This window comes from Spermophilus citellus (genome assembly GCF_964194105.1).
Source record: "Spermophilus citellus genome assembly, chromosome: 16".
NCBI lineage: Eukaryota > Metazoa > Chordata > Mammalia > Rodentia > Sciuridae > Spermophilus > Spermophilus citellus.
In genome coordinates, this window is record NC_138196.1 from 4,415,049 (window position 1) to 4,475,996 (window position 60,948).

Here is a 60,948-nt window from a genome sequence, read left to right on the forward strand (position 1 = left end):
CTGTTGACAGAGAGGTCAGCAGGAACCCCAGGCCACCCTCATCCACAGTGCATACCCCAAGGGACAAAACTCCAAAGTGACCTTCTCTTCCTCCTGCCGTATGGGGTCGGCCGCCCAGCCCCTGAGCATGGACTTGCAGGGGTCTCAGCCCCCCCCCTTGCCACCCCTATCTTCAGAGCCAGGAAGCTCTTCTTGTCCCTGCAGGAGGACGCACAGGCATTGTCAGGGGGCGCCTGTCTGCGTGCAGGTCCCACAGGGCACCAGCCGTTCCAGATCCCTGTGGGAGGAAACGGGGCACCTAGAAAGGAAGGACTGAGCCAAGGTCAGTTCCCAGCCTCTCAGGGCAAGCGTGACCTGGCATGCCCTGCTCTGGGCTTCCTGGCCCACGTCCTGGCATGGCACCATGGTCAGAAGAGCTGTCATCAGACTGGGTGGCATCCATCCTGGAGCTAGCTGGCCACCTGCAGACCCAGGCTGGTCGGGGGAGGAGACTGCCCCAGGCTCAAAGCGGTCAGGAGACACTATGGACTTAGACGTGGGGGCAGGGATCAGGTGCCCAGGTCCCAGCGTGAGTACAGACGGGACTGTGGGTGCTGAGGGCCATTGCCAAGTAGGAATGACGCATCAAAATTTCCTTGCCAGCGTACCCCATGTTAGATGGATTTCGCTGTTGACATTGCATGTAAGGTGACCTTGCTCAAGGACCAAGGCGGATCCGGGTTTAGAGCTAATCAGGTTTGAGGAAGTATCCCGGTCCTTGGGTTTAGGGCATTCCCGGTTTTAGACAATAGGGGTTTTAGGGAAGTTGGAGGTTGAAGATTATTGCTGCTGGGATTAGGGTGTTCCTGCTGCTTGTTCCCGTTGAGTTCTCGTGAGATTCAAAGGAGATTGGAAAAAAGCCTCGTGGAGTAGGGGAATTGGGCGGCAGCAGAACTGGGATTTCCCCAGAACGTGTTTGTACAGGGCCGGTGTGAGTTCAGGAATAAAGAATTGCTGTTTGAATCTACTAAGATTGGTGGCTCGTGATTCTGTGCCAAGCCGAGACTGTGGCATGTGGGGACCACGCCAGTTTGGCCGACTGAGAGACCCACCCCACCGGTCACGGGGAGCTGACTGGGCCCTGGGACTCCAGCGGCCCTGTCTCCACCGTCACAGGCCCCGCCTACAGCAGCGAGTTGGCTCCAGCACCAGCCCAGCCCCCCGGCCCTGGGCCTCGCTCGTCAGGGCAAACCCGGGCACTGAGGAGGTGGTCTTTGCTCTGGGGGGTGGGGGCCACGAGGGGGGGAGGGAAGCTGGAAGTCGAGGCATGGCCTGGGCTGGCAGTGCCCCTCCATGCCTCGGTGTCCCCACCTGTTAGCTGGTGGCCGATGGGGGCCTTTGGGGACCTCTGGCCCCACCCTTCTCCTCACCTGTCTTGGTTAACGGGTGCCAGCACCAAGCTTCTTCAGGGCTCACCAAGGTTCACGGCCACACCCCTGCTGCCCCTCCAAAACCACCACTGTCCCTTGAGACTCTTCTGGCTCAGCCCTTCAGCGTCCTCACCCAGCCGCAGAACCCTGAGTGGCCCCTCTCCCCCCCCAACCTCAGCCCCCCAACCTCGACCTCTGCTGCCCTGTGATCTGGCCGGGCCTTGCTGCACACGGTCCTCAGGCCTCCTGCAGGGTGGCACACCTGCCCCTCAGCCTTCCCCGAATTATGATGCCCTGCTCTCCCTGCGCCCCCCAGCTCCCACCTGCCCAAACCTGCTCTCAGGGGCCAGGGGACTGGAGTGGGGGCTGAGGCTCCTGCACCCTGATGCTCAGCCAGGGGTCTCAGGTCAGGTGCTGATGCCTGGCTGATTCGGAGCAGGGATCAAGCCAGTTACCTGCAATCACCTGTCTCCCAGATTGGGTGAGGGGGCTTTCCAGGGCTGGGACTGAATCCTGTTCACCTGCAGTTCCCGCCTCCGGCCAGGGCAGGGCATAGAACCCCTCCACATTGCAGCAGGAACCCCCGAGAGATTAAAGGCTAAATCCGCTAGAAAGTGCTTTACGGATGTCGTGCTCCCCAATCCCAGCCATAGCCTAGGAGGGATGTCCTGTCTTGTCCCCGTTTATAGGTGGAAGAAACCGAGGAATTTGATGTGCAGGGTCCAGCCAGGGCGGCCAGCAAGCAGCCTGTGGAGTTGGAATGTGAAGCCGGGTCCCAGAGTAGCTGTGTCAGATTACTCCCTGGAGCCGACCCAGGTCCTGCTGGGGCGTAATGAGGCAAATAAGAGGGGCACAGAGGTGACCAGGGAGAGAGGTGGGGTCCCAGGGGCTTAGAGGACAAACTAGGGTCATGTGACTGCGGGGAGAGGATTCCTTTTCTTTATTTTTTCGTGGGTGTGTGTATTAAAATCTTTACAAATAAAAATCCTCTCAAAATTATATATAATTTATAATTATAGTATTAAAATTATATTGATAAATAGGCTTTCTTTGAGAGGATTTTTGTGTTTGAGGTGGGTCCTGCTATGTTGCCCAGGCTGGTCTTGATCCCCTGGGCTCAAGTGACCCTCCTGCCTCAGCCTCCCGAGTGCTGGGACTACGGGTGTGTGCCACTTGTCCCCACTTAAGAGGCCAACTTTTTAAGTTGTTAAGAATTGTTCCAACACACACTGGTGAAGAGCGCTGACCCTGAACGCTCAGCCGGGTGGACCCTGGCGGTCAGGTGCACTCAGGTCTAGCTGGGGAGTGTGTCCTGTGGCCAGAAAGCCCCCAGAGCCGCCAGCCACCTGCCCCTGGAGGGAGGACTGGAGAGACACAGAGGAGCCAGCCAAGCGGCCAGGGTTCCCGCCACCTGGTGAGTCAGTGGGCACCAGTCTCCAGTCTCCCGCAGGACCAGGAAAGACGGTGCCGCCCACTCTGTGGGAGGGAGGCCGGGTAGCCTGTCCCCTGGGGCCTTCAGCTTCCCCTGCCCACGCACGCACCTGACCTGGCTTCTGGGCCAGGTGAAGGGTGAGCGTCCCCCAGGGGAGCAGGACCTGCCACTCCACCTCTGCAAAGAGCCCACCCAGGCTGCGGGTGGGGCATTCAGCCCACCAGGAGGAGGAGTCACCCCTGCTCGGGTGGGAAGGCATGTGCCCCTCACGAGAGCAGTAACATGGTAGTGACCATCGATTCTGTGCTTGTCACAGGCCCAGTGCTGCCCAACACCCCACCCGTGTGACGCCCTTCTCCCTTGCCACCCCTGGCAGGAAGGGTGGAGGGAACGCTGTCACTCCCACTGCTCAGGTGAGCACCTCCCCAAGGTCACCTTCAGGACCTGCTGGAACCAGCTCAGAACCCAGACAGGAACCCCAGGGTACAGCGGCTTCACAGTTCAGGAAGCACCTCGGGGTGGGTGGAGCCTGGGTCTGTCGTCTCCCTGTCTCCCTGGGGCCCTGGGTCAAGGGTGCTGCTCCGGGGTCTGTTTCAATTCCTTAAGGAGAGGCAGCTCCCAATCCCAGACTGAATGAAGGGGCTCGGAGGGGACGGGCGTCTGGCTCCAGCCGCCCCTTGTCCCAGTGGCACGGGTGTCTGGGGACCTCCTGGAGGTGGTCTGTCCTGAACACCCAGGAGTTTGACTCTGCATAATCCTCAAGACAGAGCGCAACCCCCCAGGGCTGGAGCTCACGCAGGCGCCTCTTCAATGGCCTTGTGAGCGTGTGCAGATGCCCTCTGTCCCCAGCCAGGCCGTCTCTGATGGACTACTGAGACCAGGGCTGGCCGCATTCTGTTTTGTTGGTGTGTCCCTGAGGTGGCAGAGCGGCAATGACGAGGGGGGACTGGGGTGGACAGGATAACCACCACCGTGGGCATGCGGCATGTGACGGCAGGAGGCAGCGGGGTGGCAGATGGGGTGAGCGGGGCTGAGGTGGCAGTGGAGCTCCGGGCCAGCTGCCCACCCTGTGCACCCTGCTCAGACTTGCTGGTCCTGGCCAACCCAACGAGCTTGCTCTGGACATCCTCTCCTCTGGCCAGCGTCCTTCCTGTCACCCCAGGGCTGCCCGAGCCCCGGATCTGGAGCCTCAGCTCCGCCTCCTGTTCCTCCCTTTCTTTGGGGCCCTGCCCAGCTCCACCTCCAGGCCACCTTCCCTGGAGGCCTCACCTCATAGCTCCACATCCTGTGTCTCTGGGGACTGAGCACCTCAAGGGAAGGGGCTCAGCCCCTCTGGGGACACTGTGATGTGGGGAAAGGTTGCTGGCTCTGGGGTCAGCCTGGGCTCCCCCAAGAGACCAGCAGTTCCCTAAACCGAAGCTCAGTGTTCACAGCGGCAGATCTCCCAGGACTGCCAAGACCAAGCTGGGACACCCATGGGCCAGGCTCCCTCCCGAAGCCCATGGCCACGTGTGCGGTGCCACAGTTTCTGTGCATCCACTTCATTTTTCTTTTCTTTCCTCATCTCCTCTTCTTCCTCCTTTCCTTTGCTCTGGGAATCCAGCCCGGGGTGCTCTACACAGACCTACATCCCCAGGCCTTTAACTTTTTAAAATTTTGGGACAGGCTTGGCTAACTTGCTGAGGCTGGCTGAGCATGGTGGCCTGTAATCAGGAGGCTGAGGCAGGAGGATCAGAAGTTTGAGGCCATTTTCAGCAATTTAGCAAAGCCCTAAGCAACTCAGTGGGACCATGTCTTCAAATTAAAAATAAAAAGGGCTGGGGACATGGGTCAGTGGTAAAGACCCTCTGGGCTGGAGCCCTAGTACCAACAAAAAGAAAAGTTGGCCTCAGACTGTGACACTCCTTGTTAGCACCAAACGACTGTAATGGAGGCCAACTTCACAGACCAGCTTTCATTCAGGGACGAGTTTCATGCAGGCACAGGAAGATGCTGGTGGACCCATTTTCCTGGTGGAAAATGAGCCACTGGACAAAGGAAGGGACTGGGCTTACATAGATTATCCTGAGAGGTGACTTGGGAATTGGTGTCGGTCTTACTGGGTGAGATGGGGAGGGGTCTAGGGTCAGTGGTCAGTTTGGGGCACTCAGGAAACAGGTTCCGAGAATTTGAAAGCTTGTTTCTACTGGGCAATGTTTTACTTGGGTAAGAAGGGAGGGTCTGGGGTCAGCGTGCAGGGATCCTTTCAGGGTCCCATGGCATGGCCACTGGGAAAAGGTTTATTTGAGGAAGGATCAGTGCGTTGGCTTCCCCTCTAGAGACTGTCCTGTCCCTGGGGGAGAATCGATGCCACCCATGTGCTGCTCTGCTCGAGATCCCTCTTCCCAGGCTATATCATCGGGGGTTTGTCATTTTCCATGTCTGACAGTCTCAACTCAGCCTCCCAAGTGGCTGGGATTACAGGGGTGGCCGCCTCGCCCAGCCTGATCTCATTTTCCTGCGGGTACTTCACCTTGTCCCCCACTTCTTTTCTTTTGAAAAAAAAAAAACAAATAGAATGCCTGAAGGGCGGATTCTGTGGTCCCCTCCAGTGTCGTCTGGGTCAAGGTGGGTCTCATAGAGAAGGCAGGAAGGTTTCCGTCCTCCCAGTGCCCCGGGTCTGCTGCGGCACGTTCCAGGGGCAGGATGGCTGGGCAGGGGAGTGAGGACAGTGTCCCCGAGTCCCCACGGTCAGTCACGCTGGCCTTCAGCCCCATCACCTGCACTGCCCCGCGTCCCCAGGGAGCTGGCTAAGCCAAGGCCTCAGGACTCAGTGCAGTGTGAACAGGGACACCTGGGAGGGACCTTCCCTCCTGCCACTGAGTCTTGGTGACTCTGTGAGGAACCCTCCCTGCCCTGGGGGACTGAGCCAAGGGTGCTCCCCCTAGCCCTGCCCTCCTGACCTGTGAGCCAGACTATTACCCCATTCCCGGAGGAGGCTGGAGGAGGCTGCAGCCCAGTTCAGCCGCCGCCAGCTGCCTGGGGCAAAGGCTCTGAGCTGGTGCCCCAAAGCTTTCTGTAAGGGCTGGTGGGAAATCGTTCTCCTTGACTGAGTTTAAATTGACATATTCTAGTTGTTTGGTTTAGGGGTACAAGGTGATGTGATCCATGGTTATGATGAGGAATGATTAAATCAAGCTAGCTAACACATTCAGTTAATACCCATCACCTCAGATACTTACTTTTTTACATGAAAACATGTTAAATTTGCTTTCTTAGCAATTTTGAAAGGTGTAACACTGTACATGATTATTTACTATCTTCACCCCACCACACCATGGAATATTATCTCAAAGGAAAACCCAGCTGGGTGCGGTGGCGCACCCCTGTAATCCCAGCAGCTCGGGAGGCTGACACAGGAGGATGGCATGTTTGAGGCCAACTCCTAGGCTTAATGAGACCCTGTCTCAAAATAAAATATAAAAAGGGATGGGGGTATGGGTAAGTGGGTAAGAGCCCCAGGTTCAATCCCCAGTACCAAAAAGAAAGCCAGCCGCCTTGTGTCCCGCCCTCCCACCTCTCTAACTGGGCTTCATGGCCTTGGGCTATCGCTCTCCCTCCTGTAGCCTCTGGTAACACTCTTCCACTCTCTGCTGGTTTGAATCCGATGGTTTTAGCCTCCACATGTTTGAGTGAGAACTTGCTCCCAGTGACTGTGAAGGCTGAGGCAGAAGGATCTCAAGTTCAAGGCCAGGCTCAGCAACTTTGAGAATGTATCTTAAAATAAAAAATAAAAAGGGCTGGAGATGCGGCTCAGTGGGAGAGCGCCCCTGGGTTCCATGCCCAGCACCGTCAAATCAAATAAAATGAAGCGAGAACAGCTGTCCCCAAGCCTGGCCTTTCTCCTGGAGCACGGTGTTCTCCAGTCCCATTTATGTTGTCATGAGTGACACCTTTCTTCCGAGGCTGGGTGGTGTTCCACTGTGTCTTCTCTGTGTCCCAACTTCTCTCTCTAGTCATCTGCGTGGGACACCGAGGTTGGTTCCGTCACTGGCTGTCATGGTCACGTGGTGTCGACATAAAACTGCAGACGTCTCCTCAAGACTCTGATCTCAGTCTTGGGTAGAAGCCCCGGAGTGCACTCCCTGGGTACTGGGTGGTTCTCTTTTCAGTTTTTTGAGGGCTCTCCATACGGTTTCCCAAGATGGCAGTGCTCATCGGCATTCCCCACCAACTCCTGGGCTTCTTGCTCTGGAACCTGGACCTACCCTCTGCTTCCCCCACCCACATCCCATGGATTGGGCCAGTGGGTGGACCTGCCACCTGGGCCCAGGGCCTGTCTGCTTCTCCTGCTGTTCATCTGGACAATGCGGTCCCTTGGCACACACCTGTGGTGCCCAGGTTCTGTGCTGGGCACCAGACTTGCAGAGGGGCCAGTGTGCCCTGGGGTCTGTGTCCACGTGGTGAGAATCCCTACTGCTGGTGGAGAGAATGCTTTGTGCACAAATATTTTGGCAATGCTTGTTGTGAGTGCAAACTGCCCACTTTTTTCCAAAGTCACAGCTGTGTCCCAAAGTCACAGTATTTTCTCAACCAATGGCTGCTGAAACAGCAACTGCTGTCCCTTGGCACCCTGGGGGGGAGTTTTGTGTGTTTTAAGCAGAACCCCCCATTTTTGGAAAGGTTGGGATCTTTTGATGCTGGGGGGCAGGGTCTGGGGCCCAGAGAGGCAGCAGCTTTGCCCAAGACTCAGTGATAAAGTTGAAGACCCACAACCCCTGAGATCTAGTTCTTAAATCCCTGGATCTTGGGTCCTGGGCAGAAATGCTTTGGGAAACCCTGCCAATCAGCAGCCAGGTGCAGCAGTCAGGACAGACAGGAAGTGTGAGTCATCAGGAAGTGGGTCCCACATCCTCCAAGGTCTGGCTGACCAAGCAAGCGCCGGCCTCCTCCTCCTCCTTCTCTGTCAGTGGCCTGGGCCATGTGGCTTACTGACCTCTGACCTCATATGTTGGAACCACATACTTTCCTTAGACCCCAAGATTTCCAGATTACCGCCCCCACCTGCTGATGGCCAGCCTGCCTGGCCTGCTGGGTTCACGAAGGTCCAGTCCTCTTCCTGCCCCCACCCCTTTGCAGGTTCCCTCTGACACGCCAGCCGCTGCCCACGATCATGCCTTGGTTTTCCTTTCCTTGTGGCCTGCACCTGTCCCGTCTCTCTCCACAGACACAGAGAGATGTAGACTACAGAAAAAGTTTCTTTCCTGAGCCGTTTGAGATTAGTCCACAGATAATCATGCATCTGTTCCTGGATACTGCTGTGAGTTCCTGAGAGCAAGGACGTTTTCTTACATGTACTTGGTAAAAGGCACATTGACAGGGCACTGTTACTTAACTCAGGTTCATATTTAATTTTGCCAACTGTCCCAGTAATGTCCTTTAGCTCTTTGCCAGCCCCCCACTCCCCGCAGGATCTGGCACTGCCCGGCGTGCTGTGTTGCTGGGCTGTGGCATTCAGCAGGTCAGGTGCATTAACCACGTTTGACTCAGGATATTTTCGATGTTGAGGGGTCTTGGGGAGGTCACAGGAACACCTGTACCCTGCTCTCCTCTCCTTTCGTTTCTTTGTCTTTTGTGATCTTGACCTCCTGTGGTCCATGAGTGTCCACCCATTCCCATCCAGCTGGCTGGTCCATGTCCAGCTCTGCCGTGTCCCTGCCCCTCCCGTCTAGCCCAGCTCATGCACTTCATCTGTTTCATTTTATGACTTTATTTCCTGCCCCTCGCTCCCCGTCTTGGCTTCCTTGGTCCCCAGGGACCTCCCAGTTTCCGAGAGTAGTTTGACTCGCCCATCCCCTTGTGGGGGTGCAGGGCCCAGGCAACCTCAGGAGGCTGCCTCCTCCTCTGCGCAGCCTGTGGCCTCATCAGAGGGTCTCACTGCCCTGGTCGCCAGGGGAGGTGTGACTGGCTGTGTGAGCCCCTTGCCCCTCCAGGACTCAGGCTTCTCTAACTGTGGCACCTTGTCCCCACACCTGCAGCTTGTAAGGGTGACTTCAAAGGAAGCACCTAGCAGGCTGATGGGGGATCTGCTTTTGGCCACCCAGAGCCTACTGTCCCTTGCTGTCAGCCCCGCCCCGAGTGCTGGGCAGTTCAGGTGGGTCTGAGTTTGGGGTGTAGGGATCAGCACTAGGGCTCTGTAGGATCTCACACCCAAGCCCACACTTTATGTGAAAAAACTTACCCTGAGGAAGCGAGGAGTCCGGGGAGCCTAGAGCTGGTGGGGCCTCAGCCTGGACCCCAGACCTCCTGCCTCCCACCTCTCCCCGGTCCCTGAGGTAGCACAGCTGTAGAATTAAGTCCGATTGGAACCCCAGAACCAGGGCTTGTGGGTCCTCCTCTGCCACTTCCTGGCTGCCCCGCTCTCTGACCGCACCCAGTTTCCTCCCATTTGAAAACGAGGTCGGACACATCAGGTGAGGACTGGGTACCACTTCCCTGCTGCGTCATTCAGACATCGGTGACCGAGATCTGCGCCCAGAATGGGAGAGCGGGGGGGGGGGGGGGGGGCGGAACTTCCGCGCGCAGAGCCTGCCCGCGCTTCTAGGGCGCACCTGGGGCGCACCTGGGGCACCTAGCGGAGTGATCGCGGCCACGGAACCTCATTGGCCGGGACTGCGGCTGACTCAGTCTGGGGAGGGTCAGGGCAGGGGACGTCCACACCGAGGGCGGGCTCCCGCCAGAGCGCCACTTGTGGGCTCGATCCCTGACCAGCGCCCATCCCTGCTTGGACCCCGCGCGTCCCGGACCAGCGAACCCTCCTCCCCCGCCGGGCGCCGCATCCAGTCCCCATTCGCAACCGACGCCCCTTCCCGGGCCCCGCCAGCTATGGACTTCTTGGAGGAGGGCAGCTGGAGCCTGTCCTTCGTGGGAGCCGGCTTCCTGGGTCTCTACCACGTGGGCGTGACCCAGGGCCTGAGCCAGCGTGCCCCGCGCCTCCTCCAGGGCGCCCGCCGCTTCTATGGCTCCTCGTCCGGGGCGCTCAATGCCCTCGCCATTGTCTGCGGCAAGTGGACCGGGAGTGGGGAGGAAGGCGGCAACCTCAGTCCCATCCATCCCAAGGCGGGAGGACTCTTGATGGGGGCGGGGGGGAGTCCAGAGAGATCCTGCTTGGGTCTGTTTAATCTGGGGATTACATTTGCCCCTATTTGCAGAGGGGGGATCCTGGGCTCAGAGACAGGAAGACTTCCCCAGGTCACTTGGGGGCAATCGGCAGATGGAGCGTTTGAACCCAGAGCTTGGCATAGGAATTCTGCAGAGGGGCGGGCCCTCCTCTCTGGTCGAGCTCCAGCAGGGAGATTGGCCGCGGGGGAGTGCAGCTCTCCCCTCTCCAGGGCTCAGGACTCCTCTCCCTTCCTCCCTGAAGACTTCTGCTGCTCCCACCTCCTGGACTTGGTCACGCACGTGGAGGGGCTGAGCCTGGGCATCTTCCACCCTGCCTATGCACCCATCGAACACATCAAGCAGCAGCTGCAGGGCAAACTGCCAGAGAACAGCCACATCCTGGCCTCCCAGCGGCTGGGCATCTCACTGACCCGCTGGCCCGATGGCCACAACTTCATAGTCACTGACTTTGCCACCAGAGATGAGCTCATTCAGGTGGGCAGGTCAGGGACCCGGGGCTTGGAGGCAGGCGGGTAGAACAAAAGTGACTCTGAGGTGCTTCCCAGGGGCAGAGGCAGGTGTGGGAGCCTGGAGGGTGTCCAGGAGAGGAAAAGGAGGCTGCAAAATCTGTTTCTAAATGCAGAGTCGGGGCAGAGTGGATGGCAGGGGTGTGTGCTTGCTGGGGAGGCTCCCTGGGCTGCCCTCAGAGGACCAGGCTGGGGAGGGGGCAGAGTCAGGCTTCTTCAGTCAGGACCTACAGGGGCTGCTCTTTCTGCCCAGCCCCACCCACCCATCCTCCAGGTGCATTCCCCTGCCACAGTGCTGGATAGAACCAGGGCTTCCCACACACTAGACAGGGGTTGTGCCACTGAGCTAGAGCCCCAGGCACTTTTGAGTCAGTGAGCAAGGCTTTATTGAGCATCTCTTCTGCACCAGGTCCAGCCCTTGGCATTGTGATTACTAGGGAAAACATCCTTGTCCCCTGAGGCTAATGTGGATTGGACAAGTTAGGAAAGGAGCCAGTATTGGAACAGAGCAGGAGGAAGACACAGGGAAGACCAGCAGGGAGAGGCCCTCAGGCATGGCCGTGGGGTGGTAGGGAGGGCTGAGTGGGGCTGGACCCTGGGGGAGCGCAGACAGGTAGGGGGACAGGTCTCCTGGGAGGCAGCGGCTGAGGTGGGGAGTCCTGCCCCCCCCCCCCCGCTGCAGCTGTGCCCATCATTCCCATCATGGGCTTTGTCTGCCACCCACCCTGGGTCCCCATATAGGGCGCTTCATCTTGGTGCTCCCCGTCCCCAGCACTGGGATCATCTCAGTTCTGAGATGGCCAAGTCCTAGGTGTCTGATATTAGCAAGCCGAGAGGGGGACCAGTCACTTGCTGTAGGCTCAGGTCCCTCAGTTCCTGAGGAAGCCAGCTGGGGACCCCATAGTGTGTCCCAGCCTCCTCTCCTGGATGGTGCAGAGTACAGACTTGGCACATCATAGGTGCTCAGCAGACGTCACTGTTGTCACCAAAGTTAATCTACAGAAAGGAGGCTCTCGCCTGCATTCCGGCTGGTCAGGCCAGGACAGGCTCTGCATCTCCCAGAGAGGGTCGGGGGTTCCCTCTCAGGCAGGGTCTATGCTCCTCGTGGGTGGAAGCACCAGTCAGCGGTGCCCAACCAGGAGTGGGTTTGCCCAGCTTATCGCCGTTGCCACATGTCCTACAGTGCACAGACATTTCCATGTATCGGTCTATGCCCAGGGGGTTTGGTCTTCTGTAGGCATCTCCTTTCCAGGAGAGAGTAGATGGTGTTTTCCTGGTGGGTGAGTGCACAGGACCTTGTTGCAGGTGCACCTGTTGATCAATGCCCAGGGGACAGTCTGTGGGACTGTCCACGGGGGCATTCCTTCAGGGCGGGTGAGGACGTGGCCTTGATGCCGCTGCTTGTCTTTGCGGTTGGGGGTGGGGTCCCAGCAGCAGCCATGGTGGGCAGAGGTCCCCCAGCAGAAAGGAGGGGGACTCTTCCCTCCTTCTTCCCTTGAGGGCTTGGTGGCCCCTCCGCACCTGCACACAGGACAGGAGTCACCTCCTCTGTGCCGGAGGTTCCTGCCCAGGAGCGAGAAGTCACATTCCCGTGGCTCTTGTCCCCAGGCCGTGGTCTGCACCTTGTACTTTCCCTTCTACTGTGGGACAATCCCCCCTGAGTTCAGAGGGCAGGTGAGTGCCTCTTGAGGGTTAGTGTCCACAGCTCTGGGCAGCTGGGCACACGCCCCCTCTTTCTCCTTGAGCCCCTGCTGTGTGCCCAGCCCTCCCCACTGCTGGGCCCTCGGGAGCAGGAGGGTCACTTGCTGCAGGTTCTTGGGTGTGGGAGGAGGGCGGGCATCCTGAGAGGGCAGCACAGCCACCTGCCCACCCAAACTGCAGCGCTACATCGATGGGGCTCTGAGCAACAATCTGCCCTTCGCGGACTGCCCTTCCACCATCACCGTGTCCCCCTTCCATGGGACAGTGGACATCTGTCCCCGGAGCACTTCGGCCAGCCTGCACGAGCTGAATGCTTTCAATGCCAGCTTCCAAATCTCTACCGAGAACTTCTTTCTGGGGTTCATCTCACTCATACCCCCCAAACCTGAGGTAGGTCTGGGTCCTCCCAGGTGGTGGCCGAGGCCCCAGGCCTCAGACTCTGTGCCACATCTCCTCCACCCCACTCAGGGCAGTTGCAGCACATGCCCCATCTCACACCAAGCCTCCCGTCCGAAGCCAGGGTTCACACCCTTCCTTCCCTCCCTAAGGGGCTGTTGAGTTAGGACGGGGCCCAGGTTGGGTGAGTACACAGTGCTGCTGAGCTGGTTTGCAGAGGGGCCTTGGTCTGTGTTCCCCCGGGCCAGGCTCTGTGAGCAGGTGCTGCTGTCATTTCCATTTCTCAGAGGACACAAAGGCTCAGACACTGTAAGCAACTTGCTCAAAGTCACACAGCGAAGATTTAGACTCTCAGCCAGTCTGGACTCGTGTCTCCATGGCTGCCCTGGACTGTGCCCATATTGGCCATCTGTCCTCTAGGGAAGCACAACAAAGTGGACAACCAACCTATATTTCCTGCTTTTTACCCTTGCATTTTCTGGGAAATGAATAATTTGACAACAAACAGTTGATCCTTGCAACAAGCTCCTCCCCCGACCACGCCCGGCTCGCCCACCCTCCTGCTGCCACATGCTTCATGATTTGTGCAACAAGGTCATGTCCATTTGCTGTGTCCTCTGGCTGGGTGCCTTGGTGCACATTTGTACTCCCAGCAACTGGGGAGGCTGAGGCAGGAGGACCACAGGTTCAAGTTCAAGGTCAGCCTAGACAACTTAGTGAAACCCTGTCTTAAAAAATAAAAACATCTGGAGAGGGAGCTGTCCCATCCCCAGAACTAAGCAAACAAATAAAACGAAAAGCAAAGATAAACAAAACTCACTCACGAGGTCCTTTCCACACCACTGAGTGGGCAGAAACTCTCGGCTCCCAAGTATAGACCAGGAAATAGAGGCTCTCAGAGAGACGGCACTGCGGTCCAAGATCACACAGCAAGCAGGGGAGCGGGCAGGCCTCCATCCCAACCTGCAGGTCCGCCTCCCTGCCCGTGGCACTCTGAACAGGCCAGTGTGGGCCCTGGTTCCTCTGCCCACTCAGACTAGTCTGGAAATGAACATCAAAGGGCCGAAGGGAAGGGCTATCTGCTACCCCATCTTCCAGGGGAGGGCCCTGAGGCCCCGGGGCAGGCTGGGGCAAGGACTGGCAGCTGAGAGTCCCCAAGGAGAGCAGGATGTGGGGCCAGGGTAGGGGGTACCGAGCAGACCTGTTCTTCCTTCAGCCCTATCTGCCTCCCTACCTGGTGCCAGGGTCCCTCAGGTCCCTGTGCCCTGCCCAGGGTTTGCTCGAGGAGAGTAGGCAGGACCGAGACCACCCACTGAACTCCAGACTCCAGTCTGGGACGGGCTGTCCGGTGTGAGCCCAGGCCTGCCCACTTGCCCTGCCCTGTGTGTCGCAGGTGGTGGCCGACAGCTGCAGACAAGGGTACCTGGATGCCCTGAGGTTCCTGGAGGCACGTGGTGAGCGGCAGGGGATGGTGGTGGGCATCGTGTCCCACAGGTGCCAGGCAGAACCTGCCTTCCAGGCCTCTGAGCCACTAGGGACCTGGGCTCTCTCATCCTCTCTCAGCGACACCTGGGGACCAGAGAGGAATCACGCAGGTCCCTGGTGCAGGGTGACAGTAACGGGTGCAGAGAGACACCCCGGGAAGGGGGTGCAGTGGCAGAGGGAGGGAAGCTCCAGGCTGTGGGAACCCAGGGGAGACGTGGACTCAGCCTGGGATGGAGAGGGTGGTGTGCTCGGACCGACCGCAGGCGGGGAAAGGTCTCCTGGGCTAGAGAACTGGGGTGTCACCCCTGCACAGGTCCTCGAGGCCCATGCTGCGCCCCACACAGAGGGGAAGGGGAGGTGGACGTCGGCTGAGCACAGCCTGCATCATGTCCTGATTGCACCTAGTTCTCAGAACCACTCTATCATCCGACTGTCTTCGTTTCACTGTCACAGAGAGGGAAACTGAGGCACGCAGGGTCACGCAGCTTGCAGGCAGTGGAGCCAGAGTTTGACCTGAGTCATGTCTTCAGGGTCAGGGCTCTGGAGAGCCACTGGAGAGGGCAAACAGCTGGGTGTGGGCGGGGGTGACTTGTCTGTCCTCTTTCTTCCCCTGGCCAGGACTCACCAAGGAGCCCGTGCTGTGGACGTTGGTCTCTAGGGACCCCCCAGCACCCCCTGCTAGGACCCCAGATGATGGCACGTCTTTCAACTGCCATGTGCCCACCGTGTTGGTCAAGGATGTGCCCAGCTTGGAGCAGCTCTCGCCAGAACTGGAGGCTGGTACTGCCCCTTCCTGCCCTGGGGTTGGGGCCAGGGACCCTGCCATGAAGTAGCATGATCTACGGGGTCAGCACTTATTTAATGAGCACCTGCTAAGTGCCAAGTGTGCGGAGGGCCTTTTACGGGCTGCGTCACTCATTCCTCCACAAACCCCCACCCCGCCACGGCTTCCACATCATTCTTACCCCATTTCTCTGAAGAGGAAACTGAAGCTCAGGGACAGGGACCGGGCGAGGTCACAGAGCCTGAGGGGGAATTCGAATTCAGGTCTGTGCTTGAGAAAGGGCAGGGCAGCGGGTATGAGAGACACTGGGCTCCCGGGAGGAAGCCGGCTTTCGAGCCTCTCCTGGCCACCCTGGGGGCGGTGGGCAGCGAGGGAGGGACCTGTCGGGTGACACAGCCAGCCCCTGGCAGAGGGAGGCTCTGCTCTGAGCCTTTGGTTTAGTCCCACCTTTGGTTTAACTAAGCGTCTCGATCTCAGCAACAGGAAGGGACAAAGCCTGTAGGCACAGATGGTAAGGGTGAGTCCCAGATTTCAAAGGTGCGAGCAGCAGATACCCAGGAGATCCCGAGGGTCAGGGAGGCCTGGGAGGCCCACGGGACACTGGCACAGTGGTTGGGGGGGCAGCTGAGATAAGGGGCCAGGAGGCCAGGTGAGTGGCTGCCCAGCTGTGGAGGAGAGGGCTGGGAGCTGGGAGGAGAGGTGGTGGTCCAGGCCTGGGCAGGGACAGGATGCCGGGGAGGAGGTGCCTCTTCCTGGTTCTGGATGGTGCTGGTTCTGTGCTGAGCTTCTGAGGTCCAAGCCTGGGATCTGCAGGCCTCACAGTGTCCCTGCAGCCACACAGGGCAGCCAGCCGAGAGGGAAATGTCAGCGCAGGCCCCTGTCCACATCCCTCGATCCTCACCCACCTGCCCCGGGAGGAAGGTCGCGCCCGTGTCCTGGTTTTATCTGGGCTCAGGGAAGGAAAAGGACTCATCCTGGGTGGAGTGGGTCTCGGGGCTGTGTTGACCCGGGCTGGCCCTAGATGGCGTGGAGGCTGCTGGTGCCCTCAGGCCCACACTGCAGTCTGGAGGCTGGGATCTAGGCTCTGGCTCTGGTCAGTGAATAGGGGACTTAGGAAATGGTTTCTGTGTTCACACCTGTTGCTGAGGTTAATATGCCATGTGCTACTGCTCTGGAGGGGTGTGGTGGGGACCCAAGGGGCCACAACAGACTACCCAGAGGGCCGGGAGAGGTGTGGGGTGCTTACAAGTACCATCTGGTGATGATCCTTCATTAAGTCACTTTTCCACTCTGAACCTCAGTCTCCTCGTCTATGAAAGAGGCACACCATGCCCATCTCCAGGACATCAGTGAGAGAGCATGTGTGAAGGGCTTGGCACCCTGCTGGCACATGGCTGGGCTCCAACGGTGTTGTGTCCATCTGTGCATAAAGGGGTGGGGTGGGGCACAATCTGTGACCCTCACGAGATCAGAGAGGGGCTTGGGCTGCCAGCTCTCAGGGTGCCTGGGAGGGCTGGCTGGAGGTGGGCTTACCAGCCCACGGATTCCAAACGGCCACAGCCACGAGGTGACTCTCTTGCAGCACTGAGGAAGGCTGTCAGGAGGGACCTCAGTGCCTGGGCCCGTTTCCGCTGGTCGGGGCCCGGGCAGGCGCTCACGTACCTGCTCCTGCCCTGCACGCTGCCCTTTGAGTACGTGTACTTCTGCAGCAGAAGGTGAGGCACAGTGGGGTGCTGGGAGGGACCTGGCTCGCAGGCAGGGTTGTGGGGAGACCAGGGTCCATGGTGGGCTGGGCACTGGCAAGTGGCCCAGGGCCTTGGTGGGCTCCTCCACAGGGGAGGACAGGTGGGAGGCGGGCAGCAGCTGGATTGGGAACCCAGGTCAGCTCCTGGCCCTGCCCTGCGCCTGGGACCTCTGGCCCCTGCTCTGCTCATTAGAGTCTCAGAGACGATGTTCCTGGGTGACTCTCAGAGCTGGTCCAGCTCAGATTAGCTGTGTGGCCTGGGCCAGCTCTCTTGACTACTCTGGGCCACATTAACTCTTCTCTAAAGCAAGATCCTTCCAGGGCAGTCTGGCTGTGATTCGGCCCTCATCAGTCATTGTGATGTGCTGAGTGACTCCTCCATTCACTCTGCCACTAGCTCTTAAGGGTCTGGGGCAAGGGGGCAGCAGCTCCTGTGGAGCTCACCACCCACTTATTAATCATTGCTGTGCAACTTCAGCTGTTCCTGGAGAGTCCTAGGAGAGGTCTACACTGGCTCTGAGCTGGCACAGCTCATACTAGTAGCTATTTGGCCTGGAAGGCTGCCCAGAGGAAATTACTTTGGAGCTAATCTGAAGGATGGATAAGAGTTTGCTAGGCACAGGGGAAGGGAAAAGCATGCCAGGCATGAGGGACAGCATCTGCAAAGGTCCTGGGGCAGAAGAGAGTAGGGCACATTCAAGGAGCAGAGAGGGAGGCCAGCTGGAGCGAGAAGCTGACCAGGGGCCACACCCAGGGCTCTGCAGCGGATCGAGTGCTCTTCATCCTGGTGTTAGATGGGGGTTCAAGCAGGGAGGTGACATAGGGAGGTCTGTGTCCCATGCAAGGTCCATGGCAGTGAGTCACAGCCTCTGTCCTGTTCCACGTTAAGCTGATGACTGGGTCAGCCCAAAGCCAGGAGAGCGCTTTCTACCTACAGATTCTCCTCCTGCTGAGCTGTTTACTGAAACTACAAGTTGAAATTAAAAAAAAAAAAGTAAAATCTAACCTTTTCAGTTAAAAAAAAAAAAGATCCATTATGTGAGCGCTACGGTGTCTTCTCAGAACACGGGAAATGCACCCATAGTTTTTCCCATCACCCCACGCTCCACGCATAGTTAGTTTGCATTAACAGGGGCAGGGGGCCCAGAATGAGGGAGGGGACGGTCCGGCTTCCGTTTTGCTTGCTACCTCGCCTCCTCTGACTGTCTGCCCCGCTCCAGCCCCTGTTCAGGCCCTCCCAGGGGGTGTGGTAATAGGTGAGGACCTGCAGCAGCCGGTGAGCGGGCGGAGGTGTCCAGCCAGTGTTTTTCAGAGACAGGTAGAGGATGGGCTGGCTGGTCCTGTGGGGTCCAGCAGCTCTGCGCACCCTGCATCTGGTGCTGGCTGAGCCATGTCAGCAGCAAGGAACCCCGGGGGCCTTGTCAGGTGACGTTTCAGGAACCTCAAGAGGAGAGTGGACGAGGGGAGATGAGGAGGAGGTCAGGAGCTGCAGGCAGGCTGACTGTCTTCGTGTGACAGGGGAGTAAAGCGGCAGAGAGGTTCCCGAGCTTCTCAGGTCACGTAGCTCATGAGCAGGAGAGGTGGGCGGCCCCTGCCTGGCCTTAAAGCCCCGCCCTTTCCACCTTGGGCTGTGCCCTCGCTGGTGACCTAAGGCCCGCCACCTCTGCCGCATTCAGAGCCCATGGTGGATTGCTGTGCCCTGCGGGTGCCCTGGGGCCCTGCTCTGCTCTGCCATGGTGGCCCACACCTCTGGACTCTTCGAACTGATCTGGGTAGCCCCTTCCTGTGGGCTGGTAGCTCCCTCAGGGTCTGAGGGGAGGTGGCCTCTGGGCTGGCTGCGGGGCCAGGCTGATGCTGTCCCCCGTCCAGGCTGGTGATCTGGCTGCCGGACGCACCCGCAGACCTGTGGTGGATGTGGGGCCTGGTGAAGAGCACAGCTCTGGAGATCCACTCCAGGACCAAGGCCCGGCTCCTCAGGCTGGTCAGGTGAGTGGATGGGGGCCTGGGGGGCACCAGCTGCTTCCTAGTACCCTGGACAGGCAGTCCACCCTGGGCCCTTGCTGTGCTGTGAGGAGGACCTGTGTTGACTTCTCTGGGGCCAGTTCCCTGTGGGTCCATGTGACCTGCAGGGGCACCACTGTGCCCGATGTGGAGGACAGGAGGATCCCCTGCGTTGCGATCTCTGCCAGTCTTGTGTTGCTCCAGATGTCCCCGTGAGGCCTTGTGCCAGGTTGGCCCGTGTGCCCAGCGAGCTGCCAGGCTCCTCCCTGAGCCTGTCTCCTGCTTCAGAGACCCTTGCCCTCTCCCATGCTACTCCACAGTCGTTCCTTGTCCTGGAGACCAGCGGGAGTGGCCAGCCTGGTTCACTGAGGGCCTTGGGCAGGACCCTGAAGTCAGCCTGGGCGCAGTGCCACAGGGTGCCCCAGGGATTTCACGCTGTCCGAGTGGCCCCGCCCTTCGTCAACCCACAAGCCCTGAAACTTAGAGTCATCACCAGTTCCCTCCGCAGTCTGCCAGCCCAGGGAAGCTCCTTCCATGGCCCTGTCCACAGAGTTGTGGTCCACCCTCAGGTCTGTAGTGCAGGGCAAGGTCAGCCTGTGACGCCCCCAACGTGTCTTGCCTCCTCCGCCCCAGGATCTGCCATGCGGGTGGACCTGGGTTTGGCTCACCTCCAGGAGCCAAGAATGAGGGAGCCTGCCGCTGGCCCAGGGAGGACGCTGGACTGCTGGGCCTTTGGGTTCTCCGTGTATTTTTGTGGGTGCTTTATGGCTGTACACAGTGGCGGGATGCAGTCACACACTCATCCGGCACCTAGGTGGCAATATCATCTGGCCCCTGTGTGCTCCCTTCCCCTCCCCTGGTCCCCCATTTTCATGAGACCGCCCCCTGCTTTTCCTTTGTGCTCTGGAGGTACACCACCCTGGAGCCTTGCTGCGGACCTGTGGGCAGTTATCTCCCTGGTGGCCAAGGGCCCCTGCCCCTCAGCAGCCCCTGCTCCTTGGAGCCTGTCGCTGGAACTTCCTGTTTGGAAGAGGCCCTGCCTCTTGGTCACCCTGTCCTTCTTGCCACCCGCTCCATCAGGGGTGAGAGGATGGCAGGGGCCAGAACCCGGCCCAGCTCTGGAGTGTCCACCGGGCCGTGGAGGGCGCCCGTGTGGAGCAGAACGTGGGGTGCCCGGCCAGGAGCTGTTGGCAGCACGCTGTCCAGAAGTCGGGGCCACCGAATGCCCAGCTCAGGGAGCACAGTGAAAGATGGGGGGCTCCCTTCACATTCTGTCTGCCTTTCTCTGACCCAAGCTGGCGGGGCGCTGTGCGTGTGTGGGGGACCCAGGGACCTGCCTCACACAGGGAGCCTCCCTCTCTGCTGGCCCTTGGTCCAGCCCGTGGGGGGCCCCAGGGGAGATGAAGGAGGGAGCGCGGGCCCAGTCTTCGGGACCCCAGCTGCAGGGCTTCTGCTGAGCCCCGAGGCCCTGCCACCCCGCAGCCTATAGGCCTCCATCCTCCCCGTCCGCTGCGGGCAGACAGGCTGGGCCTCAGGCGCCCGCGCTCTCCTGGGAGTCCCTGCACTTCCTGCCCCAGCAGACCCCCCGGCCAGGGGCTGGAGGGGTGCGCCGCTCCCCCTGGGCATGGGGAGGGCGGGAGATGAGGCCTGGGGAGAAGGGACCAAGGAATAAACAAGAACAAAAGAGAGAAGGAGTCACTCACTGTTCAGCTTCTGCCCAGTGAGTGCTGGGCTCTCGGGACCAGCTGCGAACAGAACTTCCACTCCCTGGCGAGGGCGAGGGGGAGGGCCAGCGGGCACTGCGCAGCCAACGGACACTGCTCCCAGGGGTGGCAGCTGCGGGTACCCCACAGTGCGGGGAGCGCAGGGGGCAGCCAGGCCACTCAGAAAGGCCAAGAGTTGGAAGCAGAGGAACAGAGGGCCCGGGTGCTCCTCGGGCCTGGAGCCATGAGGGCAGGTCGCACTGCCAGCCGTGAGGTCAGGGAGGACTGGGCCTTGGGCAAGGGAGCCTGGGATGCTACAGGGTGAGAAAGGGTGAGGGGACAGGCCGCGGGAGGCTCTGCACACCCATTCCAGCACCCCCAGGCTGAGCTGGCCTCTGCCCCACTTGCGGTCTCCTGGGAGGGGCACAGACACCACCCCCTGCAGCAGGAGGGGGCTGTCCCACTTGGGGCACGTGGTCCCCAGCTCCATGGCCCTCGGCCTGCACAGATGCTGGGTGTGGGGTCCTCCAGAGCAGGGGGAGGCCTGGCCACCTGGGACTCCAGGCTGAGGGTCTAGATCCCAGGAGGCCTTGGAGGACATTCTTGCTCCTGGTCCTTTGTCCTGGTCACAGATAGACAGGAGTGCCATGGCCACCGGCACCCGGCCTCCCTCGTTACCCCACCCCCATCATCTCTTTACTCAGTGCCCTCTTTGTCCCATTGCTGTTCTGCACCATAGATGGGGACAGGCAGCAGGCTACCCTCCCCCCCCGTCCACCCTCCCCCCGTCCACCCTCCTCCCTGTCCACCCCCACCCCCGTGCCCAGCAGCATGCTCTCAGAGGGGAATGCTGCCCTTGCGGTGACCCTCTGCTCTCAGACCTCCCTGGGACTCTGTCACCCGAGGCTCGGCCGAGGTCGTGCTCCTGCAGCTTGACAACCGCACAGGCCATTTCCAAGCCCCCCAGGCCCCACACTCCACAGCTTGTAGTGCTTTTCTGGTTCCTGTCCTATATTGGGACACGGATCCCCGCTCTGTATTCTGTCACACGCCCTGCCTGCCCCCCTCATCTGGGGACTCTCTGGCAGGTCCCTTGGTCACTCCAAGGCTGCTTTGCATGGCAAGCAGCTGTGCCTTGTGACCACTCTTCAGGGACATCCCTGACCTGGGATGCTGCTCAGTCAGCCCCAACCCCTCACCCCTGCAGCCCCTCAGTCCTGGTTTGTCCACATCCCTCTAAGAACAAGGGGTCCAGCAGCCCTAGGATGGTGGGACCAGCACTGGACCTAAGTTGACTCTCACCTCCCACCTCCCTCACTGTCTCTATTAATGTAGCCTCAGGATGAATGAGCTTGACCCAAGCCTCCATGCAGGGGGTGCATCAGACGGCTGTGCCTTCCTTCGCCTGGGGTGGCGGCACTCACAGCCCCAGAGCTGATCCGGGTCAGCATCCCCTGCCCTGTGCTCCCCCGACACGGGACCCTGAGAGGCTCCAGAGCAGAGGACACATCTGGGCTCTAAATTCAGGCCTACTGGGCTTTGAGTCCCCTCTCTGCGACTGGCATGGATGTGACCAGGGAAGCCCTCACCTCTCAGAGCCATTTCCCTGTATAAATGGACCGGTGTCCACGCTCCTCGGGGTATTTACTTGAAACAATTGAATGCTCCTCACAGTCCCTGTCAAACACAGAGTCAGTGCCCAGAAAGGCCCCGGGGGACATGGAGGCACCGCCCCCCCTTCCCCTGAGCCTCACAGAAGCCTGGGGGGGTGCTGGATGAGGTGCAGGGAGCTGTGAGGGACCCGTCTATGGGTGCTGGAGCCCCCTCTTGCCCTGAGCCGTGGCCTCCTGCAGGTGTGCCTAGGTCATGGCCTCCCTCTTCCCCACTAGCCCACCAGGGGCCTCTGCGGCCTGCAGGAAGCTGTGGCTTCCAGTCCTGGGCCATCTCCCGGGCTGGTGTCCAGCCTCCCTGCCAACCTGAGTGCTGAAGATGAGGGCCACCTGGTGGATGTCTCCTGACACCCGAGGCAGACGCCTGCCCCAGGGAGCCCCTGCTCCTTTGCCGCCTCCGTGGAGGCAATAGGGAACCCCACCCCAAGGGGACACCCCTCAAGCCTGTGGAGCCCAGCAGCCTCTTGATTCTCAGAGCAAGCCTGGGAGGTCGGCACTGCTTCTCCCGGGTAGGGAGACCACGCTCAGGAGGAAAGGGGGCAGGCTGGCAGCACCAAGTCTGTGCTCGGGCAGCAGGAAGCTCCCAGGCCACCACAGCTGCACTGCGCCCTGCTCCGAGGCACTGAGCAAGTCCCGTCCTTGATCAGCCCCTTGTTTTTAAGATGAGCTGCTTTCTGAGGCACCTCCAGCTACACCCGAGCCCCAACACAGTTGATCAATGTCCCTGTGCCAAGAGGGGGAGAGAGGACTTCAGGAGCTGGCCTCTGGCCTCAGTCTTCATGGACGCTAGAGCTGGGCTGGCAGGAAAATCATTCCTGGGGGGACTGCAGGTGCACGGTAGATTGGGGTAACCCCGTGTAATCTCAAATGAGGAGGAGTCTGGGGTTAGAGAACGGTGGGCCACACAGCCAGCCAGAGGCGAGAGCAGCAGTGCAGCCAGGCCAGCTGTGGCTGTGCCCTGTCGGGACAGTGGAATGCTGGGCAGGAACATGCTCAGGTTCTTCTACAGAGATTCTGATGCAATTAGTCTTCACCTAGACCTGCCCTGGTGGGAGTGTGCCTGAATCCTGTAGTCCCTGGACACTAGTGTTTTCAGGGGCCACCACGGGGGTGTGGCCACCTGAGTCAGCATCTTGGGTTCCAGACTTGCACAATGTCCTCTGTAGCAACAGGGCTGCAGTTGGGGTGACCTCTGTCCTCGCATTACCATGGCTGGATTAGGCCCCCCAGCAGTGTCTCAGCCCCCAGGACTCGCATCCCAACTGCAGATCGGATCATGACAGCAGCTAGTGTTCAGCCAGGTTAAAGGGCACCGCTGCCTTCCAGTGGTTGACCCCTGGGAATGTGGTTGGAGTTCTTGTCTCTTAGCAACCCATCAACCAGGCATTTATGAGTTACATGATAAGACACATCTGGTTAGTTTCAGGATACTGTGTGTGTGTTTAGGGGTGGACGGGGATGTAACAGGGCTGGATGATTGTGGACATAGGGTGATGGGGACAGGTGAGTCACGACACCATTCTGGTTTTGTGTATGTTTGACATTTTCATAACCAACAAGTAATTAACCTTAAAAAAACTTAACAGTGCACACAAACAGGAGAATGTGCCTCAAGAAAGAACGTAGACAAACCCAGGGTTCCCAGAGTGAGTTTACCCAGGGCCTATGGGAGGGCAGGAGATCAGCCGCAGCCGCGAGCGTTCAGCACCTCGGACAGCGACCTGCGGGCCAGTCACACGCGGGGGGGGGGAGACGGGGGGGGGGGGCGGGGGGGGGACAGGGTGTTCATCTGAAATGGAAGCCGGCGCTGGTGGACCTTTTTCATTCTGCTCTTTGGGGGTTTCTTTTAGAGAGCGCTTGACCTCGGGCTTGCTTCTATTCCCAGGACTGCTGATGGACTCCACTTACCTGCATTTCTATGGGACGCGGATGCCACACAGTCCCTATTTACAGCTGTAAGCTAAGGAGCTTTTGAATGAGCCTTAAAATCAGGAGGTTCGAACCCTCCAACTTCTGTTCTTAGAATTCTTTTGAGTCTTCTAGGCTCTTTGCATTTCCAAATCTTAGAACCAGCCCATCAATTTCTGGGTCCAGTGAGGTTTTGGGCTAGGGTTGTTCTGCCTCTGACTGTGGCTCAGGGGAGGGGCTTCCTAACAATGTTGGGGCTCCCAGTCCACAAACCTGGTACACCCCCGTTTCTTTAATTTCTCTCATCAATGTGTTGTAGCTTATGGTATAAAACCTTATTCTCTTAGATTTGTTCTAAGTACTTCCTGTTTTTTTGATGCCATTGAAAAATTTAACTTCCAATTGTCTCTTTCTGTTTGTTTCTTGGCCTTTGTATCCTACCAGCTTGCTAAACTCACAGGCTTTAGTGGCCTTTTTTGCAGATTTCTAGGGATTTTCTATGTTACGAGTTTTTTTCTTCTGGGGGGAAAAAATGAACTTATTGAAAAGCTTGCTACAATTGTGATGGTAGGATCATGACTCTCCAAAATGTCCACTTATTTTTTGGTTTTTTGGATTAAACCCAGGGTGCTCTACCACCAAGCTACATCCCCAGCACTTTGAATTTTGAGATAGGGTCTCACTATGTCGCCCAGGCGGGCCTCAAGCTTGTGATCCTCTTGCTGCAGCCTCCCTCCGGAGTGGCTGGGATCACAGGCACGTCCCATTGCGCCCAGCAAGATGTCCATGTTTGATCCCCAGAACCTGTGACTATGTTATATGCCAGAGGGAAACTAAGGTTGCTAATCAGCTGACCTTGAAACAGGGGGTTACTGTGATTTTTCCAGTGTAATCAAAGGGTCCGTAGAAGTGGAAGAAGGAGGCAGAAGAGTCCACGTCAGAGGGATACGTTGTGAGGAAGGCTTCCCTAGCCATGCTTTGTCTGAAGATGGATCAGGACCATGAGCTGAAGGTCGTGAGTCCCTCTAGAAAGAGCCAAAAGCAAATAGAAGAGATGGAGAAAGTGGGGACATAGATTTCCTAGAGCTGGAGGCTCTGGAAAGGGACACAGCTTGGTCCCCTCCCTTCATTTCAGTGACCTGTAGGCCTGAACCTGTGACCCTCTGTCATGGCAGCAATGGAAACGAATAAGCATGCACCGTCACCTACACGCACCTACCGTGGCCTCTGCCATGTTTTCTTCCCCTGGTGGGTACAGACTGTGCGTTTGCGGTAGTGTTATGCTGTGTGGTGTTTTTGGTAAAATCATCTGAAAACAAGTTGCAGACATAGTTCTTCACCCTCAAATGCCTCAGCGTGAGCCATATGAACCAAAGCAGTTTCCTTCACACAATCACAGTACCGTTCTCAAATTCAGGAAACTTACAGTCACTACCACATTATCGTCCAATATGGTCCACCTTCAAACATTTCAGATTGTCTCAGTGATGTCTTCTCTGGCTTTCTTTAATGATGCAGAGTTCAATCCAGAATCCCGTGTTGTGTTTAGTCATCAAATCTCTCTCATCTCCTTTATCTAAAAGAACAGTTCTTTCAGTCCTTTTTTTTTTGTGGGGGGTCTTTATGACATTGACATGAGTGTCCAACCTGACCCTCTTCCTGGCTGTGCCCAGATCCTGATAGTCTTTGGGTGGGGTGGGGCAGAGGCTGAGGGAAGCTGGAACTCTTAGAGGACAGAAGAGTGGGCATCGGGAACTCACTCAAGTGTGGGGCCCTTCTGAGCACTGGACCCTGTGCACACCCATGAAGTGGGCCTGCACCCATGTCCATGTCTGTCCTTCTGTCTGTACTGTCAGGTAACAACAGAGGGTGTTTCCTCCACTCTGGAGGGTCCCCTGGTGTCCTAAGTAAGTATTATTCTGACCTCTGTCACTATAGACGGTCTTGCTTGTCCTTGAACTGCATATAAATCAAATCCTACAACATATGTCTTTTGTGGTTGGTTTATTTGTCATTTGACTGTGAGATCTGCCTGTTTTTTCATATACCAAGGAATTCTTCTCTGTTGCCCTGGGGCCAGTCATCCACTGTAGGATCACACTGGACCACAAGTTACCATTCTACTTCTGACGGAAATTTTAGTGGTCCCCACTTTTGTCCAGCATGCTCAACGGTTCCGGAGTTGGCCTGCAGGAGCTCTTTCAACTGTGTCCTGTGAACTTTTGACCAACTCCTATCATTTTGAACATTGACTTCTCTTTTAGGTCAGCAAGATGTTGTAGGCTCATCTTGTACTTTCCTGGCCCAGCCCTGGAACTGGCCTTTCTCCAAAAACCCTTGGCTCCTCTGGGTGGGGGGGTTCCTCAGAAATGATCCGACCATGGCTCCAGAGGAGTTCTGTAATGTCACTACCTGAGGTCTTTCCAGCAAAGCGGGGAAACATATATATATATATATATATATATATATATATATATATATATATATATATATATATATATATTTTTTTTTTTTTAAATTCTCGACTTCACGCTGACACCTCTAGTTCTAACCCCATACCCTGGGGTTCTTCCTGCCTCCCCACCGGCTCGCCGAGGCCGGCTCTGCAGCACCAGGGCACTCACTTGCTCAGAGCGTCCCTCTAGCCTGAACCAGAGGCCCTTTGCCACGAGGCCAGTGGCTCTCCACGTCCTTCCCCAAGTCTGCGGCGCAGGGCGACACACCGCAGGCCGCCTAGCCGGGCCGGGCCTGGCGCACCTGCAGGGTGGACTGTCCCGGCGCCCAGCGGCGGCGCCTGGGCGCCATGCACATCCTCCTCTCCCCGAGGAGGCCGAGCCTCAGCGTCGGGACCAGGGCTGCTTTCATCTCGGCACACAGTAGGCGCCTCACGCACGAGCTGCGAACGCCTGCGGGGCCCGGCCCGTCCGGAGCCTCCCTCGGGCTCTGGGCTGGCGCCCGCACACCGCCGTCGCTGTGTCACTGCCCGCGGACGCCGCTCCGGGAGCCGGGCGGGTGCGCGCGGCCGCCGTGCGTGCGGGCGCCGGGGCGGTGGGCGCGCGGTCACGCCCGGCGAGTGGCGCCGTGCGTCGGGCGTGGCCATGATGTCATGCCCGCGGAGCGGCGCCGTGACGTCACGCTGCGGCGCGGGCGGCGGGCGCGCGGGCGCGGACGGGGCGCGGGCGGCGGCGGCATGGCGGAGAGCGAGGCCGAGACCCCCAGCACCCTGGGGGAGTTTGAGAGCAAGTACTTCGAGTTCCACAGCGTGCGGCTGCCGCCCTTCTGCCGCGGGAAGATGGAGGAGATCGCCAACTTCCCGGTGCGGCCCAGCGACGTGTGGATCGTCACCTACCCCAAGTTGGGTGAGGGCCACGGGGCTGGGGCGGGCGGGGACCGCTGGACGGCGCACCCGCCACCCAGCCCCGCGCGGCGCCGCCACCCATTCCCCTTCCCGCCCCGTTCCTGCTCGGCTGTGTGACCTTGGGCGGGTCACCCAACCTCTCTGGTCCCAGATCCAGCCGGCCTGGCATGAGCGCGGTGTCTCCGGAGTGTCGGTGGCCATCTGGGGAGGCGGGTGACGCGGGCTCCTTGGCAGCCTGGGCCCCGCTGGGGGATGGGGCCAGCCATGTCCGGAGTGTGCCCCTCGCGTCCCCGTGCTGCAGGACTCCCTGCCTCGCCCACGCAGGACCCGGGGCAGTCACGTTCCCAGCGTTAACCCATGTGGACACGAGCAGTCTGGAGGGCGGAGATGGTCACCCCCACCTTTTCAATCTGGGCACTAAGGCTCAGAGAGGGGAGGTGGCTTGTGGAAGGTCACACAGCTGTGCGTGGCAGACCTGGGCCGGAGAGCCAGGCTGGGGGCCTCCAGGCCTGCGGAAGAGGTGCTTGCCTAGGGCCGCTGGAGTGGAGAAGAGGGGGACCCCCGGGGTTCCCTTGCTGTCACTGTTTGGGGGGAGACGTCTGAGTCGGGGCCACTGTGTGGTTTAGCCGGTGGCCGGCCTGGGGGTTGCCTCGGACCAGCAGCCGGGCAGGAGCTGGGCAGGAGCTGGGCGAGCTGGGGTCTTGGCGTCCTGCTGTGGCCCCCCAGGCTCTACCGGGAAGGCCAGGAGGGGGCTTTCCGTGGAGGGCCCCCGGCAGTCAGGTTGCAGAATGTCCCTGTTCCCTCGGCCTGACCACAGCCTGCAGGCCCTCCTGGCGGTTCTTGGGAAGAGGAAATGGACAGAGATGGGCACGGGCAGCTTGCTGTGGCCAGGGACAGGCCTCCACCACCCACCCAGCGCTTCCACTCCAACCTTGGGTCCCCGTGGGAGGAGGGTTTGGCCCTTGGGAGCAGGTGTGTAGGGCCGGGTGGGCTGGCCCCTGGGGTGGGCTGGGCTGTAGCAGTTTTGCTTTGCCGGTGGGTGAGTCTTCACCTGAAGTCCTGCGAGGAAGATTAAGAACAGTCTCACGTTGGCTTGGGACAGGGTTTGCCTGGGACTGACTTGCAGTGTCCTTGGCATGGGGAGTCCTAGGATTCTGGGTTGCTGGTGGGGACCAGGGTCCTGCCTTACCTGTTCCGTGGGGGGAGGAGGGGGAGGCTGCGGAGCAGCGCCTGGGGCAGGGCAGGCCCTGTGACTGGGTGTCTGTGCCCCGCTGAGCCCTGCACTCCAAGGGCCCTGCGCTGGGGCCTGGCGGGTTCTGCTGGGGGCTTCCTGGGTTCCTTGAGGAGGACAGACACCCGGGGTCGCACAGAAGCACATGGCAGACTCCAGCAGGGAGGGGAGCCCCAGCTTCTCTGTCCCTAGGTGAGGCCTGCAGGCCCTGCGCGAGGTCCCTTCACGCTGCACCAGAGAGCCCCGTCTTGAGTGGGCAGCAGCTGTCTGCAGCCCCGGCACCCCCCCCTCCCCGGCCTACGGCTCCCTGCACCCTGACCTGTGGTCAGCCAGGGGTGACACCGGCCACCAGGCAGCTCAGCTCTGTAGCCCTGGTGCCATCGTCTCAGGGGTCCGTCCCGAGAATGGGGGTGGCCCGGTGGGGCCCCATTTCACAGGTGGAGTTGGAAGCTGCAGGGGTGAGTGACCCTCGGAGCCCGGCTCACGGGCCTGGGACCCCCCTGGGAGGAAGAGCCGCGTGTGCAGGACTGTGCTGGCTGCTGCTCCCTGACCTGTCCCCACTCCCCGCTCTGTCCCGCCTGGCTCCTTTCCACCACCTCTTGTGGCCGGTGGCATCAGGGGAAAGCCCTCAGGAGAGGGGGTCATGCCAGCCTCGAGTCCAGTGACGGTGTCATACCCCCGTCCTGCTGTGCGTGCATAGAGCTGGTGACGTGCAGTGAGCAAGCACGATGTGCACCGGGCAGAGGACCGTGGACGCCCTCCCTGTGGCCAGTGGAGCAGCAGGGCAGCTTGGGGCCAGGTCTGGGTGCTAGCGAGGAGCCGGAGTTTCTGGGTGGCTCTCACTCAAAGTCACCCTTCACCTGTGCAGGGGCGGAGGCGGTCGCCCTCAGCACGCGCTGGCTCTTACCGCAGGTCCTAGACCCTGGGGGAAGGGTGCAGGTCTGAGTGCTGGGTGAGGCCGGGGCCAGTCTGCCGGGGTCCTCTACCTTGATTTTAGAACCTCCGTGGAGGCTGGCTCAGAGTCACACAGCCGCCAAGGGACAGAGGCGAGCTCTGTCCAAGTCTCCTGGTTCGTGGCAGCTTCTCCCCTGCCAGGGTCAGTGTCTTTGGACAGTCGTGGAGGCCCTAGGGCACTGGCCCGGGGGCTGGCCTTCTCTCAAGTGTGATTGACCCTGGGGGTCTCGGGGCATTGAGGCGTTGGAGGTTTTCATCAGTGCTGAGCCCTCTCAGGTGGACTTCGGTGCCTGTTCGTGTGTCCTTGCCACATCCTCCCCTCCCCTGCCCTCTTCCACCTCCTGACCATGGGGCAACGATCCCACACAGAGAGCCTGCTTTGCCTGCGCAGCCTGGGTTCAGCCCAGCGTTGCTGCTCACCCGTGGGTGGCCCTGAGCCAGTGCCAGGACCTTGCGCTGTGGCGTACCAGGGGGAGCCTCTGCCTCCTGACCCCTGGTGGCCCCTGGGGCAGGCCTGCGGGGGTGGAGGGCTCCGAGTGGTCACTCACCCCTGCAGCCGTCAGTGGCCGCTTGCTGTCCTCTGTGCCCACCATGCCAGATGCACTGGTGGCCACCCTTGGCACACTGCTAGGGGAGTGGGACCCAGTTGGCGCTTGGATCGGGGCAGGTAGCCGGGACCAGCTGCCCCTTCCCAGGGGGTGGGCACCCCGGGTTTCCAGTGCCCGAGTCTAGGAGACCATAGCTCCCAGGTGGTCAGGGCCCAGGTCCTGCAGAGTCCTTTCCTGGGTCCCCAGCCCGCCCCCCCAGGGGATCAGTGGCATTCTCAAGAAGGGCTTCTATGGAGAAGGCTGTGGTTACCAGGTGCTGGCCTCTGCCTCCTGACTAGGGCCTTCCCCTTGGTGGCAGCACTGGCAAGAGTATGTTTCTGACTGGGTAGCTCAGGTGACAGTGGGGACGGTCGGCCACCCAGGTGCCGCTAGCCACAGGTGGCTGTTTGATTCACAATCAGACTGAGCTGACCCCTTCAGGTGGCCCTGTGGCTGGCGCCTCCCACCTTGGGCAGCCGCAAGGATGATGTCCAGGTGAAGCTGACCTAGCCTGGCAGCCCAGAGCCTCTGGGGAGGTCACCACCTGTTCACGGCCCAGGATTGCCGCGGTGTCGTGTCCGCTCGTGTCTGGAAGTCCCTTGTCATCGTAGGCTGCTGGCTGTGGTCGTCACTGCCGTCATCTCGCCAGCAGGTGGCTCTGGGGCTTCCTGGTCCTCGTGGTGGTGCATCCAGGGTGACAGAAGGAGCTCCTGGTTCAGACAGGCGGCCAGCTCGCTGGCGTCACCTCCCCTGGTCCTAGAGGGCTGTTCTCCAGTGACGGGAGACGAGCGCTGCTGCTGGCCGGCGGCCTGGCGGAGTCCTGGCCTTGCCTGGCCGCTGTGTGGCCGTGGTGGGCCCTGGGCCTTCTCTGGGCCTGTTGCCCCTGCGGAGTGGGGGTCTGCAGTCCACGGGGTCACTGAGTCTCCACCTCCCCGACACTGGGTGAGGAGCCGGGAGGCTCCCTGCTTGGCCCAGGCTGGACAGCTGCTCACTCCTGTTCCCCTGCCGGGGAGGCTCACGAGGGGGCGCTGTGGGGCGGCCGAGGCTGGGTGGGCGGGGTTGCCCAGGCCCGGCCCACTCCCCACCTTCACTGTCCCCAGCGCAGATGCACCTGTGACTGTTTCCTTTTCCCTGATATAAAAGTGAAGCCCGGGTGAGGGCCACAGGCCAGCTGGCGTGGGCAGCGGAGTGGGCATGGAGAGGCACAGGACAAGGCGGAGGCGTGGCTGGCTCTCCTGGAGGAGTCGCTTCACACCTGCATGGATTAGGAAGCCAAGCAGATGCTGAGGGACTCCCTGCCCCCCAGTAGGTCTCTGGTGGAGGCTCCCTCTGAGGTCCTGGTCAGGCCTTTCAGCGTGGCACCATGTCGCAGGGTGTGCTGTGGCGAGGAGCCTGCTGCCGTGGGAGATGCCGCTGCTCCTGCCCTCTCGCCTGCCCTCCCAGCGTACCTTCCCCATCCCAGCTTCACACAGTCGGGAGCCTGCGCTGGGGGGGAGCAGTGACCAGATCTCTGGGCCCCTGAAGGTTTCTCCCCATTGCTGGATGGGCTGCGAAGTCAAAGTCCGGAGAGCTCATGGGTTCCAGAGGGAAGGGTAGGGCCTCCGGCAGCATCCTGTGGCCCTGTTGTCTCTAGGAGAGACCCCGGGCTCCTGTCTGCGCTCCAGGGCCTGGTGCTGGCTCCCCACCCGTTGTTCCTCCCAGACAGTGCCCGCTCCTCGTCCTCCCTTCCTGGGCTCCCTTCCTGGCCTCCCTTCCTGGGCTCCCCGGTCTTTTTTTAGGGAGCACAGATCTGGGCACCGTAGCTCTGCCGCCCTGGCCGTCCCTCCCCTCAGCTCCTCAGCGCCCTCCTCCTGGACCCCTGGTTCCTCTCTCGCCCGTGGCCAGCACGATCTCCTGGAAACAGCTGGCTGGCCTCTCCTTGCCTGGCCTCTCCCTGGCCCTGTGCTGCCTTGGCTTGGTCTTTGGCCAGCCCCCTGATCTGGCCCCCTCCATGCTCGCCAGCCCCTGGTCCCACAGCGCGGTGTCTCTGGTCTCTGGACTCCTCCTCCCTCCCTTCTCCTCCCTGTCTCCTCCGTCACCTGCAGAGGACCTGTCCTCAGAGCTCTCTGCTCCCAGCTCCGCGCTGCCCAGATGCCCCTTGCCCTGGCGCCCGGGTGCTTGGGCCCTGGGGACGCTGGGGCTTCAGTGCCTCCAGTCCTCCCTGGTGGCAGACGTTTCCTCTGACCTCTGGTCTTCATGCTTTGAATGTGATTTTTGTTGGTTTTATTTTGATTTTGATTAGCTGTCTTGCTTGTGGTTCTCTGAATGTTTTATATCCGTGGAGGCTTCTTGTTGTTTTGGAAAGATTCTTATCTTTTCGAATACTTCTCTACCCCCTCCTCCCTTGTGGGGGTTCCAGACTGGTGCACCCCAGGCTGTTTGAGGCTGCAGCTGCCTCTCCTCTCCCTCTCCTCCCCTCCCCTCCCCTCCCCTGCCGCCTGCTCCGCCTCCTCTGGAGGCTCTGCCTCCTCTGGAGGCTCTGCCCTTCCCAGTCCTGCTGCCCTGCAGCGTAGAGCTGGCCCCTCATGGCTCACAGGGAGCAGGTGTGTTTGGCTTTCTGCACCCTGGATCAAGTGTCCCTAGGTCCCTCCTGGTGTCCCGACCACCAGACAAGGTGCTGGCTCTGAAGCTTCCCCTTGAGGGCCGGAAGGCCAGGCGTCCTGCTCTGGCCCTGGGTGCTAGCGCTGCCTGGGGGCCAGCTGCTGTAGGTCAGCAACCCTCACCTGTGGGGCGCCGTCCCCCCAGCAGCAGGACTCGGGCATCATTAGTGTGTCCTGGGGGCCCCTGGAGGTTGCTGGGATGGCTGTCGGCCCCGTGGGAGGCACGGGCCGGGGTGGGCCTGTGAGCAGGCTCTGATGGGCAGTAGGGTCACTGGGCTGCCTGCTCCTCCACTCCCCATCCTCCTCTGTGTGGCGGACTCTGCAGAGCTGGGGACGGTGGGCAGTGTACCTCCTCCTCCAGGAGCGGGCTGTCCCCTGAGGGAGGGAGAGCAGGGTGGACAGCGTCTGCAGGGACCTCCATGCGCCCCTCGGGCTGCTGCTGACAGGGAGCACCTGGCAAATGTGGGCCTCCAGGTCCCCACGGGGGTGTGGCCTCACCTCTGACCAGCTGCCTGGCAGCCTCCCTGACCCGCAGGAGGTGCTGGACCTACAGCACCTGCACCTGAGCAGGAAGGAGCCGGAGGGGGGCCAGAGGGAAGAGGTTTGTCCAGGACATGGTGGCAGAGTGTCTAAATGGCTGCCAGGAGGAGGGCGACCGGCAGGGACCAGGGCAGGGACCAGTTCTGACCGCAGAGCTCTGGGAGTCAGGTGGGTGGTGGCCATGAAGGGGTGCCTGCCGGGTGGGGGGAGGTTCCTCCTCTGGGGACCAGGTGCAGAGGCTGTGGGCACGGGCACCTGGAGTGCAGGTGAGGGCAGGGTGCGGGCGTCCTGTGAGCGCGGCGAGGCCGGCCCTCCTCTCCTGCTCCCAGGTGCGCCCACCCTGGGGTTGACGGCATCCTCCCTGGAGAAGTTGACCCTAAGGACAGGCTCGCCTGGGCCTTGGTGGCCCCGAGGAGTGGGGGCCTCAGACACCGGGCCTCCTGCAGAGAGCGGCTCACAGCCCCCGCTGCCACCTGGGGAAGAGGCGGGCGCAGGTCAGGCTCTGGCCCCAGGTCCCTGCTCTGATGGTCTGACCCCAGGACGAAGCGTCCTTCCCAGGAGGTTCTGCTGGGTTCTGCCCGCCCTGGGCCTGGGCGCTTCTGCCCCTGAATCCCAGGGACTCCCTGTGGTCTGCCAGGTCCCAGGGTCAGAGTGTGCTGCCTGCCACCCCGGGAGTGTCCACCTGGTCACCCTCAGAGTGACTTCAGCCTGGCCAACAATTCCTGGCCAACCCCCTGTACACTGGGCCCCAGGGGAGTGCATGGCTTCTGTCACTGACTAGTGGTGGCCCTGCCTGTCACTTCCCCCACGCACACAGGTCACCGGCCTCAGGCTGGCGTCCTGCTCACATGCCCAGCTCCCTTGCGGCTCCCTCCTGTGCGTTGGTTTGGTCGGCCTCAGCCGTTCCCATGTGGCTGCAGCCACCGCGCCTCTGCCCCACTGTCCTGGTCCCGAAGCTGCCTGTGGCTCTCCCTGGGACTGTCCGGTGGATTGAGTTGTCCTCCTGGAGGAGCCCCCTGTCAGACCCTGTGGGACAGGCAGGACAGGAAGTACTGGGCTCTGGGACAGGGCAGGCCCCTGGTTAGACTTGGGAAGCCTTCTTGAGGACAGGGACCACGGGTCCAGTCCCCGTGGCCAGACAGAGGGCAGCCTGCTGAAGGCCTTGGGCTGCTGCGCTGGAGGAGCTAGAGGCTGCTGGAGCTCAGAGGCCTCCCCGGGCGCAGGTGGCCTCCCAGGCCCTGGAGGGACCGTGGCCAGGGGTGGGCAGCCTGTGCAGCCCCCACGGCTGCGGCTGGTTGAGGGACTGAGGTGGTGAGAGCAGTGTGGGGACTGCAGCGTGGCCCTGGGCAGGCCCCGCAGGGCTCGGCTGGGCTCTGGAGCCTGGGCCTGGCCCCGGGTGCAGGTGCTTAGGCACACACCTGGGGTGGGCAGGTGATCAGTCAGTGGACAACCCTGGCTCCAGTCCTCCTTTTCTCTGGTCATTTTGTCAGGTCAGCTGGCTTTGTGCCCTCAGGAGGCCAGGGCCTGTACCCTGCACTTGACCTGTGTCCCGCCCTGCCTGGTCCCGCCTCTCTTGCCGCAGCCAGGAGCGGGACAGAGGTCCCTGCCTTTGTGGGGCGGGGCGGGGCACAGGAAGGAATTTGCAGCTGTCCTGGGCTGCTGGCACAGTGGGGATGTTGTGACAGGGTGCAGGATGGGTCAGGGAGCCCTTGCTGGGAGGTGACATTTCAGTAGACATGTAGAGGGGGCAGAGGTGCCGACTGGGCTTGGGCAGGTACCACCAAACACAGACAGCCCCACAGGAGGATGGGGCTTGGGCAGAGACAGGCTTGCAGCTCGGGACCTTGCCTTGGCCCGGGGAGTGTGCAGTCTCCAGGGCTCACGGCCTGGCAGGCGCCCTCACTTCCACGGGTCTGTTGCTGTGCTGAAGGCAGGCGTGAAGGAGGGCACACTCGCAGCAGTATGGAGCCATGTGTCTCATGCAGGAAGCAGTTCACATGGGAGAGGAGGGGTCAACTCAGCCCCAGTGGACTTGGCTGAGGCCAGAGGCAGGTGGGTAGCAGCACTGCCAGCGTTGCCACCGGGTGGCCATTTGCTGAGGTGGGCAGTGTGGGCTGTGGCCAGGCCTCTGCTATGGCCAGGCACCTGGTGCTGCTCTAGGAAGCAGGGTCCGCCCGAGACTGGCCTGCAGGAGTGGGGTGTGGTAAGGCCATCGTGGAGGGTGCCGAGGGCCGCGGTCTGGGCCAGAGGTGGGGAGGCACAAGGGACAGCACTGGGACCCCCAGAGTGAAGGGGCCGAGTGCTAAGCTGGCCCCATCTGTTCTGTAGGTCCTGGGGGTGGTGGCAGTGGGTGGCCTGGCCCACGGGACCAGGGTGCCAGGAGCGAGGACACAGGCTGGAGAAAACATGTGGCCTCCTCCCTGACAGTGCTCTGGGCCCTCTGCTGGCTCCTGGGTGTGTCCCCCGTCCCTGGAGGCCAGAGCAGGACTGTGCCCAGAGTAGGGGCTCATCCACCACGTGGGCAGGCTGGCCTCCACCTCTTCCTGCTCTACCCAGCCCTGAGCTGCTCGGTGGCCTGTGGGCATAGCTGGTCCAGAAGTGGGTTACATGGGGACCTGCTGCCCCATGCTTCATGGGGGGGGGCCTGCGTGGCCTGTAGGTGCGGCTGTGCGGGGGTCCCTGTGGCCGCACTCCCAAAGGTGCCTGAGGCAGGAGCGGGAAGCAGCCAGAGGCCAGGGCCCCAGGGTGGGGAGCTTGGGGGCCCATCAGGGTGGAGGAGCCAGGGCCCCTGGGGACCTTGGCAAAGGAGGTGCCTGGCCTGGGTAGTGAACACCGGGAAGCTGTAGAGGGTTCTAGGTCGGGGACACTGAACCTGAGATGTGCTGTTCATCCCAGAGGGAAGGTCCCCAGATCCAGCAGGGGACTGTCCATGCTGGGTCGCTGCTTTGTGAGGGGAGTCCGTCAGCAGTCTGTGGCCCATGGGCGCCGGATCACGGTGGACACCCGGCGGGTGTGAAGACCCTGGCTGGCAGCTTTCCCTGACCCTGGGCACTCCTGCATCAGCTGAGAAAGTCAACCCTGGAGGCTCCGGATCCAGAGGCAGGAGCATCCTTCCCCTCTGAACTCCAAGGGAGCGGTGACGCCCAGGTCACCCGCAGTAGTGGGGCTCAGGCTGGAGTGCTGTCTCCTCAGACTCAACTTGCTCCCTGGGCCGAGGTGCTGCCCGCCTGCAGGGCTGGCCCAGACTTGCCTGAGTGCCCCTCTGGCCTCTCTCCCCAGGCACGAGCCTGCTGCAGGAGGTTGTCTACCTGGTGAGCCAAGGGGCTGACCCCGATGAGATCGGCCTGATGAACATCGACGAGCAGCTCCTGATCCTGGAGTACCCCCAGCCAGGCCTGTACATCATCAAGGTACTGCCTGTGCTGGCAGCCCCAGCCCCTCGCCACCATGTCCAGTGCTTTGCAGTCACACCGGCTTAGTGGCAGTGGATGCTGAGGGGGTTCAGAGGGCTCTGGATGGAGGAGAGGAGAGAGCCCAGGTGGCCCCAGATGGCCAGGAGAGAACCCATAGGTCTGAGCCCATTACTGTGACCCTGCACCTGAGCAGGGTGTCCGTCCCCTTAGGTCAGGGAGTGTGCGAGAGAGACGGAAGCAGATGCCAAGGGAGGCAGGGAGGGTGTGGATATGGAACCACCAGCGGAAAGCAGGCTCTGGCCTCCCCCTTACTGCCCCATCTGTTAAGGGAGCCAGGAGGATGGGTTTGCATCAAATGTTTGGTTTTGAAAATGAAATAAGCCAGCGGGGTGGCAACACAAGCCTGGAGTCCCAGTGACTTGGGAGGCTGAGGCACGAGGAGGCCAGCCTCAGCAGCTTAGTGAGACCCTGTCTCAAAATAAAAAACAAGAAATAAAGGACTGGGTATGAAATTGGTGTAGTTGGCTCCTGGGTTCAACCCCCAGTGCTTCTGGGGGGGAAACTGATGTGTATGTATGACTGTATACACGTCTGTAGTGTGTTTGTATATGCATTTCCAGTCCCTGTGCCTCTGTCCTCCCACGGGTCTGGGTCTTCCTCACGCCACCTCTCAGCCACCTTTGAATTCTGGCACCATCCCCTGAGCACTGCAGCTGAAGCTTTGGTCTCGCCTGCCCGCCCCCTGCTAGGTGGACTTTCTGCCCCCTGCTAGGTGGACCTTCTGGAACACAGCTCTCAGAGAAACCCCACTGCACGCATATCCCTCAGTGCCCTGTGGTGTGGGCCTGGCCGCGTGGGCTTCTCCCTGACTGGTCCAGGAGGTGCGCAGTGCGTCTGTGCTGGGAGGTGGCTGTGCTGGGAGCCAGCCCTGCCCTGCCCGGCACTGGGCTGCGGCTGGGAGCTGGCTGGATCAGCTCACGGCCTCATGCAGGAAGGGACAGGAAGTCTTAGTAGTTACCATGGTCATCAGCACTAGAGGGCAGTGAGTTAGAAAGGGACAGGCCTGGCATCTCCTTGGGGGCTGCTTAGAATGGTCCAGAAAGAGAGGAGTAGAAGGACCAGGGGCACAGAGACCCCATGGCCCCAGGAGCCTGGCTCCTGAGCAGGGAGAGGCTGGGGGGCTGTGGGTGCCAGATCCCAGGTCTGAGAGCCCATAGGGGGCTGGTCTTGTTCCTGGGGTGACAGGGAAGGGGTCCCTGCATGGGCACAGGAGCTGGAGATGCTTCCAGGATTGACCCACCCACTGTGTGGAGAAGGGCTGGGGGCAGGTGGCTGGAGGCTCCGGTCTCGAGAGCTGCTGCCTGAGCTGGTGCTGGCCCTGTTGGCCTGTCCTAGGCCCTTCCTTGGTGGGGTGTCGGTGGCCCCTCCAGGCTGGGTGGGCCGCTCCTGGGTCTCTGCGTGACCTGTGTGGCTGTGAGAAGTCATCTCATCAGGCTGAGTGCGGGGGCCCTCATCTCTGCCTGCAGGGTCCAGCCTGATGGGGGCCATGTCTGGGAGGGAAGTTGGCCAGGTGATGTGGTGGGTCCTGCTCTGTTGGAGACCCCTTCCTCCTGGTCCCCTTGGAAGGGCCCTTAAAAAAGACAAACGACAGCTGTGCCTCCCCCAGAACCTCTCCTCTGCCCGCAGGAACTGACGTCTCCACGCCTCATTAAGAGCCACCTCCCCTACCGCTTCCTGCCCTCCGACCTCCACAACGGTGACTCCAAGGTAACCCGCCATGCCCTCCTTGTGGGTCATGCCATAGCCACGCCACCCACTGGCCTGGGCTCCCCTCGGAACCTCAGCCACCTGCATCCGGGGACACAGCCCTTCACCCGTTTTAGCTGGCTCTGCCTTCGCAGCGGAGCAGTGGGTGTCCCATGGTGGCTGCCGCCCTGCGCCCTTCCCTGCCTCCAGCCTCCCTAGCGCGCTGCGTTCCAAGGCCCGAAGTTCTCGTCGCCAGCCTCACATTGTAACTTTCCTGTTCTCTGTTTTAAAGCGGTCTGGAGGACAAAAGGGCAGCCGGTGCTCGGTACTTACCTGGCAAGCACTTCGTGGGCAGGAGCCCATCTCTGGGCAGAGTCCCCGCCCACCCTGGCCGGCGGAGTGGTGTCGGTTCAGAACGTGCGGTCGGCCTGGGAGGGGCCTCGGCTCACCATGTTCCTCTGCCCACAGGTCATCTACATGGCTCGGAACCCCAAGGACCTGGTGGTGTCCTACTACCAGTTCCACCGCTCGCTGCGGACCATGAGCTACCGGGGCACTTTCCAGGAGTTCTGCCGGAGGTTCATGAACGACAAGCGTACGTGTCCCCATCGGGGTGCAGTGCCCGGGGTTGGTCACCCTGGAGGGTGCCAGTGCTCACAGCTCCCTGGTAACCTTAGGTGGCCTGTCTCCCGATGGTGGTGGAGCTGCCGGGTGGGCCGCTGGCCGCCTGCTGAGATGCCGGGGCTGGGACGTGGCAGCGGGTCCTGGGACTCTAGAGCCCTGCTCCCCACCACCCTGTTGGCGCTTCCGGGAGCCCCAGTTCAAAACCCCTTCTTCCTGCGTGGGAACCAGATGGGTGGGAACAGAAATAGCAAACCCAGAGGCTACAGTGTCCCTGCCGCTGGCCATGGGCCCTGGAGAAGGCTACAGCTAGATGTGACCTTCATGTGGCCTTCGGCTGGACCTCAGGGACAGGTAGGTGATGGAGTAGGCCCCGTGGTGGGACAGTGTCCTGTGTGGAAAGCTGGTGTCCCCAGAGAGCAGGTGTGCAGGGCTAGGGGAGTGGGGCTGTGACCCCACCATGGCTTATGACAGGGAGGAAACAGCCCTGTCTTCACGTTTTTCCTCTGCCCCTCCCTGACCTCGCTTCCCTTCGCTGTCGGGCCACCTGTCCCCTGGGGTGGTAGCAGCAGCTCCTGGTACAGATGTGCTCCCTCCTGCCCAGGCCTCCACAGCACAGGCAGCTTCTTTGGGTGTTGGGGGCCAGCAGGTGGCCACCTGGGACTGTGTACTTGGAAGTCTGGAGCCGGGCCAGCTCCCACTGGATTCACCCACACTGGGGTGCTGGACCCCAGGCAGAGAGCACCCTCTCTGTTTGTTTCCAGCAGAAGTACCTGGGAGCCCCATGTGGGGGTTCTGATGAGATCAGGATGAAGCATGTGACAGAATCCAGGAACACGGAGCCCAGCGGGCCTGGAGCCCGGGGCAGCAGGCCTGGAGCATCCCCAGGCCTGGCCGAGGGCGAGTCCCTCCGAGCCTGCTGCTCAGCATTCAGCAGCTGGAGCCTGAAAGTGCAGAGTGGTTTTGTTTCTTCCCAACGAATCTTTGCTTCAACTACGCCTGTGTAGCAGGGTCCCTGCCCGACAGGGTAGGAGGTGGCAGCCCCTGCGCCCCAAGGCCACCTGAGCCTGCCATAGGGCCTCCTTTAGCTTCCCTGGGCCCAGCCTGCCCAGCATCTGAGTAGCTGTTCGCTGAGCGGCCACCCCAGCAACACGTGCTTTGGTCTCAGCAGGTAGCCCTGTCCTGTAGAAGCCTGGGGACAGTGCCCCAGTGACAGCCTGCCAAGTTCAGGCCACTGCTCAGCAGAGCAGGCAGAGGCTGTCCCGATGCAGACCTCCCATATCAGGTGGCAGCCCCACGCACCCAGCTCGAGGCCACGCTGGGTGCTGCACGCCATCGAGTGACTCGGATCCCCAGCTGGTATGCAGACAAGGGCACTCAGGTTTTCCCTGGGTTCTAAACAAGCTGGAAACACATGTGCCGGGCATTAAAATGACACCGTTCCCTGGTAGACAGATGGCAGAGGTCGAGCATTGTGTGAGGGTAAGACAATCCCTGAGAAAGGCCCCACACGAGGGATTTGGGGCCTGAGATTCCAGGGGTGAGGGTCCCGGCTGGGGGGTTGCAGTGTGGAGGGGCTCTGTTGACGGGCTCCCTGTTTCACAAGGCGGGGATCTGTGGTTGCAGTTGCTGTGACACATGTTCTGGGGGACACTGTGGACCGGGTCACTGACATTCTGGGGAACATGCTGGACAGGGATACCTGCTTGGGGACACAGGACAGGGCCACCATGACACATGCAGTGCAGAGAATGCTCTGGATGGGTCACTGTGAGGTGCAATGTGGAGACGCTGGCAGGGTCACTGAGGGACAGTGTGGACATTCCTGAGTGGAGACAGTGGTGCATGGTGACTTCCCGCCAGTCTTGGCTCTCTGCACTGCAGAGGGAGGGGAGCTGGGAGGCCCTGTGTGGCGGGGCTCCCTCTCCTGGAGCAGCGTGGAGTAGCAGGATGAGCTCTCGGCTGCCCCGTTGCTGCCGGTCCCAGTCAACTGTGCTGGCTTCTCCGGGGCTTCTGTGCAGCGGATGTGGGCTCTTCAGAGTTCACACACCTTCTCTCCTGGACAGAAGAGGGTCTCCTCCATCTGCCCTTTTCACAGTCATTTGACCATTCCTTCCACCCAGCACCTGCTCAGCCTTGACTCAGTTCCAACTAGTGGCCTAGATTAGGTAACCAGGTTCCTGCATCCTGTCTCCTGTGACAGTTGACGTCACTGCCCTTTTCCAGGACTCACCTCTTTTTCTGTAGAAGGAGCAGAGGTGGGCCCTGTGTGTCTGCCAGCGTGTCCTGGGCCCGGGGCAGCTGCCCCACCGCAGGTGGCCTGGAGGCCGGGGTCAGCTAGGAGGGATCTCTACAGACCCTCCCTCTGCAGCTGCTTCCTGCTGCTTGGTGGGGTCAGGGTTCCTGCTGAGGCTCCCAGGCTGAGCTCTGATATCAGTGCCCTTGGAAGTGCACTGCAGAAACCCCGGGAGGAACGGGTGGGGCAGCGTTCAGGGGCCGTGCACACAGGGATGTACTGTGGCTGGTGCACAGTGGTGCATCCCTCACCCCTCTGGTGCCCTGCCCTGGCCTGCCCAGCCCAGAAGTGCTTGGCCCCTGGGCGGAACCACGGTGTGGGCTGGCTGGGGCTTCTGCCTCTTCAGTCCTCGAGGACCCCTTGAGGACCCCTGTGTTCCCTCAGCACTCAGCCCGTGGCATGGTCCGTGTCCTGTGTCTGAGCCCTCGCTGCTCTATCCCACCAGCGACTCCGACCGGCTCTTTCCTTTCCTGGCATCGTCCTCCCTCTGACATGTGCTTGGTGGGGTCAGGGTTCCTGCTGGGGCTCCCAGGCTGGAGTCCCTGTCCCAAGTCCCCACCCCCAGCCAGGTCCCCAGCCTGCAGAGGCAGCGCAGGCACAGGTGTGGCAGGAGAAGCCTGCCTAGAACATGGGGCCCAGGGGCTCCTGGTGGCTTGCCCGCGGGTGACTGTCACCCCTAGAGTTTGCTCTGCCCTTGCTAGTCTGTGTGTGGTGTGGGGGGGCATGGCCTGCATCCCCTCCAGCTGAGCTCACATGTTTCAAAATGCTGCTGAGAAAATTGGATATTCATTTCAAAAAGATGATAAGGATGAGGAGACACTGGAACACTCCCACACTGTTGCGGGGCATGTGACCACCATGGAAAACAGCTTCTTTAAAAGTCGAACCTAATTTACCATTTGACCCAGCAATTCCACACCTAGGTCTAGGCCAAGAGAAATCAAAAAATGTAAGTCCACACAAACACATCGCAAATATTCATAGCAACATTGTTCATAATTTCCAAGCTGAAAATGATCCAAATGGTCATCCGATGGTGACCAGATATTAAAAGATATTGTAATACTAATCAGGAATAAAAAGGAACAAAGTGCTTGAGCATGCTGTAGCATGGACAGGCCCAGCCACACTGGACTGCTTGAAAGAAGCCAGACAGAGAGACCACTTGTTCATTGTATGGTTCTGTCTTCAGAACCAATCGCACAGAGAATGGAAACAGTTGTTGCCTCAAGCTGTGTGGAAGTAGGGAATGGAGTAAATGTACTTCTTCTGGGGCGGTGACAAGGTCCTACCATTAGTGGTGACGATGACACAGAAATTATTAAAAGTTGCCACAATCACTTATTTGGGCATAAAAGTTGATGATCTCTCCCAAGCCAAAAACTAAGCATGTATATGTATCCCCTGATTTAATTTACCCTAGGGGAACTTATTTCCTTTTCAGATTTTGGGTCTCTCTTAGTAAGCACTTTCCATGTAAGTTTTGTTGCATTGATATTCACAGCATCTCTCTGTGAGAGGTAGGGTTTCTTTCCCCTCTTTCAAGTAAACAGGACCTCTCAATTTTCATATGTAATTTACTTATTGACAATTTTTAATTCTGGGTGAAGAAATGTGCCTCAGAGTATCTTGCTCATAATGTGTTCTTTGTGTGGCGTGGCCGAAAGTGATCTCGCTAAGTAATCGTCCACTGATTTAATTGATGAGGTTGGTCGTACTCAGAACAAGCATAATTAGTGTTCTTAGTCAATCGGCAAGTTGAAATTGAACTGCCAGGAAGCTCTGAGCCACCAGGTGGGCGTTGGGAGGGCTCTTCACACCATGGACGCCCCTGGGGAGGGGCGGCCTGTGTCCCAGAGATGGGCCTCATCCCTCACCTGGCCGTCTCCTGCCCACCTGGTAGAGAACACGTAGGCAGGGTACTGGGAAGGTTCTGGTACCCCCAGGCCCCTGCTCTTGCACATGTGTGACATCATGGTCCTCAATTGAGGTATTCTCATTTCAAATCATAATGCTATTTGGCCAAAGCTCACTCTGTACCAAGTTATGCTAAATATATATAATACTTTTCCTTCCTTTTCTGTCTTTTTCTTTTTTAAATTCCCTTGTGTACATACTCGCGCTCAGGAGGGTAATGTAAAGATGACAGGGGAAGAATTGCGACACATCCTAAATTGCATGATTGTAAACTTAAGTGATTCAGAATTCAAAGAACTAATGCAGACCCTGGACCCCGGGGGCACTGGGACCGTCAGCATCAGCTCCTTCATTGATCTGCTAGAGAACCCCAAGGTAAGATTCCTAATGACTTCACTTCTGCTTTTCTCTTTATGGCAGGAAATTCAGTAAAATAAAAGATGCAGATGAAATGTGGTTTGAATCAGTTAACGACTTCACATTTTCAACTGAATTAATTTTCATTGTAAGTAAGAGTTCACAAGTCATTTGATTTAACTTTTACTTTCCAAATCTCATCAAAGGACAATATTTGACACTTCTGAAAACCCTTCTGCGGACAGCACTGTGCTTGTGACCATGCCTTGGGGGGGTGTTAGTGACAACTACAACATGCGGCTCACCTTTTAAGAAAGCACTGCTTATTACCTCTAGTGACTGACGCTTGCTTTTAGTATCTGTTTCTTTTGCATGGAGAGTTGACATTTTATTATTATAAATGCATCTGCAACCTTGATAGCTATTAGCATTTAAAATTTTGAGACTTTTTAAAGAAACAGATTAATTTCAGATAATGCAAAAAAGGATAGGCTTTAGCATTTCTTGCTGCAATGTTTGTTGAAGATGTCTTTTAACAGATACAAATTAGCTTCTGATTTTAGATTTAAGAAGCTGCATGACTATATGTCTACATCAAACTGTCACAGAAAAACTGATGAATCCAGAGAAGGTTCCCAGAAGTTTCCAGAGGTAGGGGGAACTTGACTCAGGACCAGAGGGGTTCTTGGCACATGTGACAGAAAGAATTTCGGCATGCACCATGCAAAGTCAGAGAGAGAGGTTTATTTAGGAAGTAGATACACACTGAAGGGAGAGTGTGGGCTACAGAGAGTGAGAAGCCTCACCTGGGGTGGAGGCTCCACTTTTATAGATGGGCTGTAGTTGGGGGCCGGACTGGAGGTGGAGCCAGGGTGGAGCTGGGCAATCCTGCACCAGTCTTCCCTGAGCTTGCAGGTCAGGGGCATGTTGCTCAGGTTCACAACTGTGCTTTCTGCACCTTAGTGGCTTGTGGGTGTTTCCTTTAAGACTCAGTCTCTCTCCTTATCCTAAATCCCTATCTCAAACCAGTCACATCCAGAGTTGCACCTTTGCGTCAGATATGACGTTTCTATTGAAGGGATTTCACTGGGGTGCCTGGCTTTGGAGACAGCGTTGAAAGCATTTGACCACTGCCTGGTGGCTTCTGGGTAGGATGCAGTTAACATCATGAACGAGTCCTTCCCCCTGTTGTGGGTTCACACCATAGTCCTGCAGAGTTGGGTGCACACCCATTGGTTAGCAATGGGCAGTTTATTACAGGGAACGTCTCATGTTTAATTCCCCTTCTCTTGGTACCTCTAGAAATGGCCACCAACATGGTGGAAGCAGTGTTGGTGGGCCATGCTAGGGAGCTCACTGACGATATCCAGAACTACAAAGATGAAAATGACGATAAAGTCCCGGATCCCAACACACTTCCCTCCACTCTGAGTGTGTGAACCTATTTTGCAAAAGATGGTTAAACTCCTAGTTATGTGATCCTGCAGCCTATTTCGTCAACTTCACTTTATGATGAGCTCATATAGACATGATTTAATTTGCATATATAAATCATATGGTCTGATACCTATCTATTTAAACACGAACGTCTGCTGACGTATTTTCTAGGAAGTGTGGGAAGGCTGACAGGGCAGACAGGGAAGAGTGCCTGCGAAGGGCTGGGGTGAACCTGTGCCCAGGCAGCGTCTGTGACGAGGGACCTGTAACTGTGCCTCGGCTTGGTTCACTGCTGGTGCCTCGGGGTGGGACCAGCTCTGGGCAGGATGTGGAGCCTCTGGGAAGGGGTGGGGAGCAGCTCGGCCTGCCTTCAGCTCAGCCCCCTCCGCCTAGGAGCTGTGAGGGCAGGAGTGCTCCACCTCCCCCAGACTCCTGTCTGCCTCAGAAAAGCAAGGTTGGCAACAGTCGCACCTTGTAGGGCTGTGAGGGAAATTCAGCAGACAACTCACAGACTGTTTAGACTCTAGTTACATTAAGCTTCAGCCCTTTAACGCCATGATTTCCTGAGTGCTCCCTTGGTAAGGCCACGTCATGTCCAACCCAGGCCACTTGGTCCTTCCTTGGCCCTAACTCCAAAGTCCCTTCCACATGTGGAAATGAAGCCTGCTGGAGATGGACCTGCGTCAGCTCTTGGGTATCCTCAGGTCTGGACGTCACAGCAGTCCTGCGCCGTGTGGGCAGGACACTCCCTGCAGGTGGGGTGGTAGCCTTGCTCAGTAGAAACCCGATCAGGTCAGCCACGCTCACACCCCTCTTTTGGCTTTCGGGGGCTCTGGGGATAAAGCAGAACTTCCAGAAATGGCTGGTGAGGAGCCTGTGTGGCCCTGCCTATCCTTGGGCTCCCCCAGGTGGTCCTCCCAGGCCTCAGCACTGGGGCTCCTTCCTGCTCCTCCTCCCTGGTGGACCACCTCCAGAGCCCAGAGTGCCCAGCACTGGCTCAGGACCCTCCCTGATGCCTCTGGCCACGCCCCATCCCCCAGTTACAGACCTTGGGCAGCCCCTGCTCCTGTCGTGGCCATTGAGCAACTGTGGCCTTCCGGTTACTACTGCCTAGGTGCCACAGGGCGTGGCCCCCTGGTCATTGGCTGAATGAGTGAAGGAGAGAAGTTAGAAAGCAGAGGTGTGCAAGCAGGGGAAGCGAACAGCACCAGGGACCTCAGCTCGGGGCTCGTCTTCCCGCCACGCTTCGTCCTGCTCCTCTGTCCTCCAATCCTGTGTGCACGTGGGCACATTTTCTTTTTTTAAAAAAAATAGCTTATTGAGGTATAACTGATATTTTTAAAGCTGCACATATGTAATATATACATTTTGGTGAGTTTGGATACAAATTTTCATGTCATACTTAATTCTATTTAAAAACAGGAGCACATAATCAGTGACGCTTTAGCCTGTGTTGTTTTTCATTAATACACTGTTAACATTTAACATCAAGAAAACTCTGCTATCTGATTTTCAAAGATGCTGAACTTCCTGTTATGCTCTAGATGTCCTCTTCTGTTTTTCCCTTTGGCCGATTTTCCGGCATCTGCTCTCCGGCATCCCTCTAAGATTGGTGCTTGAGTCTAAGATGCTGGAGACAGAAGTGTTGAGAAAATAGCACGTAAGAGACTGTGCTTTATTTTACTCACTACTTTAATGACTTTGAAGAGGAGCGTATGGAGAGAGTGCAAGATGCAGAGCGTCCAGCTGCCCCCATCTCTCCGGCCGCAGACAAGGCCAGCCCTGAGGCTGTAAGTCATCAGACTGTCCGGTCTGACCCACGGGTACCGTGGTCAAGCTCCTTCCAGACACCTCCCATCAGCCTCACTCGCAGCTTTCTGACCCCTAGCCAGTGCTGGCCTTGGCTCCTTTCTCATTTTGCCATCTTGACACACAAGAACACCATCTCATTATTTGCTTTTATTTAATTTCTAGATGATGGATTTTCATGTTCATCATATGCTTAAATAAACAAGTGAAACTTAAATACTATCCCCATTTTCATATGGCAACCGGAGGGCAACCTGACCTGCTTCAGGTCTCAGAGCTGGGGGCCAACTGAGGCAGAGCTAAAGTTCAAGTTCAAGTCCAAGACTAAGTCCAAGTCCTTCTGCCTACAAAGCCCCTGCTGCCTTCCTGAACGGCTTTTACTTGTCTGCTTTTTCTTTCCACCCAGACAAGAAGAACTTTGCCCTGTGCAGAGTCCAAGATGCCACTCCACCTGGCCTAGAATTCGGTAAGCAGCACCCGCCTTAGGGTCCCTTCCTGTGTGGTCGGGTGCACAAGGAGTCACTTTGTGAATATGCTTGCTTCTCTGTCAGGTGGAAGAAATGGTTCACGATGTGATCACTAGACATCTGCAGGCTTTCTATGACACGCTGCAGTCATATGACCTCAGAGACACAGGGACCATCAGTCGAAGTAATTTCAAGAAAATCATGCACACTTTCTGCCCATTTTTAACAAATGAACATTTAACAAAGTAAGTTTTTTGTTTACAAAATTAATTCACTTCATGGCTTTCATGGTCTCACAAATCCAAATATTCAATGTTGTTTTGCAATGCTAATAGCTTAAGTTAATGATAGCTATTATTGATCAAGTCCTTCCTAAGCACTGGTCATCGGCTAAGGGTTCAACGTACGTTAGGATTCAGACCTGACCATAGTCGTGTGGGGATGCTAGGCTCACCCCTCTCATGGGTGGAGAAAACACAGGCCTAGGGGGTGGACCTTAACCCCAGGTCACGGGTAAGTTTGGAGCCTCAGTTGGTCTGGCTCTCTAGCCACCCAGATCTTTTTGTTGTTTTTGCCAAGCAAATGTTATGCTTTAGTTTTTTGTAGTATCTTGTAAGATGCAAGATTTCATCTGAACCTCCTGTGTCGTAGTCACTTCAGTTAAACTGGCTGAGTTTGCAGGTCTGAGCATCACTGAGAGTCACTCATGGTCTTAAAAATTCCTCAAAGGAATTTCATTCTATGGAGTGTGTTTGTCATTCTTTGCTGTCCAAGAAATTAGAACTGAGGTATTTAAAAAGAGTCATCGTGGAAAACACACATACTTGTATTTCCATGTAGGCTCAGGGTCAAAATAATGATTTGTTGGGTGTCAGTACAGTGACAGGAATCGTGGCAGGTATAACCGAAGAGCCCAGTTAGAAGTGCTGTTAGGAACTGAGTTACTCTCTGAAAACCTATTCCGAGCTCCTATCTAGACTCTCCCCCACAACCTTAGGGGCGCTGGGAAACAGGCCACATTCCTTGGGGTCAAGCAGGGCCTGGTCACACAGCTGTGGCCTTGGCAGGGCTCCCCAGGAGGCAGGAGGGGAGCAGTGTAGAAAGGCAGTCGATGCCTTGGGGTCAACAAGAAATAGTCTTGGCCTCGCTGATGCCCCAGAGGTGTCCTCAGATAGTACCTGGCAAGCTCCTGTCTTGCACTCACAGTTCTGCCTCACAGAGCTCGTAGCCAGCTCAGAGTGCCAGGCCTGGACCTCACCCACCGCTGATGCCTTGTGGGTCTTAATGAATTTGTGGAAGTTAATTTTGGTCTTTCGGCTTCACCGAGTTTGCAACAATGCATAAGTTCACAATTAGAAAAATATTTAGCAAAATATTGAAGAAGAAATCAATCCTAGAACTGGGTAAAGGGTGGGTGGTGCCACTAACTGACAGAGCACTTGCCTACCCATGCACCACAAAAACAAAAAAGAAAGAGAAACCAGTCCCACTAGACTAGTGGTTTTCTACATTTTCTAAAATATTTTCATATGCTAAAATTCCAATATAAGTACTTAAATGAGAAAAAAATTCTTTCTTTACACCTCTTGTGTCTTTATTGTGGTAAACTTTATATGCAATAAGCTCCACATATTTAAACAATATCATTTGATGAAATTCCTCATGTGTCCACATCCACGAAGCCACCACAGGGTATTAATCAAGACATCAAACTTGAAATCTTTCTTGTGCCTTTGTGCAATGCATTATTCCCCATCCCCCTCCCAAACACTGACCTGCTGTTACTGTAGGTTGTTTTGCATTCTCTAGGACTTCATGTAAGTGGGAGAACGCAGGATTCTCTTCTTTGGTCTGAATTTATTGACTCAGCATAATGATGGTCAGACTCATTCTTATGGTACATATATCAACCGTTTGGTCTTTTTTTTTGCTGAATAGTATTCCATTTTACTGGCACGGCCTCGTCAGTTTTTGGATCCATTTATCTGTTGATGGACATGTTTGGTGTCCAGTTTGGGGTATTATAAATAAGCAGTGTGCCTTGTACAACTCTTTGTGTAGACATAAGTTTTTATTTCTCTTGGATAACTACCTAGGAGTAGAACGGCTAGTTCCTCTGATAACTGTATATTCAGTTGGCAAACTGTCTCCCAAAGTGGTCACACTGCTGCACACACCGTGAGCAGAGGTGAAGGCTGTAGTTACCATGTGCCCATCATGCTGGGTGTGTTGATTGAAGCCATTCTAATGGCGTGCCCTGTTCTCCACTCTCAGACTCAGCAGTAAGTTTCAGGACACAGTTTCAGGAAGAATCCTGTACAAGAAATTTCTGGCATGTGTTGGAATTAAGGACCTGCCCACTATGCCTATCATTTGTGTTTCCAAGGACAAGTCAAGTGAACATTTCCAGAAAGAGCAGCAGCAGCCGCCGGATCTTTCAGAGAGGTAAAGAAATGGAAGCCATGGTGGAGTAGGCGGTTAGTAGCTGTTTGTTGGCTAAATGAGTATTTTAGTAGTTTATTATTTAAATAAGGAAGACACTGCCCGTACACACAGAGATGAGAGTCGGTGAATTTTAGGGCAGTGGTTGAAACCACCTATGAACTTTAGGAATGCAAGTGCAGTGGTCCGAGGTTGAGGGACGCGCCTCCAGTTCTCCTGCACCTGGTGGCCAGCCTGGGTCAGGGCGGGGAACTCACCTCCCTGAGAGGCTCCACGACTGTGCTCTTCCCTCTCCACGCTCACATCTGCTCTCCTCCAGAGACCGAGATTCCTCACCACCATCACAGTTACTGCAAAACACCCCAGCCAGCCAGCTAACGCTCTCTAATGTGGATGATGGAAATATTTAAATGATTGCCAAATTGAATTGTAACCATAAAACACACTTAGTAAATCTATAAAAAGCTGGACTGATGAATATTCTAGTTCTTCATTTTGAAAAATCAGCCTTAGTCTAATGAAAAGATATTCTTTTAGCTTGCTTGTCCTTAGCTTGTCATAAATCATGGCAGAGGGAGAACTCCAAGACTCCACGGGCTCACATCCCTGTAAAAATGTTCCCAAGTATAGAGCAATGGGAATATTTTAATGATATGATAACGAAATTTGAATATCTGACTTTTCAATAGTAGCTTTATAAACGAGCAGAGAGATGGCATTTTAAGAGAAAGGTTGGATATTCTGTGAGGGTCGGCTTCTGAATGCCCTGGGAGGAGCGATGGCGATTAAGCATTGCGTGAAGTCAGACTTTGCTGGAGCTTTGGAAGCTGGGGGAGCAGAGCAGGAGTGGACGTTTATGCCCACGACTGTCTTGTCCCCTTCTGGAGAGAGAGCAGGGGCAGCAGTTGTCTTCCCCACACACACGTGCACTTGCAGCACACACAAAATCACACCTCCCGGATCAGCCAGTCTGCAGATCATGTGGCTCCCTTTCCTTCCGTGGCCCTTGGTGATCCCTTGGTCTACTTACCACAAAATGTCCTACTTCTCCCATTTGAAGTCTTATGATGGGCCCAGGTCATTAAAAATCCCTCACGGGCACCAGGCCCACACCATTTTCACGCAGCTCAAAGCACATCTGGGTCAGCCCGAGGACGACAGCCCCGCCCCCCATCCTGCCCACTGCAGCACGTTCCAGAGCTCAGGGGTCTGGGCAGCCCCACCTTGCTGAGCATCTGTGTACTCACTTGGAAGTGGGGACTAGGGTCCTCCCTGCTGTTGTGGGGCAAAGAGAGGGCGGGCCACACCCACGGGATGTGCCCATCTGAACATCCGCTTGTGCTTTTAGAACCAAGTCCCCCGAGGGTACAACCACCGAGACCAAGAACATGACCCAGGAGGCAGTCATTGAAAAACTCAAAACCTGTGTCCAGGGGCAGGACCCCGTGTTCAGGCAACGGTTTCTCGAGGTCAGCCAGGAGCCTGAGGGGAAGATCGACCTGTGTGACTTCAGGAAGGTAGGAGAAGGGGTCTGCTGTGCCACTGTCCCTGCAGAGCCAGGGGCTTCCCGGTGCCAGCACACTTCACCAGGGCAGAGCCCAGTCTCCAGTGTGCTGTAGTCTGGGTCAGAGCAAAGCCGTTGCTGGTCACCTCCCAGAGTTCAAAAGGACTCTGGCAATCCCCTCCTAGAATACTTCCAACAGGGGTGTGGCCAGCTTTTGATGAACTTTTAAAACAAGATAGTCTGTTACCTTGCCTGGCTGTCTCCTGCAGACGGGGACCATGCCTCATGGGCGGGGTGGGGTGAGCACACAAAGCCGCTCAGGCCCCACCTGCCAGTGAACGATCCCCACGATGCTGTGATAACAGATCTGGGGGTTGTTTCTCTAGAAAATTGAAAAAAAAAAACCAACCCAGCCTGGCAGTGAAATTTGGAGGTGCAGAGGGCCAGCCTGCTGTGCTCACAGGAACTCGAGCCTCTGCTATAGAGGCTCAGCCTGGAGGCTCTGCTCTGCGCAGCTCCCAGGAGTTAATGTAAACCATTGCTTCAGATTCCTATCTGCCCCCCCAGGGGCTCAGCTCTCAGCTGTTTTTAAGAAAAGCATTTTGGTCAACATGTTGCCGCGTCCATGGGGACAAATGTGGAAGGAGTGGAATGTGTCTCAAAGAAGGGGACGACTCCACCAGTGGCCGCTGTTCTCCTGGTGCCTGCCCCAGGCCAGGCACGGTAACAGGCTCTTTCTGGGTCTTATTTCTGAGCCCCATGGAGCTCGTTCAGCTCATTTCCTGGATGGACAAGATGGGGCAGGGCTCAGGGCGCCCACGGGGTAGGGAGCTATGGAGATGGTCCCGACATTCCTCCTCCCCAAACAGAGCAAAGCCAAAGATGGGCTTTTGTGAGCACCAGGGGGGACAAGGGGATCCGACTCCAGAGGTGCTAGACGTAGGGGAGGGGGAGGAGGAAGTCAAGGGGTTCCCAGGGTCCTGGCTTGGGGGATCAGGAGGAGATACTGAGTGATGATGTAGCAGGAGCAGGTACAGGGAGTCTGGGGGCATTGCAGGGGTTTAACAGGGTGCCAGTCACCTAGTCTCACTGCTCCCCTGCCCCACCCCTGCAGGGCCCTGTTCCGGGTCCTGGCCCTAAGGCACAGCACTGGGACTCGGAGTTCACCCACAGGCGCACTGGGGCCTGCTGGTCTGAGAGGGCAGGTGGCTGTCCTGGAGCAATGGCAGACGCGGCCCATGGCTGGGGCTCCCAGGGCAGCTCTCCTCAGGGCACCCGGGCCCTCAGCTTGGCAGAGATGTGCGTCAGGAGCAGGAGTTAGAAATGGCTGAGCCAGTGTCCCAACTCCTCGTGTCCCCGCCCCCTCTTCTTCCCTGCTGGAGGCAGAGCCTTGCCTAGCACCAAGTGCACCTTCCTCCTTCCTCCCCAGAGCTCCCGTCCCTCTGTGTGACCAGACTCCCAGGCCCAGAAATCGGTACCCTCCCCATTACCAGCAATTCCTGATGCCATCCATTTCCCACTCGGAACAGGGACCCCGGCCTACGTAGCCTCTGGACACAGTGGGTGGGATGAGTAATGGAACCATCATGACTGAGCAACTAGATCTTCCAAAAAGTCAGGTATCAAACATTTCCACTCGTCTGGTTTTCAGTTTTCTATTGGGAGCATTCAAACCTGATCAGTAAATAAAACAGATATTTTAAAAACTCTTTTTGTGTATCATGGCCAGTTAACAGAAAGGAAAAATGTAAAATCAAGGGCATAATAAGAGGGCAGAGACTTCCTAGTGAAACACGCAGATGTTCCACATGGCAAAGACGAGGAGAGATTTCAGTGATATCTTTGCTGGCCACGCACCCCTGGGCCTTTGCAGCTGTGGCTTTGAATCTCAGGCAGGCTCTGGTGACAGTCAGTGCACGGAATTCCTGGTGCCCCTCGGGCCTGCCTGGATCTGGGGGCGAGGGAGATGCCTGGGGAAAAGCATCTATATTGTGGGTGGGAGGGACTGGCTGGGGTTAGTTCCGGAGCTTCCTCTTCCACATGGCTCCTGAGTTAGTAGATGTTTTAAGGAACAGACCAGCTTTGTGTCTGAGGTCCCCCACGTCTCATTTGTGTCCGTCTCCGTCCCACATGACCATGAGACGTCTGCACTTCTCCATCCTCTCTGCAGAGGCCACAGCAGGATCTCTCAGCACACAGCTGAATAGGCAGGTTCCTCTGGGGCTCAAGAGGCTGCACCTCCATGTCAGCCGACCCTGTCTTAGGGCTTCTCAGTGTTTGCCTTTGGCACCCAGGGCCTTGCCCCCTGGTTGGCGGGATCCCCTAAGTGCCACAACAGTGTGGGGACTTTTGTCCAGAGTGCAGGCCACATCTGGAAGGGAGACCAGTTCTGGGCTGAGCCCTCTCAAGTCTTTATTTTTATTTACTTATTTATTTTGGTGCTGGGGTTTGAACCCAGGAGTGCTCTACCACTGGGCCACATCCCCAACCCTTTATATTTTTTATTTTGAGACAGGGTCTTGCTAAATTCCTGAAGCTGACTTTGAACTTGCTTCAGTTGCTAGCATTACAGGCCCGTATCACTGCACCCAGCTAAAGTCCTTAACTTGCCACCCTGTTGCCATATAATTAACCCAAGCTTTCCTAGAGAGGCCCGCTGCCTGGCCACAGACCCCTCCATCCCAATTCATCATCAGTGGCTCCCAGGCGAGTGCAGGTGCATATCCCGAGTTGCCCTCTGAAGGGTCCCATGCTGGGGACTTGAGTCCCTCAGTCTTGCTGCTTCCCCGCACTCTGATGCTCTTGAGGGTCCCAGCCGAGCCCGAGCCTTGCTAGTTGTCCTCATTGATGGTGTCTGCTTCCTGTGAATTAGTCCACCCCATCTGGAAGCAGTAATAAATGCATGTGTGTTGTTATTTTCTCTATTGTATATTGTTTTACATTTCATTTATTTCTGTTGTTACATTATTTCCTTCCTTTTACTTGATTGGATTTAACTTGCTTTCACTTCTCTAATTTCTTGAGATAGAATTTTAGATAATTGATTTCAGCCTTTATTTCTCTTAATGTATGAATTTATGCTATACATTTCCCTCAAAGTACAGGGTTTGCTACACCATACAATTTTTTTATATTATATTTTTATTATCATTCAGTTCAAAATAACTTTAAAATTTATTTTTTGATTTCTTCTTTTTTTATGGTTTATTTAAAAAGTGTGTTTAGCCTCCAAATGTTTGGGATTTTTAGTTTACCTTTTGCTATTGATTTTAAAGTCATCTGATAGGTTCTAAAGTCTAAATGACATACTCTTTTGATGCTCATCTTATGACCCAGCGTACACAGGCAGTTTTGGTAGCTGTTCCACAAATACTCGTGAAGAGGGCACGCCCCGCCATAGGAGGCTTGGGTTCCGTGCTCGCCTGGTAGGTTAGATTTTAGAGGTTCTTTATTCTTACCAGATTCTTAGCTGCTCATTCCATCAGTCGTTGTGCTAAATTCCCCCGTCTGTTGATGGGTTTGTTTAGTGAAACTCTTTTTTCTCCTGTTGATTTTTGCAGTATCACTTTGCAGCTGAAGTGCTAGGCACACATAGATTCAGGATTGCAGAGACTTCCTGAGAGCTGTCTGCTTTCACCTTATGGATGGCTGTCTCTGGGCCGAGAAGTGCTATTTGCCTTCAACCCTATTTTGCAGTTTTGTTCACTCGTATGTACGCAGGTAAAATCAGAGTGTTCCGTGGACAAATGAAATCAGTATTTCATTGACTTCCCTCCCTCAAGGAGGTGTTCTCAAGTTCTGGAAGTCAAATCTGGTGTGCAAAAGGCCACAGTGGAATAGGCTCCAAGGCCCGAGGCTCTGGGACAGGAGAAATGGGCGGTAAGCACTCTGCCACCGAATTCTTCTGTGTTCTCTTCTCAACAGCTAGACAGACTTGTAATGTAGGACTTTATATATATATATATATATGTTGTAGATGAACGCTATACTTTTATTTTACTTATTTTTATGTGGTACTTAGGATGGAACCCAGTGCCTCACGTGTTAGGCAAGTGCTCTACCACTGAGACCCAGCCCCAGTCCATAATATAGAAATTTAATATGAGTCCATTTACAATTGGATAAAATGACTTTGAATTTTATATGCAAAATAGAAACCTAATCTGAGAATAGCTAAGAACATACAAAAAGGAGGAAATTTCAGGAAAAGACCTGTTTTACTAAATTTAAAAAAAAACACATTGCATTGAGAGAGATGTATAAGCCAACAAATTAAAGACTTTCAGATGTGGTCCCCGGCACCGTGCAAATTCCACCAATGGTCAGAGTTTCCTTCACTTTGGGACTGTATTTGCCGTGTTCCCAGGGCCTGGCTTGGCACCTGCCATGTAGGTGCTCAAAGGTCTGAACAACTGAACAACGGGAAGCCACCTCTTTGTCTTATGCACGACCATTTCCAAATCTCTAAGTTGTCTTTTTAAGTTTATCATATTTATGTCTTTGCCATTAAAACATTTGGAGTTTTGTGCAACCAAATACATCCATCTTCCTTCTTTTTTTATTTGAAAATGAAGTCCAAGTTAGCCGTCTTGGTGAGCAAGGTGTTGTTCTTCCACCCTCTAGCCTCCTAGACTTTATTGTGTGTTTGTTTTAATAGACTTTTGAAAAAAAATCTATTTTTTAAATGTAGATGGACACAATACCTCTATTTTATTTATTTATTTTTATGCGGTTCCAAAGATTGAACCCAGTGCCTCACACATGCTAGGCAAGTGCTCTACCACTGAGTCACAACCCCAGCCCAAGACTTTATTTTTTAAAGCACTTTAGGTGGACAGCAGAATTGAGCAGAACTCTCAGAGAATTCCCACAAACCCCCAAAACCTGACATCTCCAACCCCTCCCCATGGCATCCGTGGCCAGAGTGGTACATTTGTTGCAGTCTGTGAACTTATAATGAAGTTGTTACAATTTTTTGCTGATAAAAGAAGTAAAATTTTCAGGTCAAAGGAATATTCACATTTAAATGTTAAAAGCATATTGCCATCTTATATTTCCAAAGATTCTATCAAATTCATCCCTGTCGGCAGTGCTGGGGAATTACTAATTTCCAAATGTTGACCGACTCTGAGTATAATGAGAAGTTTAGTATGTGCTACTGTGCTACTCAAAATCATGTTCATTGTGGTAACTTGCATCTTTCTGTTTTTATGGAGTCTGAGCTTGTCTTTCCTAAGGGTTTTTGCAAGAATTTTTATTGTTTTATTTTTGGATGTAAATGTTGAATACATATGGAATAATTTTTATATGTTATAAGATGGGGCTTTTCTGAAGTTCTCATTGTACTAGTGTTCAGCCGCAGGGCTGCAAAAGCCCCAAGCATGCTGTTTACTGACCCCCAAAAAGAACTTGGAGGACTCCATGGAAGGGGCTGGACATCTTATGACTCACATGCTCCTGGGTGGTGGCACTGCACTGATGAGCAGGGGCCTAGATGGGGTGGGGCAACCTCCCCCCACCCCCAGGCCGGCCTCTGCTGGTGTTGATGAGCGAGCTCTATAGGCAACAAGGCTGATCTGCTTTGACCCTCACCCTAACACTGGAGACTAGGGCAGTGGCAGCTCCCTCTCTGTTTCCTTCCTCAAATTCTTTTTTTAAAATATTTATTTATTTATTTATTTTTAGTTGGAGTTGGACACAACACCTTTATATTATCTCTTTATTATTATTTTTTAAAATGTGGTGCTGAGGATAGAACCCAGGGCCTTGCACATGCTAGGTGAGCACTCTACCGCTGAGCCACAACCCCAGGCCCTTCCTCAAATTCTTTAGCAGGCTTCTTATCCCACTGCTTAGAGCAAGAAGACCTCCCAGGCCCTGACTAGTAATTATGCAACTAGGTACCATGTCTGAAAGTCTCCATTCTGCTGGATGATACTTCTATTTCCATCTCAATGCAGCATGGCTTTTTAATTTAGAAAAACAGGTCTTTCTCTTAATGTTCTTCCTTTTTTAGTGTTCTTGGCTATTTTCAGGCAAGCCTCCTGCCTCTGAATATTCTAGGAAACATTTGCCAACATTTGAATTTTCTACCTAAGCACAAAGTGAACCTACCTGGAAAGTTCCATGCTCCTTCCCAGCCGTGGCACGCTTGACTCTTCCCCTGACTTGCATGTGATCAGATCATCCTGATGACAGAATTCCTGGGCCGCACCTGCGTCCTGGGGATGGCTCTTGGTGGTGGGCAGTTAAGAGGCAGATGGAGGAGCTAGAAGATCAGGTGACGCTGGGATGGGCAAAGGGAGGCCCGGAGGCAGTGTGTCTGGAATTCTAGGGAAGACAGTTATTTTTTAATGTGTGTGTCAGTTTTGTTTTTCTCTGTGAATGGGTGTGCAAAGAAATAGAAATACCGTTGCTTGGGAAATAAACAAGTCTCTTTAGTTTTATCACAAAGGAACTTTGTCCAGAGAATTCCCAGGTAAGGAAGGATGTGTTTGGATGGTGTCCCTGAATCCCCCGTTCTCCTCAGGCTGTGTCCTTTCAGTCCCTGGCCTAAGCACACACATGAACTTCTTGCCTGATGCTTGCAGAGGAGCGTCTACCAGATGTAGCATCGAGGGGACAGCCGTGAAGATGTCATGGCTGACACAGCACAGAACAGCACAACATGGAGTCAGAAGGGTCTGTGGGGCCTGTCGAGGAGCCAGCGCAGCTTCACAGTCCCTAGCCTGTCCCTTCCTCCTGTGTGTCTCACAAGCACAGTACACTTCTGTCCCGCCCCACAGGGGTCTCGGTTTTCTGACTGCATCCTTGCCGGGGCTGAGGGTGGCCTGACGCTCTTGTCTGTGCAGATGTGACGTTCTTAGGCTCAAGACCCACACAGACACAGTAGATGACGTCTGTGAGTTGTCCCTTGCATCGACATCCTCTCCTCCTCTTTTCACTTGTCACTGAGTGTCTACTTTGTGCTCTTGGGATATGCAGGTGATTTCCTGTCCTACAGGAATGTCACTGTGTAGACAGGAGACCTGCCATGTGTTAGGCTCCTACTTCTGTGACAGAAGTGGGCAAGTATGGAAGGTCACTTGTGTGGGGCGTGGGGCCCAGGCTGCGGAGGACTGGGAAGCCTTCTCTGAACAGTGACCCCTGCATCTTGAGGGCAGGTGTGCAGCAACACCCCAAGAAGGGTCATGGGACGTTCTGTTTCCAGCATGGCCAAGTAAGTTTCTATTGGAAACTACTCAAAGATCCCACATAGAAATGCTGGATGAGGTTGGAGAGGTAGATCAAGAGGACCCTGTAGGCTGAAGCTGAGCAAGAGGATTCTGGGGGAGAGTTGGTCCTGAGATGGGAATAGCATGAGTTGGAGGTGCCCTGGTCCCCAGGTTTTCACCTGCGTGAAGGACGAGGTTGGTGCCACCCAGCGCAGACAAAACACCAACAGACCGCCAGTCCTGTTTCTGGCCTACAGAACCAGGGGGATGAGGTCTGAGCATCTACGTCCCTGGAGAGTAAATGGGGGGGGGGGAGGCGAGGCAAAGTTTGAAATGGAGACAGCCAGACAGCAGGGGCTCCAAACTGGTGCAGAAGTTCTCCCTAAGTCCCTGATTGACCCTGAACCATCTGTGAGCCAGACAGATTGCAAGCAGCCCACCCAAGGATCAAAGAAGTGGGCCGAAGTTCAAACTGTATCCTAAAAGTCTGAAAAGACAGCCTTTCTCAGATCCAGGCCAACCAAGTCTGTGGCTTCCTCAAATAAAGAAAGGAATAGCAACCAACTTGTCCATAGATGATGTGAACAGAATCCAGAGTCATGACACGTAACGTTCACAGTGTCCAGGATGTCATCCCAAAGTGCTCAACATGTGGAGAAACAGAAAATAAATCCTTTCTCAAGAGAAAAGACTGCAATGACCAGGTGTTAGAATTAACTCTAAAAGTCTTTAACTGTTATAAAAATCCTCAGTGAACAAAGAACAATATATTCAGAATTATTGAAAATGTAGGACCTCTCAGTAGAGAAATAAAAATTATAAGAAGAAACCAGTGGAAAATCCAGAACTAATAAAAAACCTTACCCAATGTCTTAACAACAGATGAAAAAAGGAAGAATCAATTCTACAAACTAAAGAAGAGAGAGAAAAAAAATCAACAAATAAATAAATAAACAAGCATAGTGCCGCCAGGTCATGGGAAATAATATGAAAAGGTCTAACACTGGTGCAATGAAAACCCAAGGAGGGAGCAAGAGGGAGACTGGAGAAGACTTATGTGAAGAAATCATGACCACAACTTCTGAATGTTGGCAAAAGGCCTACATTTATAGATTTAGGAAACTCAGACTAAGATAAATCCAAAGAAAATCACAGAAAAACTTCTGAAAACAAGAATTGAAGAAGGAAATCTTAAAGGAAGTATGAGAAAAGTGATGCCTTACGACCAAGAGGCCATGATTTGAATGACCACTGACCCCTCATCAGAGACAACGGAGACCAAGAAACACTGGGCCAATGGACTGAAGGGCGGAGCCAAGCCAGGGGCTGCCGTCAGCCAGTGTCCTTTTAAGAATGAGGGTGATGTTCTCAGATTAAGAAAAACAGAGCAAGAACAAAAAGATAATGCATTGTGACACATCTTGCCTCCCAGCAGTACTACGGGACGTTCTGGGACCCAAGAAATTTGATGCCAGGGGGACCCAGATGTTCATGAAAGGAAGAGGAACATTAGAAATGGTAAATATCTGGTTAAATATAAAGGAGTGCTTTTTCTGAATTATAAAAAAATGCATAGAAATGTCCATACACAAATTCCAGCCTTGTCTTTTGGGGTTTGTGACAAATGTAGATGGAAACAGTGACAGCCATGGTTAGGAAAGGGACGGGCCTGTGTGGTTGCAAGGTCTCTACCTTTTTAAGTGGGGGTGGCACGATATTGACTCCGAGTGGTCTGCGCGTGTTGCGGTTCCTAGAGAAACACCACCGCCGGGTGCCGAGAGGCTTGGAGGACAGGTGTCCCCCGTGGAAGCCGGAAATCCCATATTCAACCTGGAAGTAATTACCTTGCACAATTGAACTGAGACAGATTGATTTTTGCCTTCTTATTCCATACCTGAACAGTCAATCATTAGTTGATGAAATAAATATTAATATGGAGTATAATACTCCAAAAAGTTTATTAAAAATAATTTTGAATTCCACAGTGGTTTTGTTATCCTGGGTCATGCCATTTGCAGAAGTGTGATGAGTGCCTCTGTGGTTTTCTTAGATTTTGGTTTTGAGTTGTTTATGGCTCTGATAATATTTTATACTAGGATTCAGTAACAATTGAAAAATTTCTGATATGATAAAGCACTCTTGACAACTTTGGCTTCTAGACACATGAAATGCATCACTAAAAAGAGGGGATGTGACTGATGGAATTCATATTCATTGGAAGCTGCTTTTTTGGGGCCACTAGTTCTCTGAGGGGTACTGCTGGAGAGGGCAGAAATGCTTGCTGGTATGTGATGTCATTCTGATTACTTTGTTTGAGCCCCAATTTACAAGCTTCATGCTCTGATAACTGATGTCTTGAAAAGTATTTCCATCTCTTTATTGTTGTACAATTCAGAAAAGGTATAAGGTCATCATTTAGAGAATGGTTTCAATATATAAAAGAGGGTAATTCTCACACAATAGGTGCATCATCTAAATGAGCTTATACCTCAGACAAAAATTATTTCTCTAATGGC

At 56.2% G+C, this 60,948-nt stretch overlaps 2 protein-coding genes across 2 annotated transcripts; both read left to right on the top strand.

The window, feature by feature from the left end:
* Window positions 1–9,705: 9,705 nt before the first annotated feature.
* LOC308634794 (patatin-like phospholipase domain-containing protein 5) lies at window positions 9,706–20,108 on the top strand (the record flags this gene model as incomplete). Its single annotated transcript, XM_081268874.1, has 10 exons — window positions 9,706–9,887; window positions 10,212–10,476; window positions 12,117–12,182; window positions 12,390–12,599; window positions 13,999–14,059; window positions 14,709–14,870; window positions 16,457–16,589; window positions 18,488–18,604; window positions 18,849–19,364; window positions 19,529–20,108. 10 exons carry the CDS (start codon window positions 9,706–9,708, stop codon window positions 20,106–20,108), a joined length of 2,292 nt encoding a protein of 763 aa, XP_081125000.1.
* Window positions 20,109–27,090: 6,982 nt separating this feature from the next.
* On the top strand, window positions 27,091–39,878 carry LOC308635106 (sulfotransferase 4A1-like; the record flags this gene model as incomplete). Its single annotated transcript, XM_081269360.1, has 5 exons — window positions 27,091–27,259; window positions 36,489–36,619; window positions 38,309–38,389; window positions 38,837–38,963; window positions 39,757–39,878. 5 exons carry the CDS (start codon window positions 27,091–27,093, stop codon window positions 39,786–39,788), a joined length of 540 nt encoding a protein of 179 aa, XP_081125486.1. The 3' UTR covers window positions 39,789–39,878.
* Window positions 39,879–60,948: the final 21,070 nt, after the last annotated feature.